This window comes from Nothobranchius furzeri, chromosome 8 (assembly GCF_043380555.1).
Source record: "Nothobranchius furzeri strain GRZ-AD chromosome 8, NfurGRZ-RIMD1, whole genome shotgun sequence".
NCBI classification, from domain to species: domain Eukaryota; kingdom Metazoa; phylum Chordata; class Actinopteri; order Cyprinodontiformes; family Nothobranchiidae; genus Nothobranchius; species Nothobranchius furzeri.
Genome location: NC_091748.1, coordinates 38,690,085 through 38,751,252, shown reverse-complemented (window position 1 = coordinate 38,751,252; position 61,168 = coordinate 38,690,085). Strand labels below are relative to the sequence as shown.

Genomic DNA, 61,168 nt, shown 5'->3' with positions numbered 1-61,168 from the left:
TTCTCTGTCTCTGCCTCTCTCTGTCTCTCTCTCTCTCTCTCTCTCTCTCTCTCTCTCTCTCTCTCTCTCTCTCTCTCTCTCTCTCGTCTCCTGCCTCTCTCTGTCTCTCTCTCTGTCTCTCTCTCTCTCTGTCTCTCTCTCTCTCTCTCTCTCTCTCTCTCTCTCTGTCTCTGTCTCTCTCTCTCTCTCTCTCTGTCTCTGCCTCTCTCTGTCTCTGTCTCTCTCTCTCTCTCTCTCTGTCTCTCTCTCTCTCTCTCTGTCTCTCTCTCTGTCTCTCTCTCCTCTCTCTCTCTCTCTCTCTCTCTCTCCTCTCTGTCTCTCTCTCTCTCTCTCTCCTCTCTCTCTGTCTGTCTGTCTCTCTCTCTCTCTCTCTCTCTCTCTCTCTCTGTCTCTGTCTCTCTCTCTCTCTGTCTGTCTCTCTCTCTCTCTCTCTCTCTCTCTCTCTCTCTCTGTCTCTGTCTCTCTCTCTCTCTGTCTGTCTCTCTCTCTCTCTCTCTCTCTCTCTCTCTCTCTCTCTCTCTCTCTCTCTCTCTCTCTCTCTGTCTCTGCCTCTCTCTGTCTCTCTCTCTGTCTCTGTCTCTCTCTCTCTCTCTCTCTCTCTCTCTCTCTCTCTCTCTCTGTCTCTGTCTCTCTCTCTCTCTCTCTCTCTCTCTCTCTCTCTCTCTCTCTCTCTCTCTCTCTCTCTCTCTCTCCTACTTTCACTAGGCAGACAGACAGACCAGTATATGTGGATGTTTTCCTCACATTATTTATACATACACAAATAATACTACTAGGGGTTTCAGGCTATGAATCAAAGACAATATAAGCCAGAGGTGAAGTTTATGCATTTAACAAGAAATTTCAGAAATGATCATCAGGGCTGCTGTTAAAACTAATTCAGATGAGTCCAGGCCAGAATTATCATCTCATCTGTCTCATGATCAGCAGTAGCTGGATGTTTATGACTACAAAGTTTCAAGAGAAACACACTTTTGACATTTGTTTTCTTGTGTTTGAGCACGATCCATATTTCCGTTTAGAAAGTCCTTCATGGACGTACCTACCTGTCAGAGCGTTTAGCCACTGGTTGGTCAGCTGATGCTGCTGTCAGTCATTGCGGGAATGTGTACGGTGTGGGAAAACAATTTTATTTTCTCTCTCTCTCTTTTTTCTCCTTGTGAGCTGATGGTGATGCTCGGCACGCCTCGCTGCGGTGATGCGCCTTTTGTGCAAAATGTGGGCCCTTCATGGAACGCGTGCCAGACTGTGGATGACAGATGTTTGAGGACCCACAGATATCTTTTCAGAGATCTCTGAGATTTTGTCTAAGGAATACCCGGAAAATTTACCGGTACGCATGCTGTGCCCTACAAAAAAGTTTCTGTGTGCTGAAAGGTTATATTTAGAAGTAATGGCGGTACTGGTACTGGCCCAAAGTACTGCTCTCTGTCCCTAAAGGACGTGAGTCTGATGATCATCACGATTTGTTCCTGACAGCTGATGTTTCTCCCTCCCTAATCCACCCCACGCGCCCAGCATTGCACGCTGCGCAATAACTACACTGGCCCCAAAACTCCACCTTAAACCGGTTCTATCAGCATGATCACATACAGGCCAGCCTGGACGTGCAACTGTGGCCAGAGCTTCCTTCTTTTTCAATCTTTCCTTTTCTGCTCCACCTTTCCTAGCCCGTCTAGGTCCATTTTGCCTCTGGGGCCAAAGGTGCGGTGGTGCTGTAGCACACTCTGGGGTGGGGGGTGTCTGCAGCGCTTTGCCAGATCCCGACAAAGTTAGACGAGGGGGTGTCTTTGTGCCCACTTTGCTCTGTTTGTGTGAGCTGATGCTCCTGATGGAGAGCAGATGCCCTGATGAGCTGCATGACAGAGTTTAGATATTACACACGTCATGACCGGCAATGCGCGGGCCAGTTTAATGGCCAGGCCACCGGGAAATCTCCCGTTTGTCCCAATTACCAGTCCGTCACTGATGGTAGGTAGACACAGCAGGAAGACTAGATGAGGATCTGACAAAGACCAGGAGAGGGTTTAAATGAGGGAAATCAGGAATCATACCAAGGGGTAGGGGAGTCCAATAAATACTTAATAAGGGGAGACAGGACAACATATCAGTGGGAGAGGGAGCGAATCCTGACACTTTGAGTTCTTGCCCTAAAATAATGGCTGGTTGAACGTTTATGGAAGTATTCTTCACTTAAGTTCATGATAAAGGCTGTGAACTGTGATTATTTCCTTTTTTAACTTTTACAAAAATATAGGCTACCTCACAATTTACAGTTCAGCCACCTTCACTCAGCAAGAAAGTCTAAAAACAACATTTAAAAAGATGTCAACCAGGTTCTGGCTGCTGTTGCAAACCATCAGGTTCAGCCATGAACAGCTCCACCCACAGAGAGGTTTCTTTTACTGCTGTTGCAGGAGTGTGACCTATAAATACATGAAATGGGTGATTTCTCTTTCTGCAAAAAGACGTTTAAGAACCAGCTTTAGGTTTACAAGCTAAAAGAAGGATCTCTTAAACAGAACTCTTTGGCACAATAGAAATCATGTGTGCACTTTTAGCCCCGACGTCGTGCTGTTCTGGTTCTGTGGGTTGATGTGCTTCACACATTCATGATCAGTTTTGTTTTCAGTGAAAACTGATACGATTCTGCTGGTTGTGGCGGCTGCAGTGACATCATGAACACAAGTGGCAATGTGATGCTTTCCAATAAACATCTTTTTATTAGCTTCTGCTAACAAACATGCCCAGAGGTTATTCATGCAGTCACGCTGACACAAGCGAGGATCGACCAGCATGATACTCAACATCCATCGCATTAAATCTAGCAGTCAGTTTAAACTACTAAAACATAATATGGGTGTTAAAGCAGCACGGCACTCATGAAGGGGAAATACCTGCGTTACAGCATGCAGGTTTAATAAACTCTGGCTGATATGATGTGTGATAAGACAAAATAAGATCCATGTGCTGTCTCAGGTGTCTCACTCCTCCACAAAAGTTCTGTAACCATTACACTTTTTATTTTGTAGCTATTATTGCTGAGATCATAAGAATAAATAAAAATAGTGTCATATGAAAAACAAAGGGCTGCAAGTCCTAAAGAATCAAGAACATTTTCATGTAAAGGTTAAAGGTCAGTCAGCTAGGAATCTCATCAAACCCACAGTAAATAACCACAGCAGGCCTGAGTCAGCTGCTCACATTGCTGCAACCGGCAACAAATTAGTGACACAACAGTTCAAAAATAGCAAGTTTTCAGTTTAAATCACACTGAAAGAACACATAAAACTCGTCTGATGCTTGATCATAATGTAACTGCAGTCATGCAACTGTGTAAAACACGTTGTGTTAAAATTTTGTCACAAAGCACCTTAATGAAGTTACAGCATATTTGCAATTCATCCCGTTTCATTAGCGATCCGCTTACCAGTCTTCCTAAATTTGTCTCACGTTTCTAGAACTTTTTGATTAGCAGAAACTAAACTGACAGGGGGTTGAGACAGGTTCCAGACACCTGCAATTAGTCTGATTTTTGTCCTTTTTTGGGTAGGAAATTCCAGCGACACCATGCAGCTCATGGGAGGCAACTGAGAATCATCTGAAACTACTTCACAAATGCTCTTTGCAGCCCAGTGAGATTCTGAACTGCATACTGTAGGGTTAGCATACATATTTATTTTGGGTGCTTTTTAAGCTCAATATACAACACTACATTTGACCAATAAGATGTGAATTTCTATATAAATATGGAAATCCAGTCTGATTGGTCTTTGAATGTTTAACCAGAAGATTTAGAATTCTTTGTTTATTCAGGGATCGTGAGACACGTATTACTTCAGGGAGAGTCAAGTTTGTAAAAAGTAAGAAATTTATTTTCTAAACAATTAAAAACACGACAACTAGGAAACACTTTATGTGATGAATGAATCTAAGTGGATGGAATGTGAGGCGTGATGATGTGACTGTGATGTTATCAGAACCTTCGTATCTGGAGAAACTGAGTTCTGAGTGGGAGTGAATTTGGTCTGCTATAAACTATCATTGATGGTTTATAAAACCACATCAGACGCAATCTGTCGAGTCTACGTACCCTTATCGGAGACTCTCTTTTGGATCCGAGATGTCGGGGAGTCCGTGGACCTCACGGTCCCGAAGTTTGTAGAGAAACCGCAGCACGACCAGGTCAGTCCAGAGTCGTCTCCAGGTCACAACAAACAAGTGGACTTGTTTTGCGTCTATGGACGACTCTTAAGGAGCCGGAGCTGGTTCAGCTTTATTCTGAAGGAACCGTTTACGGTCAGCTGTAGCCTGCAACGGTTTTTGACAGCTTGTCAAAAGATGCAATGGACGAAGAGGCTTCCTCCGATGGCCAGTCAGAGTTGGGCTCAACTGAATCACTCAGGAAGTGATTCTGTTTTAAATAATGGCCATATCATGGTTTACTGATAAACCAGAACTTGCCCTGTAAAGGGGTTTTGCCCACAAACTCAGATACACACCTCCGTCAGATATGAAGATGCTGATTTTGTGGATAAGAAAATATCTTTGTGCCATGGAGATATGGTGAGTGTGTCTTGTCCCGTCAGTGCGCTGATTAAATATATGGGTCATATATTTAATTTCATCCTTATTAATCTTTCAATGTAATAATAATATTCATTTCAACTTCAGTAATTTAAGCACAGATTAATCAAAACATTTCATTTAACCATATTGTACATTTGATTATACGATTTAGTTATGAAAGTTCATCCGTCTTGTTCTGTGGAGCAAAGCAGTCTTAGATAAGAGGGAGCTTGCGAGGGACCTTGGGCAAGCAACAGGATCTTACTTGCAGATCAAAGGCACCAGTTAAGACTTATGTCTCCATATAGCCCGATACTGAAGAGGTCAGACTGTAGGTGGAAAACTGACCATTTCTGGAGGCTACAATACACTCACATACATGTAAATTACATAAAGTGTTGTAAAACTTAAGCAATACCATTGATTCTGCCTGGTCACATAGAAACAATGTTCTTCCTATTTTCCTATTCAGTCAGTTAAACTGAGCCATCTTCACACAGGTGTGGTTTAAAGCCATACTATGCAACTTTTTCATATTTTTAAATAATTTTCTTGTGCCAGTTTGTGCTAAAATGACCCTTTACATGGTTATTGAAATGCTACTCAAACCCCTATGGCCTTTTGTGGCCAGAATACCGCACTTGCAACTTCAGAGTAGAGGCTCGGTCCGTGTTAGTCTTAGTAAAGTGAAGCTGACATGATAGAGCAGCAGGCTGCTTCCAGTATGTGATTCCTGCATGTTTTAGAACACAAACACAGCTGATTTGGTTGATTCTGTGATGAACCGCTCCTGTAAAAACCAGTGAAGGCTGGGGAGAGATTTCAGCTTTTACATTAAGGTGTTAAAACAGCAGTAGCTCAGGAGGTAGAGCGGGTTATCCAGTAATTGGAAGGTTGCAGGTTTGATCCCGGCTTCCACCAGAGATTGCGTCTGTTGTGTCCTTGGGCAAGACACTTTACCCACCTTGCCTGCTGGTGGTGGTCAGATGAAGACGAACACGCAACAAGGAGAAGTTTTACCACAGTGAGTTATACTGAGTTATGCTCTAGGGGGTGCTAAAAGCAAACCAAAACTGAATAATTTCCCTTTAATACCACCTCAGCAGAAATATAGTTTTGTATATAAAATGTTTTTAACATTAATAGAATGTACATAAGCACACTCATTACTTAAAAAAACATTGTCACATTATGCTTTTTTGTAATAGTATTTATTAATAATATTGGTCTAATGTCTTATAACATGTTATAACATGTTAATGTGAACAGTTTCCAGTTGGAATTAGGCTTTCTGTGGTATTCAAAAACTGTTAAACACCATAGAGTTCTCCATTTGTGTCTGTAAATTAGCACCTGAAAAGCTTTCACAGTTTTAACAGGTTTGAACTCTTCAGTCGTGGTTGATGAGGAGATCGACAGAGAGGGCGCTCGCTGCAGAACCACAAAGGCGGAGCTGCACCAGAGTCAGCCCCGCCCATTCACGCAAACTCAGCCTAGCCCACTGACTTCCGTTTTTGTTTTTCAACTTTATCGCAACCTAACCTGACCCACATGAATTACGGCAGTTACTAGTTTACAGTCGTTAATGCTATGTTCTATGCTCCAATTAAACAAGATAAATATAACTTGCTACATGACAAAGCCTGAATATATCTTGAAATGAAAAGGTTTCTTTCAGCGAATATCTGCCCACAGCCGCTCTAACAAAACTGCTATAGAACAGCATGTAAGACTATTAAAATGGGTTCTGGTAGTCCAGTGGCTAGATCGTCTGAATTAAATTTTGCTTTCCCCTCAGCTGATGTTGGTTCGATTCTCGGGGGGTTGGTAGCAATCTATTTAGCCAGCTGAAACATTTAATTTGTTTATATTTTAGTTGTAATGTTTATTTTCAGCAAAATATTTATGTCTCTAAAAGTTCTTTGAATTTGGTCGTTCCTAAACAGCATTTTAGTTGAAACTCTGCTCACAAATGGACTCACACTGGCTAAATAAATGAATAAATCAATAAAAAAAACCACATTATATGTTAAACGGTATAACAGTAAATTGTTATAAACATAGTACTGGCAAGTGTAGCTAGAAATGAAGAAAAGGGGTTGTTAACTACCTAATACTTCCACTACTGTGAGGCGAACCTGCGCAAAACTGCATGTCAACCTGACTACATAACCACTACACCACCACATCTGATAAAAGTTAAGGGGCGTGCTACTTATTGTGTCTTTGGAGATGGGACGTATGGTTTATTGGCGGTGTCTCAGTAGAAGTCATTTCAGAAATAATTTGTCAGAAAATTCACAGAATATCCAGATTTGAGAACCAAGACCAGACCCGCTTCGGGGGAGGAGACCAAATTGAAGCAGAGATGGAAGGAAAATGCATGATTGAGGCCAAAAATTGCTTTGGCGTGTTTCTTATGAGGAAATGACAATATAACATGGTAAAATGTTCCAAAAGTTAGATTTTTAATTATATGAAACCTTTACTAAAACTGTTCAATTAACTTTTCAACTTGCATTTTTTTAGCTATAACACCCTCTTTGGTTCCAGAATGCTATCAAGTCTGACAACTGGAAGGAATTGGACTGACTGATGGAATAGGCGGGGCTGACTCTGGTGCAGCTCCGCCTTTGTGGTTCTGCAGCGAGCACCACTTGGATCAACATCTTCAAGAGAAGCAAAATGTCCAGTCATCCTTTGGTGAAAAACATAAATTCCTAGGATGCCATGTCATGGATGACTGAGTGTAAACCAGCATATTTTTCAGTATCGTGTTCATCATACGTTTGGTTATAGTAAGCCTGGGTTGGTTCCATCATCAGTCCAATTGAATGAATAAATAACTTGTATTTTTTTAAAGGGACAGTGTGCATTAATAAACATGTTACAATGTAAATGTACCCAATTACAGCCAGAAGGGTAATTACCCTTGGTAGCCTTTCTAGAGTTAAGGAAAAGGTTTGTTTAAAGGAGACCTAGAATGTGAACTAACATTTTCCTCATTGAATAAAGACAGCTTGGGTGGTCAAAAGTAGCATGCCAACACGTCAAAGCCGTGTGTGACCTACTTTTATGTAAATTTTAAAACAGGCGCGTGAAAAACTCCTTTTCTGAGCAAGTCTTCCTTGACACGTCACAAGGTAACCACTCCTGCTACAGCTACATGTACCATCCATCGACATATAAATATTGGACAATGGGTTTCCATATGCTCCAATATTAAGTTTTTAAGCCAAAATGGGAGGTGGCCACCACCGCCATTTTGACCGTGTCACAGGTTCCGTCAAGCTCAGACAATTCCACAAAAGGGAAGAGAGGTGGAGCTGAGGGTGTGGCTGTAAGGCTGGGATCAACTGACGACACCCGGTCAAGCTAACCTGAAGCTAACCCAAAGCTAACGCGGAGGTGGGAGCCAAGCTAACGGATGTAGCCACCTAGCTTTAACCCTACCGGGGCTAACTGTGGAACACACATCGACCTGAACCTAACACGAAGTTTAGGTGAAGGTTTTCGGCGCCTGTTCGTGAAAAGTACCTGGATTAAAAAAGTATTAAATCGGTAAGTAAAATAGTGCGAGTTATAGTCTGGAAAATACGGCAGTTATTAGTATTCGAGCTAAATTAGCAGCCTAAATACATTTCATACATTTCCAAAACGTAATACTTGTTTGTATCTTGTACAGCCAACTAGCCTTTATTCTGGACTCAGTACAATTCACCAAAAGTAAAGAGACCATACCATACCATACCATCTTTATTTATAAAGCACATTTAAAAACGGCATGGCAGCCGACCAAAGTGCTGTACAGAATAAAAAGTAAAAACACAATATAAAACAATACACGGTCAATGATAAAATGCACAACAAGGCAGATAATTACAGTCAATAAAAAGACACATAATAAAATAATAAAAGTCAGGGATTTAAAAATGCCTGGTCGTAAAAGTGAGCCTTCAGCAGCGATTTTAACCGGAGGAGGGATGGTGCCAGCCTCACCGAAAGAGGAAGTGCATTCCTTAGTGTCGGAGCAGCATAGACAAAAGCACGCTGCCCCCGCGTTTTGTATTTCATTAATGGAACACGAAGCAGCAGGCAATCAGCAGACCTCAACGCCCGGTTTGGCACATATCTAGTGACAAGGTCCGACAGGTAATCCGGTGCCAGACCGTTCAGGGCCTTAAAAAACAAAAATCAGGATTTTAAACTTGACCCTAAAGTTTACGGGTAGCCAGTGGAGCCGCGCCAGTACAGGTGTGATATGTTCTCTCCTAGGAGTGTTTGTTAAAAACCTGGCTGCCGCGTTCTGTATGACCTGAAGCCTGTTAAGAGCGGAGGTAGGTAAACCAATTAAAATGGAATTTGCATAATCCAGTCGAGAGATGATAAAAGCATGGATTACGGATTCCAGGTGTGCTCGTTTCAGGATCGGTTTTAAGCGGACTAGTCTGCGCAGCTGATAAAAACACGATCTGACCACTGCCATTATACAGATGAAGTAAGCACAAGATAACTTACTGGAAGACACAGAATTATCATGAGAACCAGAACAAGACAGCCTGGTAACAGTCATGTGAAAATAACAGTTAAAAAGTATGTATGTGTAATAGAAATAAAAATATATTAGAATTAGTGTAACTCACTGTGATCCAAACAATAAATCAGCCATAGCTGATTAGTAAATATGACATGAGGTCTGGGAGTTTTTAAGTTTCATTCTTTTATTACATTTTTTTCTTAGATCTGTTAAAAGGTCACCATGGCAGCCTGTGTGTCTCCAACATCAGCTACACAACGCAGCAAGTGTAAGTACCAAGTACCTGTCTTGACCACTTCATGTATGGATTTGTACTTTAAACAATTATGACAAACCTGTTATTTTTCCTCCATAGCCATTTGGATCATTGGAGACAGCTACGTGAGGCGTGGTGCCCAGAGAGCTGCAGAGACCGTCGGACACAACCTTGGCCTCCCTGACGTCTGTGTCTCCTGGTTCGGTTGGGGCGGACCATCGACATACATACATGTGCCGACACTTTGCGCCCTGTTTTATAAAATGTAGTGTTAAAAATAAATGTTTTTGCTCAATTACTGGAATTTTTTTGGTTAAGACAAAAAAGTGAGGAATAATCATTTACAAGTTATTTGTACAACAGGCCCATTTTTAATCCCAACAGTTTCTTAGCAGACAATAGAAATGTGTTCTTTACTAACTTTACTTGGTTTAAAAATCTTACTAAAATAAACAGAGTGCCGTATTGCAAAACCCAATCATACTTGTTATGTAAACATTAGCTTTGTAGATATTTTTTACAGATCTATATTTGTGTGCAACAGAAAACAAACTTAAATAATTTGTCATTCTTTATTGAAAAACAATAAAATACAGGTATACAGAAAGTGTGGGAAAATGATAATGTGAAAGTATTGCACTATAAATGAAGAAAAGAAAAACTAAAAATGTCATGTACAGCAACCTGACAGAAGAATGGTGGTCTGTCTGTCAGAATGTGCTGTACAGATTTGCTCTGTCAGCCTTAATGTGTACGAGGTTCCCCTTGAGTAATATTGGTTTGGGTTATGTATTGCCATATCAGCACGTAAATGCTGAACCAATCTGGAATAAAGACTGCTGATAGAGGATAAACAAGTAAATAAGAGGAAAAATTAATACAATTAGGAAACCAACATAAAAACAGCAACCAGCAGCTGCACCTGTGAAGAAACATTTCTAAGAGTCATCAAGAAAATGTGGGATGAACAACTATCAACATGTAAAGCATGAACCACAAACATCATGAACAACAAACATCAACTAGCATGTGTTTGTGTGTGTGCTGGGATGTGAAGTGTTAGACCTCCAAGGATCAGGTGCACTCTGGAACCGCCCCAAGCACCAGAAAACCTTGCAAAAGAGAACTCAGCAAGGCCACATCCAGAACCGGGCTGACACAGGTCATGGGCCACAGGACACAGGAATCACACAGCATTTCCACCTGAAACAGAATCATTAAAATTAGAGTCAAATACAACAGTTGTTCAGTATGACATCAAATGGATTTTTAAAGAAGGCAATTGGACTTCTTTGGTTTCATGAACACACTGGTACACCAGAGCACTGTGTGTGTGTGTGTGTGTGTGTGTGTGTGTGTGTGTGTGTGTGTGTGTGTGTGTGTGTGTGTGTGTGTGTGTGTGTGTGTGTGTGTAAAAGGCATGTGGAGTGTTTGTTATTTATAAAGCATATGTTGTTGGATTTTATCCAGAATCGAGACTTTGAAAATATATAGTTTAATTACAGTTTGATTTATTTGACATCTGTATAATGTTTATTATTTTGTTTTTTCCCCCTAAATGCCTAACGTTTTAGTTTAACATGAATATTAGTCATTCATCCCAATACATAAAGTTACACATTTTAAATTTTAATAGGGGAAGACTGCAGGAGGGAGCGGTAAAATACAGGGGGTCCCCAGCAAAAACAAACTTTACGAGTCTGATGAAACTTGCTGGTGTTCCTTCAGCAGGCCTGGTGGCAGCTACAACGACCCAGTGGCTGTGCTTGGTCAATGTTATCGACCTCAGTCCGGCTCGGCCGTGAACGAGCCGAGGCGACATCCTGCTCCGCTTAAGAAGAAGCGTTATTTTCCCACTTCAGAAGAAGCGTCCGTGTTTTTACGCTTTCTCAGAGACATGTCACGTCGCTAAGTTGTTAGCGCCGCGCACTAACACGTCAATAGTGCAGCGTAGCCTGCTTGAGGTTTTAAGGGTTCAGATGAAAACACCTTTACCCTTTTACCCATCGAAACATGCCCTATTAATTATTTTACCGTATTTTACATTTAAATTTCATGGTTGCTACATGTTAAACTGATAGTTAGCTAGCTACTTTGGTAGACTCAGCTAGTTTAAAGGTGGCAGTGACATAAAATACAAATATAGATTTTAACTCACTGAAAAAAATGAAGTGGAGACTCCTTGGATGCTCTATTAGTGCAATTAATACCACAGCAAATAATTTTGTCCAACAATTGCACAAATAATATCCAAAACAGAATTCACAAGCACAGAGACTCAAATCCCGAAACAGTTTCCAGGCCAGACCGAGGCTCTACTGAGGCCTTTCCACGGAGCTAGCTCTGTGGTCACGTGGGTCTGATGCTCATTAATTATACAGAATTTTAGGCTTTTAATACACTTAAACAGAAGAGTGAGAAAAAAATTCACCCCCTCAGAGTTGTCATGAGTGTAAACTAGATCATTTAAACCAAAAACGTGTTTTGGAACCAGGCTGTAAACATGTTTATTTCTGCTGTGAAATTGGTATTTTTAACATGGGAGTCAATGAGGATTTGCTCGCTTCTGACACCAGCCCCTAGTGGATGAGGGTGGAACTGCAATTTTTGGTACTTGCGGGTTGGCCTCAATTTTAGAGCTGCATTGTGGGGGCTTGGTTCCATCCCACTTCAGCATCAGCAATATTTAAACGCTGTTTGCAGCAACGCTGCCGCAGAGCCACAAAAAGCCGGGTCTCTATTAGCACCATCTAGCTGTTAGCTTCAGCCACCAACAGCCTTGTTGAAAGAGAGGAAGACAAGCACTCAGCACTCAGGTTCCTGGATATACTGGTAAAATCCAGACTGTAAATTAATCTCAGATCCACAGCTTGTGGTCCGGTTCGTTGCTTTTTCCATTTGTAGTCTGGAACCCTTCTACAACCGTAAGCCTGTCTTTGCCACACACTGGTACTTGACTCATCACTTCAGTGGGGACTTGTTTTTTCTTTTCAGAGCTTTATTGAACAAACAGAATACAAAATCACAAAATGTATGCAAAATCAAACACAGAACATGTGCAGGGGTGCAGAAATATCAAATAATTTATATGTAGTGCAAATATTCATAGTTTTTAAAGTATTTTGTCTTGGTGCTACAGTGCTTCTGCTTTCACTTGTCTCTCTTCACCCCCCCCCCCCCCATCACACACACACACACACACACACACACACACACACACACACACACACACACACACACACACACACTCACTGGTGAAGTGGGCGGGGAAACGGGTCTTCTTATAATGAGCCTTATTATGCTTGTTTTACTTGGCCATTTCTCAGGGCTTCTGGGACATTTTAAATTCCAGCAAAAATTGAAATGCTTCATAGAGACTCGAAGATCTGTTTCAGATTACTGATAAACTGCATTCTGGGTCCACTTTAAATACTTAAATATTTTGTCCCTCATGCAACAATGGATAAACTATCTAAAATAGCTGCTTGTTGGACTTGCTTTCAGTTAACATTTGTATTTCTAGCCAATTTCCACCTCTCATTAGTCAGAACTGATCACAGGTCAGTCATAGCTTTATTTTCTGTGGGTCATTAAGCTGCTATGTCTTTAATTATTGACCTGTTCTGCTGAAGGAGGGATGAAGGACTTCTGCGACTCGAATAACAGCCTGAGCTCCAGTCTGGGGTGTTGATTGACCCTGTCTTCAATATGCATGTTTACACAAGGTCCCGCCGTCAGCGTCTGTCAGCCAGTCTCCTCTCATACATGTCATGAAGAGCCCTGCATCCTCGATGTCTGGACCAGAGTCTGTGTAAGATACACAAACTCTTCTTCTGTCACCACTAATTAAACATCCACACACTCCTAAAGACAAAAGCAGCAACAGTGTGTGTGTGTGGCTCACTTTGATTTGCAGTTTGTGGCTGTTGGACTTGCCAACTTCATTACTGTCACTCATGTCAGGATGGCTTAAGACAAGCTGACATGTTTTCTCCTCATTTGTATGGATTCAGTTCTAATTGCACCATCAAACTTTTTTCACCTTTTTCAAAGTCCAACAAACCGAACCGGCACAGAGGACAGTGGGGGTCTGATGGGCTTTTCATTAACCTTGTAAAGGGTCATTGTAGCACACATTGGCTCAAGAAAATTATTTTTAAAAAGTAAAATAATTGCTAAGTATGCCTTCAAAAACGTGGAAAACATTTAGGCTAAGAAATTCTGAAATCCATTAAACCACATCTATGAACAAACTGTGACTTCCTGAGCGTTACGGTGAGTGTTCCAGTACGTTTACATGTTTAATCCGGTCATTCGAATCATCTTTGCTGCACTGCACGAATCAGGAGTCAAACAAAAAACAGAAGTCTCTTCATGTTATTTATGTTTTTTTTATCCAAGCAGTCTGCAGCTTCACTTTAACACCAAAGTAAATCTACAGTCATGAGTGTATATAACAGTGGGATCCACATTTCTTCCTAAGAGAGGCTATGTTTCACATCCTTCTCTTGTTTGTCATTTTCAATAAATGTCTGATTTTCTCGTCTGTGTGGTGACACTGATACAGTGTGTGGGGTCTGAGCTATAGTATATTCCAGTTCAGTAATTACACACTGCGAGGCACTCCTCGGACCCTCAGGACACGTCGCCATGCCCTTCTGAGGAGACAGGAATTTCCCATTACTGGGAGCTGCCTGCTGTTTCAGGTGTTCAAAAAACTTTAATATGGAATATATCCCTGAAGAATTTCCCTCTGCTTTGCTTTTTGTATTGTTCAAGTGAAGCTTTAGTTCTGTTGGAGGTCTTTGATGAACAAGAGGAGCCCCCTGACAGCCGGTCTCTGGTGCTCTTTACCGTGGTCATCAAAGATTTTCTGCCAAGAAGCAGGAGATGGAACATTATGACGTCCATCTACTTGTGATGCGAGAGAGCTTGGAGGCTGAAACAGCAGTCGATCAAAGTAAACAGCCTTAATCTAAGGTGGCAGGATCAAATGTGACCAAATGTGACGATGGAGGATAGATTACGTTTTGTGCAAGATTAATTGAACACTTCTGGAACATTTCATGTCAAACTCATGGCTGGCCAGCAGCTCCTCTAGGGGAGAGTTTTATTACACTGCATGGTACCTGTGCTCAGATGCCTGCCATCAGTTCGCCCCTTTAAAACAGCTTCAGGTTGCTTTCAGGCACCACCCATGCCCTTATGCACCTTCAGGGGTACACTTGGAATCTTTCTATCCTGAATACACAGTAGGCCCCGGTTGGGTGTGTGACAGCCATGTTGAACCTCAGACATGATGTCATGTGGCAGACTGATTTGTGTTAAGCGAGAGCGTTGGTTATGTATTGTAACCCCGGATTCTATGAGTCTAGTCGCAGCCCTTAAGCTAGCTGCTATTGGAAGGATGATCTCAGCATCAGCCAATCATGAAGAGCTTAAATGTACGCCCACCAATGGTGGGCACCCCTTGTGGGTATATAAGTGGAGCGACTCAACTGTTCGCCTCCGATGGCTCTTAGTCTCAACAGAACCAGTGGGGCCAGTGGCCTAAGGGCTGCGACTAGACTCATAGAATCTGGGGTTACAATACGTAACCAACGTTCTATTTCGTCTAGTCTTAGCCCTTAAGCTAGCTGCTATTGGAATAATGCGCAGCTGGATGGGTTTACGCCCCACTGGTTAACACAACCAATGGACACACCCAACATGTCCCCTTTTAGTGGGGGTCGCTCAGCCTCAGCCCAGGGCTTAAAAGGCTGAGGCAACCAGAGAGAACAGTGGGGCCCCACTAAAATTATCATCCACAAGAGGATGAAATCATTCAAGCTAGGGTTGTCACGGAAACCGGTATAACGGTAAACCCCGGTAAAAAAGTTGACAATAAAAATAACCGTCCAGTTTTTAAAAAACTAAATTATCTTGGTGGGTTTACCGTGGCCGCGGTTTCGGCGCAGTGACCCTTACCAGCCACCGTCGCTTCAGCTGAAGTTCCCGCGGCGCGCACACGCACTTTTTAGTTTGCAACGGCACCAAAACTTTTAAGCTGAAATAATGGCCGAAGGAGGAGACGGCAGCACCCAGGACATCCATCCGCCCTCAAAGAAGACTAAATCGGAAGTATGGGCATATTTTGGATTTCTGAAAAATGCTGAGGGACAGTTAATAGAAGACGGCTATCCCGTTTGCAGAACGTGCAGGAAACAAGTGTCTGCAAAAGGCAGCAACACTTCGAATCTAATGGCACATCTGCGTGACCATCACCCACGTCTCTACAGCCAGTGCAAGGTAAGTTAACATTAGCATTTTAGCTTAAATGCATGACGTGAGGACTTTTGGTTGAGGGAGAATGCAACGAGTCACTATATACTGCAGCCGCAGCGTCCTCTGCCAGCATTTAAACCGTGTCACGGACACCCTGTTGCTGGATGAAGCATCTTATTTGTTGATGATGAAGAGAAATATACAATTAGTTCCTTGGCATTGATTTGTTTACTTATTCAATGCCATTTATACTTGAACATTTGGATTTGATTACATAGTGTAGTAGTTATTTTAGTAATTTGTTTAAAGTGGCTATTTATTTTAAATACATATTTTTTAAGGTTGACTTGTACAGCGCTCAAGTCAAGTGTGGACTGGAGTTTTAGATTTTCATTTTGATAATGAAGAAAACAAGTATATGAGAAAACAAGTGGTGTTTCTTTCATTTGTTTACATATTGTTTATGTTTTGAATGTTTGGATTTGTATCATTTAAACCTGCACTGACTACTGTAACATGTTCCAGAAAAATAAGCTATTTGTTCCTTTACTTGTGAAAAGTTGCACTTTTGCTAAGGCTTTGTGTTATTTTAGGTTTAATAAACACTGTTAAACCTTTTCAAAACTATTTCAGTTTGTGTAGAACAGGACTATCAATGCTTTCTGAACATATGCAACACCGTTAAAAAAATACCGCGATAATACCGAAAACTGTGATAATTTTGGTCACAATAACCGTGAGGTTAAATTTTCATACCGTGACAACCCTAATTCAAGCAAGGCTGATGTGGTGCCATAATGCCTTCACTCAGCCTGCTGAGGTCCAAGCACTGAACGAGTGATGGAACCTGAAGACACATCTCGTAAATAATAACGAGTAAAGGAACAGGGTGAAGCCCATGAAGCAGCCTGACAAATGTCTTCCATCGACACACCACTGTGGAGCGCCATAGAAGAGGAAATCCCTCTGGCTGAGTGAGCCCTGAGCGTCTCAGGAGGATCCCGCCCTGATGATGTGTAAGCGAGTGAAATGGCGTCACCTAGCCAGTGTGAAAGACGCTGGGTCGACAGTGCTTGCCCAAGGGAAGAATCTCTGTAGTGCACAAACAGGCTTTGTGAGCGGCGAATCCCTGAAGTGCGTGACACATATCGTGCGAGCGCGTGCACCTAGCTGAGAAGGTGGGAAGCCACCTCCTCATCAGAATTATGGGGAGGAGGAAAAAGTCCAGCCAATGAAATTGACCTGGATTTGAAGGAAGCATTAATGCTTTTGGGCACAAAGGCTGGGTTGGGGCATAAAACAGCAGACCCGCCATCTTCCTGGATCCTGAGGCATGCTGGAGCCACTGAGAGGGCGGTTAGGTCGCTCACCCTCTTGAAAGATGCCAGCACCAGCAGCAAGGCAGTTTTGAGTGACAGGAACTTGAGTGAGATCTGGTCCAAGGGTTCAAACGGGGCTTCAGACAAGCCGCGCAGAACCACCGTTAGGTCCCACTGGGGAAAAAGTGAGCGGTACACAGGTCTGTTCCTTCTGACACCTTTTAGAAAACGTTTTGTGAGGGGATGATTGAAAACAGATCTATCTCCAAAACCCTGGCGACAGGATGAGATAGCTGCAGCATATGTTTTAACAGTGCTGAATGCGAGGCCCCTGTCCATCAGCATCTGCAGAAACGATAGGAAATCCGCCAGCTGGCAGGAGAGCGCTTGAGCATTCTGCTCTGTGCACCACTTCTGGAAAGCTGCCCATTTAGCAGCATAAAATGCAATGGTAGAGGGCGCCCGCGCACTCTGAATTGTGGCGACCACATCATGCGGCAGCCCAGAAGCCTCTAAGCGTGACCGCTCAGCGGCCAGACCCACAGCCGCTGGCCTATTTCGAGAGGATGTTTGATTATCCCATCCGCCTGGAGAAGGGCGTCCGCCCTCCACGGGAGCCTCCACGGAGAGCCGGACACTAGCGCTTGCAGGTCCGGAACCCATGACACGGAGAAGCGTCTGGGAGCTACCAGAATTACCGAGAGCTGCTCCAACCGAACTCGGTCCAGGAGACGGGGAATCAGTGGGACTGGTGGAAACGCATACAGGAGCGTCTGAGGCCAGGGCTGGTGCGAGAAGGCGTCCAATCCGAGCGGGGGGTGGTCCCGGGGACTCAGGGAAAACCACAGGCGACACTGTGCATTTTCGCGAGCCGCAAACAGATCCACAGAGGGTTCCCCGAACCTTATCCAGATCTGTGATATCAGTGCGGGATGCAGACGCCAGTCGGAGTCATGGGGTCCCCCTCTCGACAGGATGTCTGCTGCTACATTCAGGACCCCCGGAATGTAGGTGGCTTTGATGGACAGCAGGTGGACATGTGCCCAACACAGTAAATCTGTGGCTACACACAATAGTGGGAGGGATCGAACTCCCCCTTGGCGATTTATGTAGGCTGCCGCCACCTGGTTGTCTGTGTGAACTTCGACATGACGGCCCCCGAGAAGGGCAGCAAAGTGTCTGATCACATTCCTCACTGTCATGAGCTCCAACACATTTATGTGCTCGTGTGTGTGGGAGGGCCAGCGATCTACCACCGTATGGGACAAGCACGTGCCCCCCCCATCACAACAGTGACGCATCCGTAAACACAGATACGTGTGACGTAGGACGTCCGATGGGGACCCCGTGTGAGAGGATGCAGGGATTCCCCCAGTGAGCAAGGTCCCCGCCCACCGAAAGGGGAAATCTCAACATACGTCTCTTCTGACGTATCGGGTGTACCCGGAGGCGGATGAACCAACGCTGCAGGAGCCTCGTGTGCAGTAAACCTAACGGCACCACAGGGTGGGCTGCAGCCATCATGCCCAGAAGTTTCATGACTAACAGGGCTCTCACGATCTTGCGGGGTTGCACGCGGGAGATCACCGTGGCGAGATCTGCCGCGCTCGGCGGAGACAAACGTGCTCTCATTAGGGAGGTGTTCAGCTCCACCCCGAGAAAGACAATCGACTGGGATGGAAGGATGGAGCTCTTCTCCCAGTTTATGGAAAACCCCAGGGTTGACAGATGCTCTATTAACTTCCCGGTTTGCTCTGACGCCTCGTCCTTGGACCGGGCGCATAGAAGCAGATCATCCAGGTAAAATAAAACCCTCATTCCCGCCGTGCGCAGTGGCTGCAGCGCGGTCTCCAGACATTTGGACATTCTTGCGCGCGTTCTGACAGCGGACGCGTGTTCGAGGTCACGTGAACGACATCTGAGGACTGGGTTTGCGCCCTTACCGCCGTCGCTCGCACCAGAAAACTGGGAGCGACCCATGGAGGGCTGTGCTTGAAAGGGCGAGTGTGAAACAGCTGGAAGAGGCTGATACGCACCGCGGAGCGTGGAGTCCAAGGATGAAGGATGAGAGGGAGCCGGGCCCGTGCACGGGGACGACAAAGTGCCAGCGGATGGAGCCACGCACCGTGTCGCCGCACGTGGTCGCAACAGCGCCATGACATCCCGTCCCACCCAACGTTGTGGGGGAAGCGGGATGAGTTTGGCCTGGCCGGAGGCTGGGGCTTGTGCGCAAATGGAGTGCACCCTTACAGCTGGCCGTGTAATATGACTAACTGCGTGAACATGCAGGTGTGTCGCAGTGCTTGGTGTGGGGAACATGTGTGAGGATTCTGCCGAGGACTGTAGGATTGTGCTCTCAATGTGACGTTTTTTGGGTTTTATTTCAAAACCAAAATCATTCACAGAGTTAACATTACAGTCATAAGCACACACATTCCCCCCAACGAGTCGTTGTCGTGGTTGTTTTCGGCGAGGTTCCTGCGCCTGTGACTGCCAAGACTGTGTCTGCTGGCTCAGTCGAAACCGCTGGCCGCCAACTCCCTGGTCCCGCTTCGGCTCCACCTCAGCGGGAGGCCAGCTCCGCGGGGCGGGCGGTGCAGCTGGGTGCCTGAAGTTTCCGCGCCGTTCGTCCCATCCTCTGGAGGAACGGCCGGAGTGCGAGGCTGACCGAGGTGGACCAGGTCTCGCACCGTGGCTGACAGTTCAGCCGCCTTCTGAGCCCTCTCGATGACGCTCGTAAGATGGGGACCAAACAGAACATCAGAGGTGATGGGGCCTTCCAGCATCTCCCTGTGCAGGTGATCAGGAATGGAGGGCAGGGCCTTGAGCCACAAGGCCTGCTGGATAAGGGTCTGCCAGGCAGCAATGTGAGCAAAACCGGTGAGTACAGCAGCGCACAGATTGAGAATGGCATCAGCAGTTTTGGTAATGATGGTTTTTGACTCGTCAGGAGGGTCAAGCTCTTCCACCATTTTGGAAATGCCAAAGGCAAGAAGGGCAACGTTATTTCCTGCAGCACCGGTCTGGAAGGCGCACTGGTGTGCGCGATCGGTGAGCCGCATCAGCAGCTGGTCATGCTTAGAAGCGGGAACTGCTCGCGGGCCAGCGAGGTGGTTCTTGGCGCCACACAGCGAGGCCAAGTCCGGCTCCAGTGGAGGAACGGATGGCCAGCCCAGGTCGGAGAAGCCCTCGACCTTGGTAATGGGTGCATATGTGGAAAATAGCGCCTTAAGCTTAGCAGGCTCGGAGACGGCGGCGGACCAGCAGCTCATGGCAGCGGGGAAGCGCGGCCAAACGGGGTCTGGACAGGGCGTCTGTGTTGACCCGAAAATTCCTGCCAAATCATCTGCCTCAGGCGGAGCCGGTTCTGGAACGGCTAGCCCCTTGCGGACCGCGGCCGCGGAGATGATGGCGGGCAGCGCCTGGAGCAGTGCTCTAACTGCTGGCAGGGAGGAGCTAGAAGCCACTGGGGCAGAAGGACCTGCTGAGCGAGGCTTGTCGACCTCCGTGTTGTACAGGAGGGAAGAAGGGCTATGGCAGCCAGCCTCGTACTCCTCACTGTCGATAACATCGTCCAGTCGGAAGGAACCAGCCGGCTCCTGACCGACGTTGAAGAACTGTAAGGCCTTGTCCAGCGAGTACGTGCCAGCCACCGGAATTTCCTCGTCGGTGGTGGAGGTGAAGCACTCGACCCGGCGAACCTTTTCAGCCACGGGCAGAGCGGCACAAAACGGGCACGAGGCCTGGGGGGTCAAGGCCAGGCCAGCGTGATGAGCCCCGAGACAGACCTCACACTTGGCGTGCAGGTCGCCGCTGGAGATGAAGCCCGTCTGGCAGGCCGGGCAGGTCCTGGCGTCGCTGGACATGGCTGGTGAGTTTAATGTTGTTTCTTCGATAATTTGCTCTTTAAAGAAAGCTCTTAAGCTTGGCTTAAAGAGATAACGTAGGTGTAAGGAGAAACTGGTTTGGCTCAGTTATATTGTAGCGTTGTGGTTTTATGCTCTTTTATGAAAGAGGAACCATGCTACGTATTAATTCGGAATATTAATTTTTAATAAATCAATAACCAAATTTTATACTGTCAAGAAGACTCAAAGGTTGTTTTCATTGATAAACTGACGATAATATCTGTGTGTCTGTGTTTCAGTTCAATGAGGAAACCAGTTTGACAATTAAAAGTTTTAATTCTTCAAATTAAACTAATGATTTTGAAATTGACAAACAGGAAATAACAATCACATTGGCAACTTGTGGGACAATCTTTAACAGTTGATATGATCAAATAGACCTTGTGGTGAATTTATGAAGATTGAGAATGTTGTGACATGAATGCGTGTGTGAGTCTGATTTTGCTTCAGGAAGAACAGGTGTCTGAGTGAAGTGATGGTTTGGATAAACTTAGGTCTTATCAGAGAACTGCATCAAACGCTAAACACCGTGCTCTGTCTCACCGAACTCTTGTGGACCCTCTTTCGGATCCGGGCCATGGATGATGGTGGTGGTTCATCCAGATGACACCAGCGGCTGACAGGGGAGACGTAGGTGTCGAACGGAACCGGTCCAGAGTTGCCCTCGGTACACGTTGATGGTAGAGCGTTTTGTCGATGCGCTTTCTTAAGTTAATTCACTCAGAAATCAAAAGACTCGGTAATGAGTCTGCGTTAGAAGTTGCGATTCAGCTATTCTGCCTGGCTTGGCAGGAACAGCGTGAGAGGGGGGGGAGAAACGAGCCAACCGCCTCCCCCCCCTTTTAGCGTTTACTCAGGTCTTCTCTCTTTCGTTGTCAAGCACGAACTGAAATCATAAGACTGAAACTTACCAAAAACCTTTCTCTTCTCAAAGCAAACGTGTGCGTCAGCAAATGTGTTTGGAGTTTACTGTGAGAATCTGTGTGTGGGTGTGTGTGAGTGTTTGTGTGCTTGAGTGTGTGAAGGTCGATAACAAACATCCTCAAACATTATCTAATTATGGATTCATTAATCCATTATAATTACCCAAAGCATAAGAACCATTCATTTGATTAAACACATTTATAATGAGCAAAATGATAATGGTTACTTTAACAGTAAAATCAAGAAACAAAGTTTTAAGACTTGTTATGTTATGACTACTTTTATGGGAACAACATCTTCTGTGGGAACAACATCTTCTGGCACGAAGCTGCAGGTGGCAGAGTCCTCCCAGACTCGCTGGCGTTCAGGTCTTAATCTGTGGGTGAAAGTTCTCAACAACCCAGCTTTGACCCAGCTGAGTCCAACACCACCTTTGTGACAGAAAACCCACACTTCCTCACGTTAAAATCCCCCCTTTTGTGACAACATGGTGGTCAAGCAGAGGCCACCTGACGTCACAACCTCAATAACGTGATGTACTCGTGAAGGTAGGCATCCCAGATGAAGGCAGGAACGATGAAGCGTCTCCACAGGTCTCGTGTAGAAGGGAGTATATCCTATTCAGATGATTAAGGCCAAAACTGTTGCAATCATCGTAAAGTAATCCACTTAGGAAATCTTGAAAGCAGAGCTATGCCAATAGTAGTTAATTTCATCAGCAATAATGCAAAAATATTCAAAGGATAAGCAGCTCGTGTGTCACACGGAGCTGGGCAGGTGATGTATTCCTCAGGCGTAATCCAAGTGAAGTCCAGCGCAGACCTCGACCCATCTCGAACCACGACCGAAGCCCCATGCGACAGGAACCCAGGTGGAGTATGGTGAAGACGACCCCTCTGATGGGATGTAGTCCATACGAGCTCGGAGAAGGAGACAAAGTGAGACAGCCCACACGATAGATAGCATTTGATGCAAATCAAAGAAATCAATCAAACCCTATCTATGGGTGCCTCTGGGAAAATGTGGATGCCTTCTGTGAATTATCTAAAGAAGAAATGTTCTGCACCCTGTTCTACATGTCATGTAAAAACGTGATGCAGAGAAAACACAAATAAAAGAAAGTAAATCCTAACTGATATGTGAAACTCAGCAGGCTGCACTAATTAAAGGCATATATATAAAAGAAATAATCATGAAAATGAAGGGCAAATTGGCTTGTGGCCCTTTAAGGGAAATAGTAACAAAATAAAATTAAATTTGTAATCAAATATAATCATGCTACACAAAGCACTAATAAAAAGATAGAGATGTAAATCAGTTCTAAAAATGTAAATCAGTAGGTTAGTAATCCCTAAAAATGTGAGTTAGTAGCAGGTGTCCTGGCTGGAGGCAGGCAACCTGAAAAAAAAATTCAAAGGATATCACATTTGTTAAAAATTCATCCCACAAACGAGAGAGTTTGTAACGGTCCACCAGTCAGTGGAAAAGAATCCGGTCAGAATAGAGTTTTGAATCTGGTATTGCGGACCCACAGAGACACGAGTTTGGACGTATCTGTGGGAGCAAGCTCATAAGCGATTTGGTTAACAAACCGTTTGTATCTTGTGTTACGAACCCACAGGGAAACTTGTTTGAATTTACCTGAGGGTCCCGTCCGGAACTCGAGTGAAGCTGATGGTGTAATTGTTAGATCAGAACCTGATTTTACCTGCTCAAAGTTGGGTTGCAGCTTTACGGAGGTGACTTTGGTGTGATCAGAAATGGTAGTGAACTGGAAATGCGAAAATGATGCTCGCAAAGCAGGAGGAGGCTCCCCACCCCCCTTTTGTTGCTCAAACCTATGCCATGTCTGTGAGACAGGAGAAGCATAACAAAGAACAGTTCTTAAGCTCTTAAAAGCCCTAATACCAAGAAGATGCACATTGTCACCTGAATCGTGCTGAAAGAGTAGGTGTTCAGATGTCCAAAGACCTGGAGGTGTTGGACTTTGAGGTTCTGAAAAGGAGTGATCCAAGGATGGTTGTGTCACGGGTGTCAAAGCAAACCTAGCCATGTTTAGAATCAGATACAGACATGACACTATCGAAAGGAACATGTTCTGCCCTGAAAACTGAAGCCAAGAATACTTTATTCCCAAGAACGATGGAGGTTCCCACACAGAATCAGAAAAACCCGGTTTAACCAGAGTAGTTACAGACTGACTAGAACTCCGCCCCGTAGAAGGTGCAGCACCTAACTCCGGGTCGGAGGTCAATGTTGTCAGCTAAATTGGTGGAAGGTCAGTGTCGATTTCTGCAATGACCCGCCCGCTCGGAGGAGGCCTGCCCCCGAACAGGTTGAAGTCCGCAACGGAAAACTCAGTGCCACTCGGCACCCCCCCTTTGTCAGGCGGGGCCCCGAGCAGGGCATCACTGCCCGCACCTACTGCTCCCGGGCCGGGTGGCGCCCCCGGGCCCGTGAGAGAGATGCCCGCAGCAACCACCGGAGCTCCCTCAATATCGCCACTGACCACTTGACTACTGGAAACCGCAGGTTTTATTGCGCCGTCGTGGTCACCTGAAAGAGAAATCACAGGAAAGAGAACAAAGAGGCCAGAGACAGAGTCACACCCCTGTGAAAGGAGAAAAAAATTGGCCACCATATTAGCAGATGTCACAAACTGAAAAGTGACAAGGTCATTCACATAAAGGTCAAGATGTCCGGGCACAAACCCTGCAAATGGTAAGGTGACTCCGTCCGGAGACCACAAGTGTTTCACGGCGGCTGACGTTTCCATAACGCCCCGATAAATAAGCCGGTTTGTGCATGAGGCGGACTGACGATTAAAGTAGACCCCTGACTGAAGCGGTGGATCACAGCCTGAAGATTTCACACCCATGCTGGAGAGATGGTCAGCCTCTAACACGGATGACAGAGAAGAAGCATCAGGAACCAAAGGGTTAAGCACAACCTGTTGGTCAGAGAGGTTAACCATAGGCTCAAGAGATTTATTCAGCTTAAAAGTAGCAGAGAAAGTGTTGTTTATTTCAAACCTTGATATCGATGGTGGGTTTTTGACCCCCTGGAAGAAATAAAGGTAAAGAAAAAGCGTTATGACTGTAAACAGCATGTTGCTTGAATTCACGTCATGAAGTGCAAACCAGAACCACCTCCGACCCAGAGCAGCTGGCACCGAACCGCTGCCACTAGTCCCCACCGTGCCCGAACGGCGGCACCCGACTAATGCGGGCCCGTTCGGGCGGGCGGCGAGACCAGCGCGGCCCGGCCGGTAAATAGTCTCCTGCGTCTTGGCATGTTCTGGAAGCAGAACGTCAGAGAACCTTACATCAGGTGTAACAGCGCAAGAAAGATGTTGTCGTGTCTCGTCCATCTCTCATTAAACAGAGCAACTCGCATTTTTACCTCCTGAGTCGACGTATGAGCCCGGTACAGATCCTTAATTCATCTCACAATCAAGGACTGTCCGTAGCGTAACTTAACTTTATGACACAGGGTGTCATGCTGTGGGTAAGAGCTTTCACCCAGGACATGAAGAATCACATCAGAGGGACGGTGAGTAAAAATATGGTGGCTTATTTACAATGAGAAAATAATAACAGAATAGGCAAAACTAAACTAAAGGCGCTGCTTCAGATCAGGATCAGGAGGAGACCGGAATCTACGGGGAAATAAGCAGAAGGTGAGCGAGACCAGAACCAGAGAACCAGGGGACAAGAGTCTGTGACTGAGAGAGTTCTTACGGTCAGGAATCGGAACCAGAGCGGAGGTGAACTGAGGAAGGTTGGACCAGATGAGGAGTTCAGAGCGTGAGGCAGGCGGGCAGACGTGGAGAGAGGAGTCCAGAGGATCCATGCTTTCGTTCTTTTTTAAACACAGAAACAGTTTTGTTTACCTGTTTGTAGCGGGCAGTAGAGGGCGACAACGTCCTCTGCTGCCCGCAGATAAACGGAGAAGGAAGTGACGCGCCACCATCAGCGTCAGCCTGAAGAAGCCGGCAGCTGTCGGCGAAACCGTAGCTACAAACAGGTAAACAAAACTGTTTCTGTGTTTAAAAAAGAACGAAAGCCTGGATTTACAAAGACACAGCAAGAACACACCTAAGATGTTCAAAGAGAAATACGGACAACAAGGAACGAAGGACTTCCGCCGTTTGGAACGATTACACCAGAAACGCGCACGTCTAAGAAACCACCTTCGCTTCTGTTTAAGATGCCGGGACGAAAACATCACACCCACAAGCCTACAGCTGAAAACATCGATCCGGACCCAGACAGCACAAAATATAATAGAAAGAGCACAGAGAGCACTGCTCAAGGAGAGGATAAGGAACGTCATAACCAAACAGAGGCGTGTGGAGGACGAACTGGAAAGAGGACACCTGGACTTGAAAAGGAATTACAAACTTGATAAACAAATGGAGGAACTAATTAAAGGACACATGATGGAAAAACAGGAACAAGAGTTCATAAAAGTGAAAGAAAGACACATAAAGAAGTTAAACAGACTCATAAACAAGAAAAAGAGGGGAGAAATACAAGGCAACTCCACACCAAACTCATGGGTATGTAACATTTCACAATACAAACTAGCAGAAGCAGAAGAAAGCATATTAAAGAAAGGCTTAAACTTTGCAGTCACACCAAAAGAAATACCATATGATGAATTTATTGTAGCAACAGAACTAGCATGTCAACAGATCACAGATGAGGGAAAGAAAGCAGAACTCAGAAATAACGTAGTTGGGATATTAAAAAACAGCCAAATTCAACACAACAATATTACAAAAGAAGAACAATCAGCCATGACAGCTTTATCCAAAAATGAACAGATAATTATTCTACCGGCAGACAAAGGAAGAACCACAGTGGTAAAGGACAGAGAAAAATATAAACAACAGATGAACCAGATGCTAGAAGACAAAAATACATATGAAATACTTAAAAAAGATCCAACAGAAAACATTAAGAAAAACATGAAATAATTACTGAAGCCACTGCACGAAAAAGGCAAAATAACAGAAAAAATGTATAAACACTGGATTCCCACAGCAAACATAACACCAAGAATATATGGAACACCAAAAATACATAAACAAAACACCCCACTTAGACCAATAGTTGACAGCATAGGTACACCAACATACAACATGGCAAAAGATATCAGCAGAATCATCAGCCCGTTATTAGGAAATAAAGACCAACACTGCAAAAATAGTATAGAATTGGCAAAAGAACTAAAGGAAATTACAATAGAAGACAACGACATACTCATCTCACATGACGTCACATCTCTGTTCACAAAAACACCAACCCAGAGAACCATAGACATAGTAGTTAACAGAATCAGACAAGACAAAACTTTACATAAAAGGACAAACCTCACAGCAGATGACATAGCACAACTGATAGGACTGGTAGCTAACTCCACTTACTTCACATACGACAACACAATATACAAACAACTGGAAGGCTTCGCCATGGGTAACCCGTTATCAGCCACCCTGTGCGAGTTTTTCATGGAGGACCTAGAACAAAAAGCCATAGCCACCGCCCCCCAAAACTGCAAAATAAAACTATGGAAACGCTACGTAGACGACATACTGGAAATCATACCAAAAGGTCAAACAGAAACACTAACACAACTCTTAAACAATATTGACGACACGGGCAACATAAAATTCACTTATGAGTTAGAAACAGAAGGCAGCATAGCATTTATGGACATGAAAATCACCAGGCAGACCGACGGGACCCTAAACATAAACACATACAGGAAACCAACACACACAGACCAATATCTATTATGGACATCAGAACACCCCACCATACACAAAATGTCAGTAATCAGAACATTATATCACCGAGCAAACATAATAACAGAAGAGAGAGACCGTAAACAAGAGGACAAACACATACAACACGCTTTAAAGACCTGCAGATACCCGACATGGGCGATAAACAAAGGAAAACAACAAACAAAAACAGAAAGCAAAGAACAACCCAAAAAAAGAACCAGAAACCCAGAAAGACAAGAACCAAAACCAGTGATAACCCTACCATACATCAGAGGCATAACGGAAAAAATAAGAGCAACAATGAAAAAACACAACATAAACACACCAACAAAGCCATACACAACAGTTAGAAACAGACTAGTACACCCAAAAGACAAAACATCAGCTGGACAAAAATGTGGAGTCATCTACGAAATCCCATGCAAACTCTGCAATAAAACATACATAGGAGAAACCGGACGCCAACTCAATACACGGACAATAGAACACAGAAAGGAGTGCGAGAAAGAGGCAAATCGTAAACACACAAGAGCAGCAAAAGAAGAAGCAGAAAGTACAATAAAAAAGTCAGCTGTAACAGATCACTGCTTAAGAGAAAACCATATAATGGACTGGGACAGCACACGGATCATAACCACCGAACAACAAAAATACAAAAGATGGATCAAGGAAGCTATCGAGATAAGGAGACGTGGATGTGGGACCATGAACAGGGACGACGGAGTTTACACGCTGGACCACGCATGGGACTGCATCGTCGGAGAGGGGAGAGCGGGCAGTAGAGGGCGACAACGTCCTCTACTGCCCGCAGATAAACGGAGAAGGAAGTGACGCGCCACCATCAGCGTCAGCCTGAAGAAGCCGGCAGCTGTCGGCGAAACCGTAGCTACAAACAGGTAAACAAAACTGTTTCTGTGTTTAAAAAAGAACGAAAGCATGGATTTACAAAGACACAGCAAGAACACACCTAAGAAGTCCAGAGGATCGTTGAGCGGCGAGACGTGGGAACAACTCCAGGCAAGGTAGGTGATGCACGAACAGGATACTGGAACGGAGTTCAAGGTTATAATCATGGAATCACAAAACAAGCAGGCAGGTTCAGAGGCTAGAGAAATACCCATGTGAGAGTATCAACCGGCACTGGAGTTGAGTCGCACCGCTCCTTAAATCCTCTCTCCCTCAATTAGTCAAACACCCAACAGGTGTGCCGTCTGCCGCCTACCTGTAACACAAAACAAAACAGAAAAATCCACCAGTAGGTGGAGGCAAACCGTGACACAGGGTAAAACAAGGAGCTGTTGATAGAGAAAGGAATGTACACAACTTCACAAGATGGAAGAAAAAGGCATGGATCCGAGCAACGGAGGCTGTGAAAGCCGACCCGTACACCGGTCCAAAATAAAAATAAAAAAATAATAAACCCTACGCTGCCGTGTTGGTATCAGACGGACAAACGTAGCAAAATGTAGATTCTACACACCGTAGTGATTTACAAGAACCACCGCCGATGCGGGTTTCGGGAGGACACAGACTGACTGTGTCAGAAATGGTTTGACAATTTAATGGGACGCGTTCCCGTTTTGTCTAACTGTGGCTCGCTAGCTTAGCTCCCCGGCTAGGTCTAGCTTTTCGTCTGTAGCGACCAGACTCAAATTTGCCCGATTAACCAGCAGGCATCTCGCTCCGTGGCTAAAACGGACTTTAAAGCGTACGCAATCTGGATGCAGTAACGCGCTACGGTAATAACCCGACTTACAGCGTTTACCTAGCAAGTTAAGCTACGGTAGGTGCCAACGAGCATTCCGGTTAGATTCGGCTTCGAACAGTCGCCTATGTAATGGAAATATCTTCCACAATAGCTCGCCCACAGTGTCAACACACTGAGACGAAGGGTGTCCGAGAATTCGGAGAATTTAGTCTTAATTTTAGGATTGAGGATAAGCTGTTCACGGTAGCTCACCCAGCAAGTTTCAGAGCGGAAATGTAGCTTTCCGACCTGAAGAGATTAGAGGCGCGGCGTCACGTCAAAATGGGCAGAATTTAGTCAAAAGCACAACTCACACGTTCGCTCTGAAGGCGAAGATGGGATAAACCAAAGTACTGTCTGTAATTTGCGGACAATTTGAGATCGGAGATCTTCCACCGTCAAGTTTCCACCAGGACGTCTCCCGGAAGAGTGACTTCAGCGGAATAATTTCCGTTTTTTTTCTTCAAAATAAGACATCAAAGTGAAACACAGAGCTTTTAGATGTTTGGAATCAGATATATCGCAGATATAGAAGTCTGGATACGCTCGCCATATTGTAAGGAGAAACTGGAGATGGCTCAGTTATATTATCAGAGAACTGCTTCACGTTACATAGGCGAACAGTGGAGTCGCTCCACTTATATACCCACAGGGGTGCCCACCATTGGTGGGCGTACATTTAAGCTCTTCATGATTGGCTGATGCTGAGATCATCCTTCCAGTAGCAGCTAGCCTAAGGGCTAAGACTAGACGAAATAGAACATTTATTTCTGTCATTATGTGACGTGTTTGGTATTACCTGAGTTTTGGCTTGCTTTAGCTCCTTGTTTGGAAACTAAGTTCTCAGCACAAGTGATTCAGCACAGCAGATGTAGTCTTGAATTATTTCAGACATATTTGAAGGAGTTTGGTTGATGCAAAGAGCTCTGATGGCAGGATAGCCTCCAGTAGAAAGTATGCAGCCGTCCCCTTTTGGACTGAAGGGGCAAAAAAGATCATTTTATTCACCTCTAACAGATGATGATCAACTGCACAGGATTAAGCTGTGATTGAATAGTCTCAAAGGAACCTTACGTTGATATAATCAGCTTTAATAAATACAGTTCAGGCCACTGATGGCCAACCTTTTCCACAAGGTCCAAATGATCTTTTCATAAGTCACTATGGGTCGCTGTGTTTTGAGAATTTTAAAGCAAGAGAAAATAAGAAAATTATAATAAGATTTTTAGTTTTACTCTTTCAACCATAAAGTTACCACATAGTATTCTAATCAAAAGAAAAGGGCAGAATATCTGGATTTTGTTGGCAAAACAATTTTAAAAAGTCTAATGCAAAAGCATGAAGTGAGTAAGAAAGACATCTGTAAAACGATCTGAAGTGAACGATGTTTTGATTAAAGTGGACATATTTAATAAATAATAAAGCAGGATGTCTTATAAAAAATATGCAACATCATTGTAGAATATTGCAATAGCAACGCCTCACATCTTGGTTCTGGAACTTCTCATCCTTAACATGAAAACGACTTGAGACAAGTTTTCAGTCAGATCACACACAAAAGTTTTGTGTGTGTAAACATGAGTTCAAAGGGATATTCCACCCAAAAATGAAATTTGGTCTGTTGACATATTTCCCAGAGTTAGATAAGTGGTACAAAAACTATTTTTTACCGGCCCAGTCATCCTCCTGACCCGGCTGTACGCCTGTCACATTAGCTTAGCATAAAACACAGTAAGTGAATGGATCCAACTAGCATTGTGAGTAAAAAAAACTCCTTAAAAACACTCAGTAGCGATCCAAATTCTGCTTGGTGACCTAGATAATCAAGCTGACTGCATGTGAAAATAATTAGTAATTTAAAGGAATCATAAGCACCATTTTAGACTTGGGACTGTGAAACATTGTGTGCAAGAAGGGAATGTTTTTTTAGAAATCTTTTCATTCGTACATTTCCATCAACATGCCAGTTGTTTGCATTCAAGATAAGATAAAAGGATGTGGTGTTTTGTAGCCGTGGTTATTGGTGTTTAATGTGGTTTGTGTTGACAGATGTTAATGGTGCATGTGCAGTTCTGTACTACATGGTGGTCACAGTGAACCCATACAGCTTTAACAAGTATTTGGAGTAGTTCTTACTTCTTGTTCTAGAAAACCATCATGTCAAAGGTAAGTATGTGATATGGATGAACTTTCTATTACATCAAAGCTCAATGTGACATCGGCTTTAGCCTCATTGCATTCTGGATTTGGAGTTACTCAGCATTACATGTTTTTTTAAAATATGAACAGAATTGTATTTTAACATGTTTTCATTATGATGCAAGTTAAACTAACTAACTACTTCTCCTTCTTTTGGTGGATGAATACTTTTCAAATGTAGACTTCATCCCTGAGAGTGAAAACGCACCATTCTGCTGCCCGTGTCTTCATGTTACCTCTTCCATGAAAGTTCATATGGTGAGTCCTCCTGCCAGCCGTTAAAACCATTCCTGTGTTTAAACACAGCTCTGTGGCGTGGACTTTTAGCACTGTGAGACCACTGAAGCGTTAATCGCCCTACGAAATGGTTGTGGAGTTCAGAGCCACTCAACACTCTGGTGTTAATAACAAAGTCCAGTCTTCAAAAAAGACTCAAATCAGCATGGCGCTGTCCTGTTCGGTGAAGTAAAAGAATGATTAACCTTCATCTGCAAAATCCTGGAGAGCACATTAGGTTTCCATGAGTCCCCAGAGGACAGGGGATGAAGGACATGGTGCAGCATAAAGAACAATTAATCAAGCAGTGGGTCATGATCCAAAATTCCTCTTTTAGAAGAGACTCCTCCAGTGTAAAAGTCTCCAGACTAGGACTAAAATTGACTGGTTCTGTTTTAGTAGGTGAGTGAGCACCTATATCTGTCTGCCTGTGTGAATCAGAGAGTGTCTGCAGGCTTTATAGTAGATAAGAAAGGGCAGCAAGAGGCACAAGGATATCCATTACTCACTGGATGCCTATGGAGAGCAGAAGAAGCCGCACCTGAATCCGGTTTAATGGTGGAAATGGATGCACAGTCTCCCCGTGGAGTAATCCTTTTTTATGGCCAGAGCTCACCTGTGATATATGGAAAGAGGACAGATGCCAGTGAGGGAGGCAGTGGGATGCAGAGGTGATTGGACAGTTTCATCTGGGTGATGCAGAGGCTGCGTGCAGCTTTGAACTCATGCCACAACCCAGGGTCACGAGGGTGATTAAGTGCTGCTCTGTTCCCTGAGGAGAGGGAAAAACAGAAAGAAGTTGTTTTCAGAGCACCTACTGACAGAAGATGATCTCAATAGCCATATGTCAAGCTAGAGTTGTTACACTAAACTCTGACTTTGACTTCAAAAAGTCTGAGCACGATCTCAGCAGTACTTAAGGAAAGCTTTATGAGCATTTTTAACACAAATGTAACATATTATTCAGCACTGTGATGTCACTAACTGATTAGTTGGTAAAAAGATCAACATTTGTTTTTCTAGTGCTCGGACCAGACTGCATTTTTTAACCGGTGAACGTGAGGGTGCAAGTCTGGTCGTCCAGTGTGACTGCCTCTGTGACAGCTTAAGCACTCTCATACCCAAAGTCCGCCTCCAACAGTCTTCAAGCACTGTTTGAAAACATACGACATCCGTCTGCAGTCGACCAATGAAAACACACCCAGGGAGTGACACGAACAGCTAATGACGAGAGTGCAACACAAGAGTAGAATTAGCAACAGTGGAAGGAAGATACATGCAGGAACATGCGGACCACCCCTTTTTGAGGCAACACTCTTCTCTTGTTTTGGTGAGCTGTCGGCTTTTAATGACGTATGCTTTTCAGGTGGTGCGCTCGTGATGTTAGCTTATCCTGCTAGAGCGACATGTCGTTTGGCTCACTGGCATCTTGGACCATACAGTGAGCCACCTCGCTAGAGTTCTCACAGAGTAACATGAGCAGTCCTTTGCAACAGCCGAAAAACACAGCGTGCTCCAGGCTTAAAATAACATAACACACGATTCTATCAGTGGGGGAAAATCCTCCAGGATTTATAATAACGGGACTGTACCAAACCTGTAATAATTCTGGCCAGTCTGGTATGATGTAAAAAGATCAGATGTCCTGTAAATATGACTCGTGTAATCCATAAAGTTTAAAGATTAAATTACAGGAGCCACTATGACATCTGGAAACTAGAGGTGATTTAATGTTCTTGGCTGCACTCAGACTAGCTGCGCTTATCAGTCCTGGAGGATGTCAACTCTCTTTCTCCAACTCTTAACAGTTATTATCTACAGATTTTTCACCAAAACGTACTAAAAGATAATAAAATCAGTCCTTTAATCTAGGGATGCCGAGTCATGAGGAGTTTAGATGACAGATGCACAGAGCCTGATATTTTATCTTATGCAGCATTAAAGATATAATAAAGACTATAAAATGTGAACAGATTTTTAGACATGAATGTTGCAGTGTTTCACTAAGTTGATCAGTTTAGATTATAAAACCTTTCATATATTTTCATTCAAGCGTTGTAGCGTCCCACCTCTCTTCAGCTGTGTTTGTGCCTGAGCAGCTTTAGATTGGACTGACTTGCTGACGGTTGTTTCTGATCAAATTACCTCATGAAGAATTTATAATAAAGCAATAAGAAATGTGAGAGGGCCAAGGAAGTGGAAAGATATTTCCCTTCATGCTTTTTAAATATTGACCATCTTCTGTTGGACTGCAATAAAATAAATTAATATAAAATCCTGGTCCTGCAGGCCAATTCACACACAGTTTATAAAGAAAGTGGACTTACTCTGGTGTGTATGTGTGTGTCCTGTTTAATAATGAACACACCACAGCAGCTTTGCATTATATTATAAAGTATTTCTGATGTTAGCGTGTTTATAACTTTAGTACAACTTTAGGTTTGTTGAAAATTTTAAACACAAACTCACAATAGGAACATAACTTTCTGCTAAGTTTATAGTTTTGTGATGACTCAGCAATAAGAGGATCTTCGTTCTCATCTTTGTGTGCATGTGCGAGTCACTGTGTGGCAGAAACAATATGGCCTGCTATCGATGCACAACTTACACTTTCAAGAAAGTTTACGGGTAAAATCCCTGATGTATAAACAGTCCACCGTCTAAAGCTGAGCATCTGTATTGAAATAGCCTACAAAATGAAAGTTATCAAAAGCCCGTATGAGCTATGGGATGACGGAAAATGTGGGTTGGATTCGCCAGTGTTTTTTCCACAAATCTGCTGGGGAGAAATTTATTCCTATTTAACAGAAAGCCTTGGACCCTTCATTCATGAAATATTATCGACTTTCAAAAATCGGCAGGCCTACGATTATTTTGTTTCATGGAAAGTTGGACCGATCTCTTGTGAAAACAGAAAGCCATGGTCATGCTAAAAGCAGGAGTGAGCCTCAACAAGCGTTGTTTACATCACATGTGGGTGACTGACAAAGAAAACAGATAAATACTCATGGTGAACGCAAAGTCGGGTAAGTCTTCATTATGCATGGTGGCGCAGTGGTTAGCACTGTTGCCTCGCAGCACGAAGGTTCAGGTTCGAAACTCGGCTCGGCTGTGGCCTTTCTGCGTGGAGTTGCGTGTTCTCCCCATGCATGCGTGGGTTTCCTCCGGGTACTCCGGTTTCCCCCACAGATCACAACATGCCCTATAGGTTATAAGTTGTAAGTCACTTTGGATAAAAGCGTCTCCTAAATGAATAAACATAAACATTCAGTGTCCTTATTTATGTCTTTATTATTATTATTATTATTATTATTATTATTATTATTATTGTTATTATTATTATTATTATTATTGTGGGTTGAGACACCTGAATCAGAACCAAATCCCATAATTCGGGTCTGTATATGAAGCAAAACAGGAAGTGAAAATAAATTGCAGTTCCACCCTCATCCTCTAGGGGCTGGTGTCAGAAGCGAGCAAATCCTCATTGACTCCCATGTTAAAAATACCAATTTCACAGCAGAAATAAACATGTTTACAGCGTGGTACCAAAACATGTTTTAGGTTTAATAGATCTAGTTTACACTCATGACAACTCTGAGGGGGGTGAAGTTTTTTGTCACTCTTCAGTATAAGTGTAATACATTAATAAGAAATACAAAAGACACAGGTATAGATGTTCACAATAAAAATGGAAAGAACATTGCAAATGAGTTTAATAAATATTTTGTGAATGTTGGCCCTAATCTAGCAAAAAAGCTGCCAGAAGTTGACATTAACCATGAAATAGATAAAAATAATAATACAATGTTTTTGAGCAGTGTAAGCCAAAGTGATGTGATCCAAGCGGTACATAGTTTCAAAAGTAAAAAGTCCTTAGATTTTCATGGGATAGATATGTCTCTCATCAAGGAGGTTATCCATTGCATTATTGAACCTTTTACTTATATTTGTAATAAATCCTTTTCAAGTGGCACAGTCCCTGAACAAATGAAAATAGCCAGAGTTATTCCTATTTATAAAAGTGGTGATGAATTATTAGCTTGTAACTATAGACCTATCTCTTTACTGCCACAGTTTTCAAAGATACTTGAGAAACTTTTTGTAATTAGATTTGAAGCATTTACCAACAAGTTTGATCTTTTAAACGACCATCAGTATGGGTTTAGGAAGAATCGTTCACCCTCATTAGCAGTTATGGAATTGGTAGAGCAGACTGCAACAGCAGTGGATCAAAAACTTCATGTAGTGGCTGCAAGGGCGTCAGTTTGTTTTCAGAATTGAGTGGGGTTTAAAATTGCTGGGGACAATAAAGTAGGCTAGCACAGTGGTCGGCGGCTCTGTAGCCGCAGAGCCGCATGCGGCTCTTCCATCCATCTGATGCGGCTCTCTGTGCTTGTAAAATAATGAATGGATATTTAAATAAAATGCTTTATATTTTACTGCATTAATTTTACATCTGTATGCCAATTCTAAATGTAAAGATTGTCTGCGTAAACCTGAACAGTTCCAACCCGGTCTTACTGTGAGACTGGGTTAACGGGTCACGCTTGTACGTAATCATATAGGCGCTTCCTGAGCTGGAGGATGTCAGATTCTGGGATTCTCCTCAGACAGGTTCCTGGATGCGTCGCCACACTGGAGACAGGAACAAGCACAGTTCAGCCAAAGTTTCATAATCAGGTGTGGCAGTGTGAGCGTCCTGTCACAATGTCCCGATAGATCATGCGCCTTGGCTACTTGGCCAAGGGGTTGTCCCTTTGGCTGACTGGTTAGAGCGTTTGACTCTCACCCGGGAGTCTGGGGATCGAATTCCGCCCGTGCCCTCATTTCTCCACCCTGCCACATATTGACGGATAAACTCAAGGATGTTGGTTGTTTTGAAAGAATTACCCCAACGCACACTGATGCGCATGGATGAGCTGACATTTTAATCGTTACGCACATCGCAGAGGTAACTTGATTCCCATCAGAACATCAGAGCTTTATACTGGACACTGTGTTCAGCGCGGCTCGGAGCGCCCACGGTGGACAGTGGGCTGAAGATCTGAGGGGTTCGCAGCGCAGCGCAGAACCACGGCGATGCGATAAGATTTCCTCCCACTGAAGCGGTCTGGAAACCCGGTCTCTCTGAGGGATGTGTCACTTGGAAAAATGTTCTTTTTATGAAATTATGAAACTTTGGCTGAACAGCGCTTGTTCCCGTCTCTAATATGGAGACGCATGACGCATCCAGTCTGAGCAGAATCGCCTCTTCAGCTCAGAAAGCACCTGTAGAGACATTTGATCACACACAAAGTTTATGTGGAGCAGAAGCGGTCGGGCCACGGCAGGTGAAATGTTCCTAGCCTAGAAGTGAAACTGTCTAATTGTAACATTAATATGTTACTGGACACGCTGGTCTGGTAGGTTAGACCAGTGTTTGAAGTGGAAAACACACACACACACACCATGCTGATAGCGTGGACTAGAAGCCAGGTGATGGGTTACGTATTTAAATGATGATCAGGCTGCTGTAAAATGCAATCTCCATCCACATCCAGACACAATTATCCTCTATTCTGTCTCTATTTGCTCTGCTCTTGTCTGGGCTGACGTAGCTGATGGTGCGCGCGGCGCGCCTAACTAGCGGCTGATGCACATTTTACGCATTTGGAGAGGTGGTCTGGATGCTTTGCTTTTACTGGAAGATGGTCCACTTAACGCACGGGTGTAGACTACATATTAATGACAAATGAATGAAAATTAAATTGTGAGTTTTTACTTCATATTTTAGAAATAAAAATTAAGGGGGAACACATTTATGACGTCTTTTTAAACTAAATTTCCTAGCGCGACCTGCCTGCTTCACTTAAGTCACTGCTTATTAAGGTCCGTCCAAAATTACCGTGGCCCACCCAAAAATGAAAACCTGGCACCGCGCCTGTTATAAACCTCTGCAAATTGTTGTTCTTCACTTTATCAAACTCAGACTTTGTACAGCTAATGTCAAGATGTAAAATTATGAATTCAGGCGAGCTCTTCCGTCCCTCCCTCTCCTGCTCTCCTGGAAACCCGACATCGGCTGTCAGAAGCGGGAGGTGAAGAAGGAGATGAGGCAAACAGAGTGAGTGCGATGTAAAGAAACCAGACTGGTGTGGAGGTGAGCAAAACAGCTGGAAAAGTGTGGGTGTTGAATCCCCCACGGGTGCGACGCCCATGCGAGCGACCGGTACCGGCTGCTGTCACCTGTTGTGAGCAGCGCTCTGCTGTCTGAGGGTAGGCCCCGCCCACAACGCTGCGGCCGCTGTGGCTCCCAGTGTTTTCTTTACTGCGAAACGGGTAATAATGGCTCTTTGATGGGAACAGGTTGCCGACCCCTGGTTTCAGATCTGAGCTGGTAAAACAAAAATCCTTATCAGCAGGCTTTTTTTAAAGTGGGGGGACACAGCTGCCAATCACAAATTTTGCCTGGGACATGTCCCCGGCGTCCCCGGTTAAAATGACGCCTATGAGTGGCTGTCTTGATTGACTTGAGTAAGGCATTTGATACAATTGATCACACATACCTGCTCAAGAAATGTGAAAACTATGGTCTTCGTGGTAAAACCAGTCAATGGCTTGAAAGTTATTTAAGCAGTAGATTTCAATATGTAAATGTTAATGATATAGATTCACAGCTTGAAAGAGTAATATGTGGTGTACCGCAAGGCTCGGTGCTAGGACCGAAATTATTCAACCTATACCTGAACGACATCTTTTCTGTATTGTCTCGGTTAAAATTTATTATGTTTGCAGATGATACAAATTTCATTTGTATAGGAAAAGATATAGGTAAATTATTACAAGAGGTTGAAAATGAATTGGGTTCAATTAAAAAATGGTTTGATTACAACAAGCTATCACTAAATGAAAATAAAACCAAATTTATGATATTTTCAGGGAACAGGGACAATGACGGTGCTAAGCTGTATTTAAATGGAGTCCCAATTGAACAAGTATATGAAACTAAATTCCTCGGTGTGATTATTGATAGTAAATTCAGTTGGAAACCACATATCGAATATATTAAACGGCAAGTGTCTAAATCTATTGCTATACTTTATAAAACTAGTGATGCATTAAATAAAAAGGCCTTGTTTTTAATTTATAGCTCTTTAGTTATGCCTTATTTGTCTTACTGTGCAGAGGTTTGGGGAAATGCAGATAAAACGTGTGTCGAGACTGTATTTAAATTACAAAAAAAGGCGATTAAAATAGTTAATAAATTGGGATACCTCGAACCAACCCATAATCTATTTAGTCAAACTAAAATGCTAAAATTAGGAGATATTATTAAAGTAAAAATCTTAGAGATTCTTCATAAAGTAGTTAATAATAATATCCCAAATTGCATTAAAGTTTATTTCAAACCAAGAGATGATCATTATAATCTCAGAGGTGTATTTATGTGTGAATGTGTAAAAGCCAGAACTAATGTGAAATCAAGATGTGTTTCCGTTGTTGGTGTGAAATTGTGGAATGAGTTAGATGATGATTTGAAGAAATGTACTTCTTTACTAAAGTTTAAAGCAGGTGTAAAGTGTCACATATTTACAGGGTATGAAAAGTATGTATAGACATTAATGAATTTTCATTGTGGTTATTTATATTGGGGAAAATAAAAGAAATGTATATTGGTTATGTATCTTAGGTGGAAAATAGGGTCGGCTAAAATAAGCATTGCTTCTGCCTATTCCTTTTTTGGTTTAAATTCAAGTTGTTAATATTGTTGTTTTGTTTGAAAAGAAAAATGTTATGTTAATGCTATAAACCAAAATAAAGACCGAAAGAAGAAGAAGAAGAAATGCCTAAAATTCTGAATAATTAATGAGCATCAGACCCACGTGACCGCAGAGCTAGCTCCAGGGAAAGGCCTCAGTCTGAGCCTCGGCCTCGCCTGAAAACTGTTCTGCGATTTTCAGTCTCTCAGCTTAAACCATTGGTTGTAGCGTTTGTGTATTCTTGTTTGATATTATTTGAGCAATTGTTGGGCAAAATGACTTGCTGTGGTATTATTGCACTAATAGAGCGTCCAAGGAGTCTCCACTTCATTTTTTTCTGTAAGTAAAATTATATTTATGTATTTATGTCGATGATTTTAGGTCACAGCCGCTCTTTCACTAGTTGAGCTTAGATTTTAACATGTACTGTTTAACCATGACATTTAAATGTAATAGGGTAAAACCCAGTGCATTTAACATAATGCTGCACTTTAGAAAATGGGTTGAAATATGACATATTGGTGGAGCTGGGTTCCGACTATCGGTATGGTCCCCCCCCCCACCCCCCACCCCCCACCCCCTCAGCGGCAGCTTGGCGCCTGTCTGCTGCACTGGCTGCCGGCTTGTGGAGCTCTCGGATATACGGAATTATGGATTATGTGGAAATAACGATCTTTCCACATAATCCAGTCCTCTCGGACCACTTTCTGATAACCTTTGAGTTTTTTTATAACTGAGTTCTCGAGACATGAAAGTAAATTTCACTATAGTCGGTCGCTATCTGACAACGCAGTTGCATCTTTTAAATCAACTGTTCCATCTTTACTGTCCTCAGCATCTCAGAGGCATGTAGCAGAGGGCAATATTTTCAGTTCTAGCCCCTCACAAATTGATGCCTTAGTTCAGCGGTTCCCAAACTTATTTAGCCGCGCACCCCCTTCTATGTCCCGACCATGTTGACGCACCCCCTGCCCCCACATCAGGGCATGGCTATATATGTATATATATATATATATATATATGTATATATATATATATATATATATATATATATATATATATATATATATATATATATTTATATATATATCAGACGTCAAGCTAAACAGACAGGGTTAAAAAAATATGATCGACCTTTTTCCCCATCACTTTCATTTTTTAAATAGTAATTAATAAACATTCGACACCATAACGATTTCCTTTGATTTAATTTTAAATAAATATTTAGAGTGCCCAGGTAGAACATAAACAATGCAATCTAACGGTTTTCTTAAAGTAGGAACGTTTAACCAGAGCTCTCTCCTTCCTTCTGCTCTGAGTAAACCTGAACTGATCACCTACTTGTGCGTAATCAAATGTCTATAGGGGAAAATATGGCAAAGCCATGATGTTCACTTTTGCCTCAGACCGACTTATTGCTGCTTTATGGTGTGGCTGAATCTGCGATCCGCTGCCACGCGGACTGGAACAACAAATGCTGCAACAGGGGTTGTTGTCAGGTTCGGAGTCACTGCTGGAGCGGACCCGACTTTAATACGTCATCCCAAAATAGAAGCTAATATCTTAATTTGACCTGGAATGAAAAATGTTATAAAACCTCTTAAAAGTTTTTATCACAGAGGAGGCAGCGCTCATTTCTGGGGCGCCGGAGTTTGCGCAGCGTGCGCTCTTATTGAATCTGCGTGTGTGTGTGTGTGTGTGTGTGTGCGCGCGCGGCACAGCTCCATGAGCCGCTCCAGTCACCGCGCCTCGTTATCGGCGCTATTTAAACCAATGTTGTAAAATGACTTCTGCCCAGCCCAGATGTGCTCACTTGTGCACCCGTGAGCCGTGGTTCCGCTGGAACGCGTCTGACCTCTGACAGACGCACTCTGAACTTCAGATCTCCGGCACGCTGTTAATAGCCTGAATGGGAATCATTTCTTATTTATTTAGTTACATCCACAATGTTCTGTGTGTGAGGTTTACAATGTCAGAACACCTGCATGAGACAGGTGTTAATTACAATCTGCCAGAATGACTCACCTTCAGATTTCTCCAACACCGTTAAAAATGATCAAATACGGAACATATCGGCGTGCGCAGGCCAGAGTGCTGAAGCTCTGCGCATTGTTATTATGAAGCTAGGGCACATGGAGGACACGCGCGCGAGCGACGGAACATATCGGCGTGCGCAGGCCAGAGGGCTGAAGCTCGGCGCATTGTTATTATGAAGCTAGGGCACATGTGGAGGACACGCACGTGCGCGCAAAAATATACTTGTTTTCAATTACATTTATTGTGCCTACTTACGTTTACTTAGGCCCACCCACAAACGAGTTTCTGGCTACGCTAATGGTGACATATGACAGACTTCTCTGAGCTCCGCAGCCATTACACTTTTCACCTCGCGCACCCCCTAGCGGCAGCTCGCGCACCCCCGGGGGTGTGCGCACCACACTTTGGGAATCCCTGCCTTAGTTCATCATGTTAATTCCTCTTTACGTGTGGCATTAGATGATGTTGCCCCTTTAAAAAGGAAGGTAATTAGGGACAGGAAGTTGGCTCCCTGGTTTAATTCTCATTTACGAGCCTTAAAACAAAACTCTAGGAAATTGGAGAGAACATGGCGCTCTACGTGCCATGAGGAGGCCTACCTATCCTGGAAAAATAGTCTTGTGCTTTATAAAAATAAGCTTCGACAAACTAGAACTGCTTATTTCTCAGCACTAATTGAGGAGAATAAGCATAATCCTAAATTTATTTTCTGTACAGTTGCTAAACTTACACAGAATCATAGCTCTGAGCCATCTATTCCCTTAGCCCTCAGCAGCAATGACTTCATGGGATTTTTTACAAGTAAAATGAATTCTATTAGAAACAACATCTTTAGCATCCTCCCTAATGCGATTTCTTTTTCCTCAGTAAGTGAGGCAGCATCAGAGGTGACTGTAGAACCTCATCTGTGCTTGAACCGTTTTGATCCAGTTGAGCTTTCAGAGTTATCAAAAATATTAGCTTCATCTAAACCTTCAACTTGCATTTTGGATCCAATCCCAACCAACTTATTTAAAGAAGCATTTCCTTTGGTTATTGCCCCCATTCTAGATATAATCAATCTATCCTTAGTAAATGGGTATGTACCACAAGATTTTAAGGTTGCTGTAATAAAACCTTCACTTAAGAAGCCTTCTCTGGATCCAGATGACCCAGTGAATTGTAGACCAATATCTAACCTTCCATTTTTATCCAAAGTCCTGGAGAAAATAGTGGTCATCCAAGTATGTGAGCATTTAAACACTAATGCTCTGTTTGAGGAATTTCAGTCTGGTTTTAGAGAGTATCACAGCACTGAAACTGCATTAGTGAGAGTTAAAAATGATATTCTCATGGCCTCAGATAAGAATCTTGTGTCTGTTCTAGTCTTGTTAGATCTCAGTGCTGCCTTTGACACAGTTGATCACAATTTTCTTTTAGAAAGGCTTGAACATGTTGTAGGGATCAAAGGAGCAGCGTTAGGCTGGTTTAAATCCTACCTGTCTGACAGATTTCATTTTGTAAATGTACATGACAAATCGTCTTCATACTCCAGGGTTACATGTGGAGTACCACAGGGTTCTGTGCTTGGACCAATTCTTTTTGCTATATATATATATGCTCCCAATTGGTAAAATCATTAGACAGCATGGGATAAACTTCCACTGTTATGCTGACGATACTCAGTTATATTTATCCATTAACCCTGATGAACCTAATCGGTTGGGTAGATTACAGGCTTGTCTTGAGGACATAAAACATTGGATGACTCTAAAATTTTTGCTTTTAAATCAAGACAAGACTGAAGTTCTCATCTTTGGACCAGAAATCCAGAAAAGGAAATTGCTTAGCCAGTCGCCTGACCTGAATGGCATTACATTAATCTCCGAGAACAAAGTAAGGAACCTTGGTGTTCTATTTCGTCTAGTCTTAGCCCTTAAGCGAGCTGCTATTGGCTATTGGAAGGATGATCTCCGCATCAGCCAATCATGAAGAGCTTAAATGTACGCCCACCAATAGTGGGCCCCCTCGTGGTATATAACCGCAGTGACCCCACTGCTCGCCTCCTTTTTCTCTTCATGCCAAGCTGAGAGCTTCTTAAAGAGCAAATTTATCCAGAAAGAGCAAGATTATCCGAGAAGACTTACCAGCCATGTCCAGCGACGCCAGACCCTGCCCGACCTGCCAGTCGGGCTCCATTTCCAGCGGAGACCTGCACGCTAAGTGTGAGGTCTGTCTCGGGGCTCACCACGCTGGCCTGGCCTTGACCCCGCAGGCCTCGTGCCCGTTCTGTGCCGCTCTGCCTGTGGCAGAGAAGATTCGCCGGGTCGAGTACTTCACTCCCGCCGCCGACGAAGAATTTCCGGTGGCTGACTCGTACCCGCTGGACAAGGCGTTGGATTTCTTCGACGCCGGTCAGGAGCCGGCTGGCTTCAACCGGCTGGATGACGTCACCGACAGCGAGAACTACGACGAGGCGGCATCCCTCCTAGACATAACGGAGGTCGATGAGCTCCGCCCAGCGGGTCCTTCTGCCCCAGTGGCTTCTCGCTCCTCCCTGCCAGCAGTAAGAGCACTGCTCCAGGAGCTGCCCGCCATCATTTCTGCGGCAGCAGCCCACAAGGGGCTAGCTGTGCCAGAACCAGCCCCGCCTGAAGCGGATGATTTGGCGGGAATCTTCGGGGCAACTCAGACACGCTGTCTAGACCCTATTTGGCCGCGCTTCCCTGCTGCTATGAGCTGCTGGTCTGCCGCCTTCTCCGAGCCTGCCAAGCTCAAGGCACCAGTCACCACCTTTGCGCCCATCACCAAGGTCGAGGGGTTTTCCGACCAAGGCTGGCCGTCCGTTCCTCCGCTAGAGCCGGACTTGGCCTCGCTGTTTGGCGCCAAGAACCACCTCGCTGGCCCGCGAGCTGTTCCCGCTTCAAAACATGACCAGCTGCTGACGCGGCTCACCGACCGCGCACATCAGTGTGCCTTTCAGACCGGCGCTGCAGGGAATAACATCGCCCTCCTTGCCTTCGGCGTCTCGAGGATGATGGAGGAGCTGGAAGCCCCCGAGGAGTCGAAGGCCGTCATTACTAAGACTGCTGATGCTATCCTCAATTTGTGTGCTGCTGTGCTCACCGGTTCTGCTCGCATCGCTGCCTGGCAGACCCTCATCCAGCGAGCGATCTGGCTCAAGGCCCTGCCCTCCATTCCGGAGCATCTGCAAAGGGAGATGCTGGACGGCCCCATCACCACCGATGTTCTGTTTGGTCCCCATCTTAGGGGCGTCATTGAGAGGGCTCAGAAGACGGCTGAACTATCGGCTACGGTACGAGACCTGGTTCACCCTTGGTCAGCCTCGCACTCCGGCCGTTCTGCCAGAGGATGGGACGAACGGCGCGGAAGCTTCAAACGCCCAGCTGCACCGTCCGCTCCACGGAGCCGGCCTCCCGCTTCGGCTCCACATCAGCGGGACCAGCGAGATGGCGGGCAACGGTTCCGGCGGGGCCAGCAGACGCCGTCTTGGCAGTCCCAGGTGCACGAGCCTCGCCGAAAGCAGCCACGGAAGTGACTCTTTGGGGGGAATGTGTGTGTACATGATTGTAATGTTGATGTTGGTTTTGAAATAAAACCCAAAACATGTCACTCAAAGAGCACAATACTACAGTCCTCCGCAGAATCTCCTGCCGAGTTCTCACACATGTTCCCCACACCAAGCACTGCTGCACGCACACATGTTCCTGCAGGCAGTCATAATATACGGCCAACCGTAAGGGTGCGCTCCATTGGCGCTCCGGCCCCAGCATCCGGCCGGGCCCAACTCTCACCACATCGTCGGGTGGGGCGAGATGTCAGGTCGCTGTCTCGACCACGCGCGGCGGCACAGTGCGCGGCTTCGTCCGCTGGCACTCTGTCGCCCCAGTGCACAGGCTCGGCTCCCACTCGTCCTTCACTTTCGGACTCCACGCTCCGCGGTGCGGACCAGCCTGTTCCAGCTGTTTCGCACCCGCCCTTTCGAGCGCAGCCCTCCATGGGTCGCCCCCAGTTCTCTGGTACGGGCGACGGCGGTAAGGGCGCATGCACAACCCTCAGTCGTTGCTCACGTGACCACGCACACGCGTCCTCTGTCGGAACGCGCGCACGAGTGGCGCCGCCTTTGTATCATGAGCAAATGGATTTCGGACACCATTCATTGCGGTCACACACTTCATTTTCAGGTCACTCCACCTCCCTTCAACGGGATCGTGGAGACGACGTTCACATCGCAAGTACAGTCTCAGGCTCTAGAGCTGGAGTTGCGGGAACTTCTGTCCAAGGACGCTATTTCACGAGTCCCTCGCGGACAAGAGCTCTCGGGCTTCTACTCCCGCTACTTCATAGTACCGAAGAAGTCGGGAGGAATGAGACCGATTCTCGACCTGTCCCTGTTCAACTGCTCCATAGCAGTAATGCATTTCCGCATGTTAACGATGAGACAAGTCCTGGAATATGTGCGCCCCGGGGATTGGTTCACGTCAATCGACCTGAAAGACGCATACTTCCACATACCAGTAATTCCGAATCACCGGAAGTTTCTGCGTTTTTCGTTCAAGGGAGTTCAATATCAGTTCAATCGCCTCCCTTTCGGCTACTCGCTAGCCCCGCGCACCTTCTCCAAATGTCTGGAGACCGCGCTGCAGCCACTGCGCACGGAGGGAATGAGGGTTTTATTTTACTTGGACGATCTTCTCCTGTGCGCTCGGTCCAAGGACGAGGCGTCACAGCAAACCAGGAGGTTGACAGAGCATCTGTCGACCCTGGGGTTTTCTATAAACTGGGAAAAGAGCTCCGTTCTTCAATCCCAGTCGATTGTGTATCTCGGGGTGGAGTTGGACGCCTCCCTGATGAGAGCACGTTTGTCGCCTGCAAGAGCGGCAGATCTCTCCACGGTGATCTCCCGTGTTCAACCCCGCAAGATCGTGAGAGCCCTGTTAGTCATGAAACTCCTGGGCATGATGTCCGCAGCCCACGCTGTGGTACCGCTAGGCTTGCTGCACACGAGGCGCTTGCAACGTTGGTTCACCCGCCTCCGGGTGCACCCGATACGTCAGAAGAGACGTATGTTGAGGATTCCCCCTTCAGTGGGCGGGGACCTCGCTCACTGGGGGAACCCCTGCATCCTCTCACGCGGGGTTCCCATCGGACATCCTGCGTCACACGTATCTGTGTTTACGGATGCGTCACTGTCGGGGTGGGGGGGCACGTGCTTGTCCCATACGGTGGCGGATCGTTGGCCCTCCCACACGCACGAGCACATAAATGTGTTGGAGCTTATGACAGTGAGGAATGTGATCAGACACTTTGCTGCCCTTCTCGAGGGCCGTCATGTCGAAGTTCACACAGACAACCAGGTGGCGGCAGCCTACATAAATCGCCAAGGGGGAGTTCGATCCCTCCCTCTGTTGCGTGTCGCCACAGATTTACTGTGTTGGACACATGTCCATCTGCTGTCCATCAGAGCCATCTACATTCCGGGGGTACTGAATGTAGCGGCAGACATCCTGTCGAGAGGGGGACCCCGCGACTCCGACTGGCGTCTGCATCCCGCACTGATATCACAGATCTGGATCAGGTTCGGGGAACCGTCTGTGGATCTGTTTGCGGCTCGCGAAAACGCTCAGTGTCGCCTGTGGTTTTCCCTGAGTCCCCGGGACGGACCTCCGCTCGGGGCGGACGCCTTCTCACACCAGCCCTGGCCTCGAGCGCTCCTTTATGCGTTTCCACCAGTCCCTCTGATTCCCCGTCTCTTAGACCGAATTCGGTTGGAACGGCTCTCGGTGATTCTGGTGGCTCCCAGGCGCGTGTCCGCGTCATGGTTTCCGGACCTGCAAGCGCTAGTGTCCGGCTCCCCGTGGAGGCTCCCGTGGAGGGCGGACGCCCTTCTCCAGGCGGATGGGATAATCAAACATCCTCCGGAAATAGGCCAACGGCTGTGGGTCTGGCCGCTGAGCGGTCACGCTTAGAGGCTTCTGGGCTGCCGCATGATGTGGTCGCCACGATTCAGAGTGCGCGGGCACCCTCTACCATTGCGTCTTACGCTGCTAAATGGGCAGCTTTCCAGAAATGGTGCACAGAGCGGAATGTTCAAGCGCTCTCCTGCCAGCTGGCGGATTTCCTATCGTTTCTGCAGATACTGATGGACAGGGGCCTCGCCTTCAGCACTATTAAAACATATGCTGCAGCCATCTCATCCTGTCATCAAGGGTTTGGAGATAGATCTGTTTTCAATCATCCCCTCACAAAACGTTTTCTAAAAGGTGTCAGGAGGAACAGACCTGTGTCCCGCCCGCTTTTTCCCCAGTGGGATCTAACGGTGGTTCTGCACGGCTTATCCAAAGCCCCATTTGAACCCTTGGACCAGGTCTCACTCAAGTTCCTGTCACTTAAAACTGCATTGCTGCTAGCACTAGCATCAGTTAAGAGAATGAGTGACCTGACCGCCCTTTCAGTGGCTCCCGCATGCCTCAGGATCCGGGAAGATGGCGGGTCTGCTGTTTTATGCCCCAATCCAGCCTTTGTGCCCAAAAGCATTAATGCTTCCTTCAAGTCCAGGTCAATTTCAATGGCTGGACTTTTTCCTCCTCCCCATAATTCTGAGGAGGAGGCGGCTTCTCACCTTCTCTGCCCGGTGCGCGCGCTTGTACGGTATGTGTCACGCACTTCAGGGATTCGTCGTTCACAAAACCTGTTTGTGCACTACAGGGAGTCTTCCCTTGGTCAGGCGCTGACGGCCCAGCGTCTTTCACACTGGCTGTGTGACGCCATTTCCCTCGCTTACACGTCATCGGGGCAGGTTTCCCCTGAGGCACTCAGGGCTCACTCAGCCAGGGGGATTTCCTCTTCGATGGCGCTCCACAGTGGTGTGTCGATGGAAGACATTTGTCAGGCTGCTTCATGGGCTTCACCCTGTTCCTTTACTCGTTATTATTTACGGGATGTGTCTTCAGGTTCCATCACTCGTTCAGTGCTTGGACCCCAGCAGGCTGAATGAATGCTTATGACGCCTCATTGGCCTCGCTGAGATGGATTTCATCCTCTCGTGGATGATGTTTTTTTTAGTGGGGGCCCTTCTTTTATCGTGGCTGCCTCAGTCTTTAAGCCTGGTCTGAGGCTGAACCTCCCTCACTAAAGGAGATTGATTGGGTGTGTCCATTGGTTGTGTTAACCAGTGTGGCGTAAACCCATCCAGCTGCGCTTTATTCCAATAGCAGCTCGCTTAAGGGCTAAGACTAGACGAAATAGAACGTTGGTTACGTATTGTAACCCCAGATTCTATGAGTCTAGTCGCAGCCCTTAAGCCACTTGGCCCCACTGGTTATGATGGAATAAGAGCCATTGGAGGCGAGCAGTGGGGTCACTGCGGTTATATACCACGAGGGGGCCCACTATTGGTGGGCGTACATTTAAGCTCTTCATGATTGGCTGATGCGGAGATCATCCTTCCAATAGCCAATAGCAGCTCGCTTAAGGGCTGCGACTAGACTCATAGAATCTGGGGTTACAATACGTAACCAACGTTATCTTTGACCAGGACATGTCTTTCAATTCCCAGGTTAAACAGGTTTGTAGGATTTCCTTTTTCCACTTTCGGAATATTGCTAAGATTAGAAGCATCCTTTCCAGGAGTGATGCTGAAAAACTAGTTCATGCATTTATTACATCAAGACTGGATTACTGTAATCCATTACTCTCAGGAAGTCCACAGAATGTAGTTAAAAGTCTTCAGCTTGTCCAAAATGCTGCAGCTAGAGTTCTGATGAGAATTAAAAAGAGAGATCATATCTCTCCTGTCTTAGCTTCCCTACATTGGCTACCTGTTAAATTCAGAATAGGTTTCAAGACCCTTCTTCTCACAAATAAAGCTCTTAATAATCAAGCTCCATCATACATCAGTGATCTGATTGTTCCATATGTTCCTAACCGAGCACTTCGCTCTCAGACTGCAGGTCTACTGGTGGTTCCCAGAATATCTAAAATTAGGATGGGAGGCAGATCTTTTAGTTATCAGGCTCCTCTCCTGTGGAACCAGCTCCCAGCTTTAGTCCGTGAGGCAGACACCTTGTCTACTTTGTCTTAAAACATTTTTATTTGATCGGGCTTATGGTTAAAATCTGATGTTAGCCTAAATCTGGACAAGTGGGGGAGTACAGGGAGGTGGAGTGTACAGTCGGTAAAGACGGCTCTCCCTTGAACTGCCTCCAACATGCCTCCATCTAAATAGGATAGATTATCCAGAGTTTTCTCTGTAGTTATGCTGCTATAGGCTTAGACTGCTGGAGGATACACTGACCACTTTTCACACTCTACTACTTTCTTCTACAATCTGCTCTTTAACTGTATTTTTCCTGCTATTTCAGCTGTTAACTTTATTTTCTCTGTAAGTGTTTTTCTCCCCAGAAGAAGCTACAATGATGTTCTGCTGAGCTGTGGTGGCCTCATGGAGGGGGCCATCGACTAGCACACTGCTGCTAACCACTTAAACATTCTCTCTCTCCTGATAATAACTTTTTGCTTTCCTTGACGTTGGACGTGCTACTACTAGTTTACCCATTTAATTAGAGATCCACTAGGATAAATACAATAAAGTTTATCTCTCACCAAATAGAATATTTACTAAGACATCACAATAGAACTGTAGACACATTATTGTGTGAGTGTGTGTGTGTGTGTGTGTGTGTGTGTGTGTGTGTGTGTGTGTGTGTGTGTGTGTGTGTGTGTGTGTGTGTGTGTGCTCTGTCTTCTCGATCCCCAGTGAGTCGTGGAGGATGGCTGCTTTTACTGAGCCAGGATCCTCTGGAGGTTTCTTCCTGTTAAAAGGGAGTTTTCCTCTCCACTGTCGCTGCTTGCTTGCTTAGTATGAGGATTGCTGTATAGAGCTCCGGGAGTTGACGTCACTTCTCCCAGCATGCAACAGTTCAAATTGAAACGGCACCATTTTGGCAGGCAGAAGCCGGCAGCTAGACTATTTGTTGTCATAAATCTCACACGGGAAATATGGTAGATTCCTGTTGTGCCCCAGGATGCCAGAACAGACGGGGACAAGTCAAGGGAAGATCCTTCTACAGGATTCCCCAAGATCCGGAGCGCCGCAAACGTTGGATGATTGTAATAAAATGCACTAGTGACCGGGCTAAAATGAAACTGTGGGACCTCGAGAGTAAAGGATTTCGCTTATGCAGCGACCGCTTCATATCAGGTACTTAAACCAAAGTTTCCTCAACTGTGTATGGTATTTATTTTAAATGCTTTTATTACGATTCTCAGCGGGCTTCCTAAACTTATTTTGGCGTGGCTTTTTCTGTCTTATTACCCACAGCAACAAGTAAACGTCACGTAAAATGTTGCCTTGTGATTTCTGCGTGCTGCCGTTTACGTGTTTTATGATCACAGCAATTAACCGGCTAAGCTGCATTTAATTTTTAAGCAATGGTTTATCAAGTGTCAGATCACACATAAAAACACTTTGGATTGCTATTATCTGTCTCACCGAGACAGCTCTCAGACAAATCCTGAGACGCTCCTGCCTGACATATTTATTTTATTCACAGAAAAAAAAATCAGACTAGTGATTTCTCTTGGCGTTCAGTTTATACATTCAAACAGCACAGCATTCTATTTAAACTACTTACGTGGAAATATGTTATTTGTCCATCCATCCATTTTCATCCGCTTATCCGGAGTCGGGTTGTGGGGGCAGTAGCGTCAAGAGGCCCAGACTTCCCTCTCCCCAGCCGCCTGAGCCGGCTCCTCCGGAGGAATCCCAAGGGGTTCCCCGGCCAGGTCCGGTAAGAAGTCCGCTCCGACAGCTTCTGGCGTTTTTAAAAAGTATCCCAGGGACACGGTAAGGGTCGGAGATGTTTAGTCTTTTTAATTTCTGACTATATAAAACGATTTCTTCGGTTTTAAAGTGTGAAGTAAACTCCAACGAAGTAAAATCCAAGCTGATCCCGTTCACGTTCATGTTTGTTTACCTCTTTTTACCTGCCAAAATGGCGTCTACTAACTGAGAGTCACGTGGGGTCCGGAGCTCTAAAGTCACTGACACTTGTCAGTGACTTGATGCAATTTGCTGGGTTCCTTATATAGGAAACATTATTTCTGATTGGCTTCATGAACTGTGAATTGGAATGTTTATTATGTGAAGAGCCTTGAGACGACTCTTGTCGTGATTTGGCACTATATAAATAAACTTGAATTGAATTGAATCGGATGGAAACCGATGTTTTCCACCCGATTCTTCCCAGTGGCAGCTCGGCGCATCTCTGACTCAGAAGCTCCGGTGTTGTGCACAGTTAGCTCCGGTTGTAGCGAGGTAGCTACCTCTGTTAGCTTACCTCCCACCTCCGCGTTAGCTTTGGGTTAGCTTGTAGCTACAGTGCTTCAGTTCGACGGGTGTCGTCATTTGATCCCAGCCTTACAGCCCCACCCTCAGCTTCACCTCTTTTCCCTTTTTTGGAATTGTCTGGGCTTAACGGAACCTGTGCCACGGTGAAAATGGCGGTGGTGGCCACCTCCCATTTTGGCACAAAAATTTTGAATTGGAGCCTATGCACATGAATTGTCCATTATATATGTCGACGATCAGAACGTGAAAACAACATGACAACGGGATTAAAAAATACACAAAGATTAATGTTTCTCTAAGAACTTATCATGAACAAAATTTGCCTCACAAACTGTTACTGCAGCAATCCAAAGCCCGTTTTACAAGACACACCATACTGGCAAATCAGTGTAATTTTACCGCAACAGTATGTCTTATAAACACGCCATGCTGGCATGGTGATGTGTAACTTTTGTGGCATTGATTCCGCCTTGCTTGGTCTTAATATGGCGGTAATTGTCTGTCTTTTGAAACCAATCACACCTTGGCGCAACAGAGGAAAGGGTCATATTCACTTGAGTTACTGCTGAGCTCCGGCCAACAACTATATTGAAAAAAAAAAAAAAAAGTAAACACGGGCCGTAAGTTTTGCTTTTTGAACAAAATCAGCTGAGATGATAATCAGGAGCAATGTAGCGGCCCTGGAACTTCTCTTCGTTAGAGCTGGACGTCAGATCACCAGAGACTGCACCGGGACCTTGGAGGTCAGACACCTTCAGGAGTGACTTGTTAAAAAAAAAACTTAATGAGCGTGGCTTCAATCGCAATAAAAAGCAAGTTATGCCCAAAATAAATGAAGTTCACGGTAGGGCAGAGACCGCCCCCACTGCACCTTTATGCCGCCATTGAGTATTTTTTTGCGAAAAGGACACGATTGCGCCACATCAACACCACAGTCTGACCACATTTAAACTAGCTGAGGCTCCCTAGTGCTGCTAGGGCGTTGCGGAAAATTGATGGTATTGTTTTGTAAAAACGGCTCAAGCTTTCTTCTGAGATTCTGGGTCATCATCATCTCTTTAGTATTTCACTGTGCTTTACAGAGGAAATATCATTAAAACCTAACCAAGCCTCCCACAGGCCGAACAATCAACCACGTAGGAAGAATGATCCATCTGCTTTGCTAAATGCTCCTCCAAATGTGCAAAACTATTTAATAATCAGCAAAATACGCTGTTTCTTGCCACCTAATCCCATAATGCTATGCAACAAACAACATTTAATAGCTTTTAAAGAATTCTCATTCTTGTTGAAACAATTCATTTACTTTAAAAATCCAAGTAAGTTCATTTATCTTGAGCATAACTTGCTTTTTATTGCAATTGAAGCCACGCTCATTTCCAGATGTGTTCTTATGTGAGAGGTTGGTTTAATGTTCCATGCTCTAATCAGTGACCCTGGGTGGAACACCATTTAACACAATTTTCCTTAAGTTCCCTTCAAACTAATTTAAAAAAGCTGTTCAGGATGAATTAAACAAAGCATAAACAAACTACAAACAATTTAGCTCAAATTTAAAAATAAAGCTTCAGTTTGGTTTGTTCTTTACTATTTAAGCAGGAAGGAAGATGTTTTCCTCCTCCTCCTCCAGATCTGTTGACACCAGTACCTTTAATTGAAAATAAAACACTACATTCTTATTTTGAACTTTGTCTTAAACTGCAGCACTTTCAAGGTGTTCCTGTTGCTGACTGTAGGGCAGAGGAGTGTTCACATTGTGAAGAGTTGTAATTTATCAGAGAAACCACCTTACTGACAGGTACATGAAGAACGACCTCAGCTTGTTTCTGAGAAAATTAATTCTGTAAGTGTTGGCACTAAATATTTTATCTTGTCCTGTGTCCTCATGGGGCCTCCGTTGTGTACAAACACGTCTACAAGACATTTAATTTTGAGGCACTTGCTTCTTATGGGAAGCATTGGTTCCCTGTGTAGAACAGAGGAGGAGACTGGCAGACCAGGCTAATAAATGACATGGTAAATGCTTGTATTTACTGATTCATGCATGTAGACGAGGATCCTTATTTGGCTAATCTTTATAAAATTATCTTGTAACATGTGCTTCCAATAAAAAGATTAATATGTATAAATAACAATAATATTTTCTGCTGACATGTGCAGCATGACTTGTGCTTAATTAAACCCACCTGGTGTAAAAGTAGATGTCCTCGTTAGAGATGGGCAGGAGCGGCATAGAAAAGTGGTTTTGCAGCTTCAGCTCGCTCTCTCCTGCTCCTTTGGGTTTGGGTCACCCAGCACCTCCACAGCTACTCTCATCAGTTCCTCCAGTGGGACCCCAAGGCGTTCCCTGGCCATTCTGAAGACAAAAACAAATAATTAGTCCTTATTCCAGCAAAGGAGAACTGGTTTGGCACCCTTTTGGTCACTTTTCCAGCCATCTGGGAATCCACAGAATCACTCACTGGGCTTAAAATGCAGAAACTGTAGAAAATGAACAAAAATATATCATCTTACAAGGTGAATGTGCTCAGACAGGCTCGCAACACTGTCTTTCCAACTAAACATTAAGGTGTCTTTCAATGACTCGTGATGCACTTCTCTCTGTCTCTGTGTTGTTTCCACTTCACCACAGGAAACACCAAAACACCTGTTCATCCTGTGTAAGATGTTAAATACAAGTCCAAGTGAATTAACCAGTCACTGGTGTTAAAGTCTGAGTCTAATCGAAAGTCTTTTTGTGATTTCATCCAAATTATGACTTGATGCTGCTGGCAGCTTCAATTGTTTCATTGCTTCCTCCCAAAGAAAAGAAGCACAAGAGACTGTAGCCCTCTCCCCTCCTCAATCCCCTCCCCTAGCCTTCACCCCCCCACCCCCCGCTGGGAACAACAGGCCCTGTGGTTGGTAGGAGGCCTCCCTCCCTTTGAGAAGTGGCTCTGCTGAGAAAAGCTAGTTGCTGCCTTTGTTATCCTCCAATTAACACTCGTTTGTCTTTGGTGAATTCAGTTAGGGCCATATTCATGAGTGGCCAGTGGGGGGTGTCTTAGAAAAAGGGTGGGTGGGTCAATTCCTTATACCACATCAGAGCACAGCAGGTCAGCTCTTTTTTCTGCAGGAACAGCCGGGGGGGGGGGGGGGGGGGGGGGGTCTGTCCCATAGCCCCATATGACCTTAGAAATGTGGGAAAATGTAAAAACTAATGGTGCAACCCAAAGTACCATGCAGACTTATGGATGTATATCTTGTTATGGAAAAAATGTATGTTTACTAATTCTTGGTCATGGACTCAATCAACTGAATGTAAATGTATTGCTCTATGCCTCTTTGATCATGCTCACTCATTCAGACACACTCACAGAAGCCACACACACACACACACACACACACACACACACACACACACACACACACACACACACACACACACACACACACACACACACACACACACACACACACACACACACACACACACAATCTCTCTATAATTAAACTCTGAACAGATGTTCGGGGCATTTTGCCTCGTGCATCATGCCGCAGTTATAACTGTTTAACTTGCTCATTGTCTCCTTCTCTCTTCACTATAGGAAATGGGTTATTGATAAACATATTGATAAAATCCATGACAACAACAAGTGTTAACAAGCAATGCCCAAAGAGAGAATATGTGTTGTTTACTGCAGTAAGAGGAATTACACCCGTTAAGCCAAACATTTAATATAAGATGATGTTCTATCTGCTCCTACAGGCCAAGATTTTCCAGAGGTGAACTTCAAACTCTGCTTCAAATGTTGTTTTAGCAGAAGAACTCAAGTGTTCTTGATATTGTCTAAGACAGTTTGGTTAAAGTGTAATAATATGTATTATTGACGTCGAAACAAAACAGCCAGTTTAACTTGGACGCCATGAGGCAGAAATTTGGCTGATTGAACAGAGTGCCACACCGCTCACAGAGACGCAAGCAAACGCTTGATCTGGATTTAGACACAACGCATAAATCACCAGGTGACCAAACCTGCACGACATGAGGTGTCTGTTCTAGGGTGAAATATGGTTGCTGTCCCGGTCATGTGGCTTGTAGATCAGTAGAAAACCATGGTGGTTTTCATTACCACATGCAAATCTGGGCATCTTGACTTAAAGAAACAAAAATGTTGGTTCAGAACCCAGATCTCTGTTTTTCAGCAATACTTAAACACTACTTCACTTCAAAAGGGAATCGTGACTAAAATCCTGGCATTTGTGGTCATGCATAGAGCCAGTTAAAACAAACAATGTTTCAGGCCTGAGTGTGGAACATGTGCAGCAGTTAAAATACACAGGCTCCCTACTGAATTATTAGGTTTGTGGTTCCCAAATAGAAGCTGGCATCAAACCAGCGGAGGAAAAGGCTAAGATTAAGGTTTGAACAAATTACGTCAGATTCAAGATCCTTAGTGATGTAGCAATAAAAATGGTACAATAGTAAATAGCCCCTATGTAGCCGCTTCTAGAATGCTAGAAACCCCCCAAGGTGCTTTACAACACAATCAGCCATTCACCCACGCACACACACATTCACACCCTGGTGGTGATGAGCTACACTGTAGCCACAGCTGCCCTGGCGCACACTGACAGAGGCGAGGCTGCCTAGCACAGGCACTGGTCCCTCAGACCACCAGCAGCATGCAAGGAGGGGTAAAAGTGTCTTGCCCAAGGACTGTGACCGACTGAGAGGGGCTTGAACCTGCAACCTTCCATTTATACAGTGTACACTTAACTCCTCTCTAACCGACTAGCATACACTCCCATCAAGGTCAAATCCATATACTGGCCAGGGTTTTCAAACTCTTTTAAATTTGATTTCTGAATAATGTCCAAGTCCTGAAAAAAAACAGTGATAATACAAATCTCATCATAAAAAAGTATACTGTAATCTTTTATTCATAATGTTACTAATTTAATGCAAATCAATGTATATTGTGTCTCTAAGATTGTTCGTCTATAACATGAAGTTGCTGTAACTTTTGAAAACAAAATTGAATAGTCATTGCTTGGTGTGATATTAGGATGATATGAGAATCTATGGAACTAGGATTGGGACAATATTCAGCGTAACTTGTACCAAGTTTTGTAACTTCGAACATGTTTCATCACATGTAACTTTGGATTCGTAACTTGTAATTCTCAATTCGTACTTGTATTCTTGTTTTGTAACAGGAACATTGTATTTTGTACATGTATTTTTTATTTTGTAAAATCAAACATTCATTCAGAAACATGAAACTTTTGTTTTGTAACTAGCAGACTTCTAAATTGAAAAAAATCAAGGTACAAGTTTCAAATCAAAACTCTCAAAACACACATTTCATTCTACAGGTGCAAACCAAAATCCTACAGTGTTACAGGTTTTTTTGTCTCCATTCTAGCGTCAGTGGGAGGAACTTGGGTGGAACCAATGAGAGCACGAGTCTTAGCTACCAATCACGTTTCTCGAATTCCTGTCCAATCATTGGGAGAGGAGGGCAGGGTTCTGTCAGAGCTGTAGAGAGTTACAACACTCCAATAGACTCCTATGGAATGGAGAAGTCACGTAGTTCATGTAGTTTTGAATAGTTCCAAACAGCCCCGCTGCTGCATTGACTGCAGTTTATTTTCGATGTTTCGGAAGGATTTTCACCGGTAAGTTGATGAAATGTCGTCATTTTGTTGCATTGTGAAGCGTTAGCTAACCGCTTCGTTGTCTCCTCACAGAACAAGGCTATCCCAGCATGCTTTGCGCGCCGGCTGTGGATTTTCAACAGGCAGAGAAAATGGGGAGAGCTACGAAGTTTTAAACGTAAGTTTGTTAAAAACTAGCCGTAGAAATCTAAAAAGCTTAAAGCGGTTCAGTTTATAAACATTTTTCGTTTGTATATTTGTTCTTTAAATTACATTTTAGGCAGAAATCAGCCAGAACGAGTTTGTATCGCGGGTCCCAGTTATTCCCGTGTGTGTGTGTGTGTGTGTGTGTGTGTGTGTGTGTGTGTGTGTGTGTGTGTGGCGAATTAAACTTGTCATTTGTTTTAAGGACAACGGAGCAAAGAAGCGTTTTCATTAAGCTTAGAGGTGAAGAGTGAAGCTGTTTACACACAACCACAGAAGTTCTGCTGTGAAAAGTAGTTTTACATTCAGGGATTTACACAGCTGACACGTTATAATGAAGTAAAAAGTTTGTGTGAAGAATATAATTTTATCTTCTCATGTGGATAAATGTAAAAATGTGTTTATTGCCTTTTTGTCACCTGTGGTCTGATTTTCTCTGTAGGACTGCAGGTGTCCAGGGTCAGGAGAGGCTTTACCTGGTGGTCCTCCTGGGAGAGAGGCCTTCTACTGTCATCATGTTAATGTTATTTAGCTGTTTGATATTTGAACACATTTATTAAAACAAATACTAACTGATAACTCTTTCTGGTCATTGATTTTGTCACCAATTTTATATTTACAGATGTTTTTGAACATGTTACATGAACAGAAAATGAAAAGATGGTAAGGAGACAAGATTATTTATAATACGTTACACTTATTTACAGATCAAAACCAGTATGGACCAGTTATGTACGGTTAAAGCAGGATTAACCTGAGTGACTCTTCCTGGATCATTTATTTAAACTGAGTGAGCAGGAAGTCTTCAACAGTGCAGCTGGATCTGCTGCAGGAGGATCCAGACGTGGACGGAGGGCTGGAGCAGACCTGTGGCTGGACGTTTCTGGTCAGAGGAACATCATACAGGATGGTCTGCAGAGAGAGCTTTGGGACGCTTCCTCCCACTGTCCACTCCATCGTCCATCTACAGGGACTGGTGGGCTGGCTCAGACGACGGCTGTTACATCTCTGTGAATGACTTGCCTGTTAACAGCAGTGGTGGTCTGCTGGTACCTCCTGCAGGACAGAGCACCACTGACCTCCTCCACACACATCTTCCTCAGGCTCATCCTCCAGACCCACAACTTCACCAGCACAGAGGCAGATGTTCAGCACAGTGCATGCTGACCTGTAATAGATTAAATAAGAGTTTGGTTTTTTATAGAAAAATGTAAAATGAAACATAACCTGCAGTACACTGGTTCTGTTCAGTTTAAAGAAAAGCAGCAGGGAATAGTTAAATAAAAACTACAGAGAATTTACTTTTTTAAGACAGATCTAATCATTATTAGGCTTAAGTTGAATAAACAAATGCACATTGAAAACAGTTCAATGCTATTTTATTAAAAAGCCTGTTTTTTAAAACATTTTACCCTCATTTGATGCAAAATAAGTTCTAAGGTCCAATTTACATTAGAAAACATCCTGCTGCATTCAACATTTATAATGCATTTGGTTTATATGAATTACCTACATGTTAATACTCTGTAGAAATGTGTTGTGTATGTTTAACAAGTTCATTCTGTAGCTTAAAACATACATGAAACCATCTAAAGTTAACATGTAAGTCCTGAAAGCTTCTAGAATAAACAAAGTTACTTTACCTGAAAACGGTTGTGAACAAACGTTGCTGATGGACGTGAAGCTGCTGCAGCTCCTTAATATTCCTGCTCCATTTTCGCTAGCTTTAGCATGTTTCCTTTGCGTGTAACTGCCGCCACGGCTGTGACGGGGCCTACGGGCCACCGTAGAGGTGAAGGCTAGACTGTCCGAATTCAGAGCCGCTGGGTTCCGGTTTAAGCGGCCTTCAAGGACCCGGCCTTGCTAGACCGGCAAGAATTCGTACTCATAAGCATCCTTCCTGTGGATTCGGACATTCGGAGCGTCGTCTCTACAGCTCTGCCCTCCTCTCCCAATGATTGGACAGGAATTCGAGAAACGTGATTGGTAGCTAAGACTCGTGCTCTCATTGGTTCCACCCAAGTTCCTCCCACTGACGCTAGAATCGAGACAAAAATATACGTAACACTGTAGGATGTGAGGTTTGTACCTGTAGAATGAAATGTGTGTTTTGAGAGTTTTGATTTGAAACTTGTACTTTGATTTTTTCAATTTGGAAGTCTGCTAGTTACAAAACAAAAGTTTCATGTTTCTGAATGAATGTTTGATTTTACAAAATAAAAAATACATGTACAAAATACAATGTTCCTGTAACAAAACAAGAATACAAGTACGAATTGAGAATTACAAGTTACGAATCCAAAGTTACATGTGATGAAACATGTTTGAAGTTACAAAACTTGGTACAAGTTACGCTGAATATTGTCCCAATCCTAGTTCCATAAGAATCTTAGAGAAAATATTACCATAATAAAGTCTGACAATGTGGTATGCCGATATTGCCTAAACAAATAACAACAACAAAAAACACAGCTACTGAACACTGTGATTTTTTTAAACAAATAAACGGTTTTCTATTATATACCAAAGAAAGAGGTAAGCTTGGGGCTGACTCTAGTTTTTTTCAGCAACATCAATAGGTTGTGTAGAAAAAGATCACGTCAAATGAAACATATCCTCAGGTGACCTGGACTGGGTTCTCCAGGACAGCACTGGCAGCTTCTTCTCAGCATCCTGTCTCTCCACAAGAAGGTGAAGGGGACATTTCTGAGGGATGAAGTAGCCTGAGCTAAATTCTTATTCCTCTGTGAGTCTGACACTGGGAGTGGGGATGAGGGATTGGGAATCCAGATAAGAAACCATAAGGTTGAGTGATCATGACATTGAGTGCGTTTACATGCAGCCAGTAACCCTTTTAAAACCCGAATATTCACAATAACCCGGTTCCGCAGGTCCATGTAAACATTGCCATAAAACCCGGATATGCTCATAACCAGGTTTTTAAAAACCCGGTTACTACACCTGGGGTAACCCTTTTCTAACCCGAATGTTTGGTCGTGTAAACGCATATCGGGATATCTCCATCAAAGCGTGTGTTCTGCGCATGCTCTGTTCGCAAGGAACCTTGGTCTTTTGAGTAGCAAGACGTCTTGTAGGCGCCAGAACTCCGGAAGTACACAACAAGTTGGGAGCTGTAACGGGGTGACTCGAGCTGGGCGAGAGTTTGGATGTGGCGTGGCTTTTAACCCAAGCGCGGAGTGACTGACGCTGGGTTGAATGGGCACGCTGTTTAATCTGGGAGCCGGGTGCGCAGCTGTATGGTGACACAGCTGAACACAGCGACTCCTGGACTGAGGCTGGTCTCTAAGAACAGGCAGGATTCTTAGATCTGGCTGGTCTGGTCTGAACAGGCTTAATGATCTGAGATGATCTGGTTTGGTACTCTAGGTTCGGTTCGGTTA

General features: G+C 44.4%; 1 protein-coding gene across 2 annotated transcripts; it reads right to left on the bottom strand.

Moving 5' to 3' along the window:
• Positions 1-21,109: 21,109 nt before the first annotated feature.
• Positions 21,110-36,030, bottom strand: LOC139071507 (uncharacterized). 2 transcript variants are annotated; one of them, XM_070554013.1, is made up of 6 exons: positions 32,915-36,030; positions 32,303-32,565; positions 30,118-30,295; positions 28,689-28,793; positions 28,539-28,616; positions 21,110-25,638 (listed from the first exon to the last, which is right to left on the bottom strand). In XM_070554013.1, the coding sequence occupies exon 6, from the start codon at positions 25,145-25,147 to the stop codon at positions 24,041-24,043; it is 1,107 nt and encodes a 368-aa protein (XP_070410114.1). In that variant the 5' UTR covers positions 25,148-25,638; positions 28,539-28,616; positions 28,689-28,793; positions 30,118-30,295; positions 32,303-32,565; positions 32,915-36,030; the 3' UTR covers positions 21,110-24,040. The 2 variants fall into 2 exon arrangements, with proteins under 2 accessions (XP_070410114.1, XP_070410115.1); XM_070554014.1 differs by lacking the exons at positions 30,118-30,295; positions 32,303-32,565; positions 32,915-36,030 and having other exon boundaries at positions 28,689-29,012.
• Positions 36,031-61,168: the final 25,138 nt, after the last annotated feature.

Bases quoted from the DNA above. Each gene is read 5' to 3' on its own strand.
- LOC139071507 (XM_070554013.1), bottom strand. From the start codon at position 25,147: ATGGACGAGACACGACAACATCTTTCTTGCGCTGTTACACCTGATGTA.